Genomic DNA, 71,453 nt, shown 5'->3' with positions numbered 1-71,453 from the left:
ACGAGTAAGATAAATAGCATATCTTTCCGTTTGATAAACAAAACTGTGGAAATAACCCTTGGTAGGTTTGGTACCATTTTCGGGTTACCTTGTACGGGAAGCCATACTCCCCCGTTAACTTTTGACCAAAATGAGTTGTGGAAGGCAATTTCGGGGGAGAGTGTCAAGGATGAACCAAAAATGAAAGAGAGTCATATCCACAACCCAATAATCCGGACTTGGCATCGTTCCATGTGTTGGACCATATTCGGGAGGTATGAGCCTCACAATATGTGGTCCGATGAGCTAGCCATTCTAGGATGTTTTCTTAGGCAACAACCCAAGAGCTACCAAATCAACATTGCCCATTTGATGGTCTTGCATATGCAAAAGATTGGGAATAACATCCGAACCAACTCGCCAATTGTGATTGGGGGATTAATCACCCAAATCGCCAAGAGCACGGTGGGATTCGTCGAGTCGCGGCATACACCGGTTGAGGGCATTAACACAGTTAATAATGACCATTTGACCTCTCTTGACTTCATTCGTTATAATTGGGAGGATAAGAGGACATACCTCATGATCCGGAAAACTTTCACCTCAATTGCGCTCCAAAATGCCCATATTATCACCCTTGAGCCGGACCAAGAAACCTACCACCTTCCCCTAGCCCGAACTCCCGCTCCTACGGCACGTGAACAAGCCCGTAGTGCCCTTTCCTATGGAAGAGATGCCCGAGGAACAACACCATCATCTTTCACTTACGTTGCCCCACCTTCCACCGGCACCTCTTCCTCCACCCAACCCTCCCAATACCAAATCGTAGATCCAAAAGTAATGGAGCTCATGGAGCGAATGAACCTCGGGATTGGGAAGGTGCGGACTTCTTTAGATGATTTCCGCACCCACGTCGACAAACGCTTTGAGCAAGTCGATGACTCCTTAGGCCGAGCCCACCAAAAAATTGATAGAATCTACGTGGATAAAGCCCTTGGGAACTACCCGATCTATGAGGCTTTGATGGCCAAGGAGGATCGGGAGCGGGAGGGTTTGGTGTGGATGCTCCATATAACCCTCATGGAAGCCTAGGAGGGTTTGGTGGTAGTGGTAGTGGACAAGGGGGAAGTGGAGGTGGATTCGATGTGGGTGATAGTGGTTATGGCGGTAGTGGGTTTGATGTTCATGATGGTGGATATGGCGGGAGCGGCTTTGATGCTCATGTTAGTGGATATGGTGGTAGTGGAATTGGATATGGAGGGAGTGGCGGCTATGGAGACGTTGGTTATCAAGGCGGCTATGATGACGGGGGCCGCGGAAAAGGGAAAGTTGTTGATGTAGATGATGATGATGAAGGAGAAGAAGAGCTAGTTGACTATGGCTCGGATTTCGATTGAGCCTTACTTTTTGCTCCCACTTTGAAAATCCAAAACAAGTATGATTCCCTAAATCCAAACTTCTCATTCATATTTAAATTTCGTATGCATTTAGTTAGTTGTATGATATGTAGGATAGCTATTCATCTAGTTGCATTCATTTAGGCTTGCATTAGATTTAAATTTTGTAAAATATCGTCACATATAGAAATGCATTCATATAGTATAACTTGCATCATATTGCATATAGATTAGATCATGTATTGCATACTTATTTGAAAATCACTAAAAATTTGAAAAAATCAACAAAAACATGTACTTCATTTCCGAATTTCCTCCACATATTTATTTCCATTGGAAATATATAAATAAATAAGTGTGGGGAGGAAATTCCATCATTTAAAAATACAAAAACATGTTATTTAATTTCAAATATTCAAAAAAAATCCAAAAACATGTTCTTTAATTTCGAAAAAAAAAATTCAAAAACCACCAAAAATATGTTGTTTATTTTTCCTATTCTCTCCCTATACTTTGTTCCATTGAGGACAATGTAAATTCAAGTGTGGGGAGGGAAATATCCACTTTGTGCATATTGTTTATATTTGTATATAGTTGTTAATTTGAGAAAATTACAAAAATCCCTAAAAATCGAAAAAATTCAAAAATTACAAAAATATTGCATTGTATATATATGTTTGGCTAACCTTTGGCATAGGCATTGACCATTTGAGGCAAAAAGGAGCTAGAAGACCGTTTGGTAAACTCGTTCTAATCTCTTACTCCTTTACCGTTCTTTCTTTATATATCTTGTATATTTGAAAGAGGATGGGATTTTGTGCCTTGGATGTTCCTTTGGGGAACTTTTGGATAGTTGGTGTTGATACTTGATATGCTGCTAGGTTTAGTCAAATTATTGCATGTCTCCTTTATGTCATTTCCATTTCTTCCATGCATTGTCACATGTATATATATGTCGTGTTTCCATCTTGTTGCACTTAGTTTGTATATAATGTTGTGCTTGAAATATGGTCAAGGGAGGAAAGCATATACCCCAAGGATGAGTCAAGTCCCAATCGTGCCTTCCCCCTTCTTGTGGCTTGCACCCGTGTCCATAGGTTAGCCATGGGAAATTTGGGACCCGACTAACGAGTCTAGGCCGCCCTGTGAGACCATTGACCGTAGGCTAGACCTAAGTCTCGACCTAGCTACTCATATGTGAGGATTAGAGCCTCCTAGGGTTGGTACATTCTTACCCAACCCTCATTTAGGATTGTGAGTAGGTCTCCTCATGGAACGTGTTATGTCTAGACGCATAAGTGTGTCATTCCGTCCTTAGACCATGATTTGCATTTCATTTTTGTGCTCAAGTTATGAAATAAAATTTGTTTTCACATGCATATGAACCTCACATAGCCAAATTGCCTTGTTTTGTTCCTTCCATTATCTCCCTTTTTGATTCAGCCCCTTTGAGCCTTAGCCTTTCCATTTGGCAAACCCACTAAAATAGCTACAATCCATATCCACCCTTCCTTGATCAAGAATTGGTCGGTTTTGTAGTAGTGTTTGATACGTGCATTTTGTATAGTCTTTTTAGCCTATTTCAGCACGTATTTCCATGTACTTTTGTACTGTTTATATAGTATTATGCCCCGAATTGGCTACTTTGGTTCGTTTTGTCCATTTTGTAGAAATGAACGTGGAAGTAGTAGAATCGTACCATTTTCGTCCCTTTTTGCATGCATTTTAAGGAGACGGGACTGTTCAGAGTGAGATCTTGCATTGCGATGCGTGAAGGAATGGTCTACGGAGCAGTCGGTCACAAGGTTGAGCTGTTTTGGAGGAAGAACACTCGATCGAGCTGTTTTATTGGTCGATCGAGTGGTTTCTATGGCTGAAAATGGTCGATCGAGTGCTTTGTCTTACTCGATCGATAGAGCTGGAATTAGGAGTTACTCGATCGAGTAACAATTCTGTTCGATCGAGTAGATTACTTGGAGAAGTACTCGATCGAGCTGTTTCAGACCACTCGATCGAGTGGATTTGTCTTTCATGGGATTTAATTAGTCCGTGAACGTGTTTAGTTTATGGACTTAGTAATTTTTCTATTTAAACGCATAATAACTAGGTCATTGGCATTCAGTTTTATCTTATCATTTCATCTTTCACTGTAAAGACTGCGTTGCTTTCTCTCTTTCACTGTAACTTTTGCTTTCGGATTTTCTCGCTCGAATTTGTTTGTTCTTTACGCCGGATTCTTGCGATTGTAATCTCTTTCTCCCTTTTTAATATTAATCTCTCTTTTATTCATCTTAATTACTTGTTTTGTTCTTTCTTAATTTCTGCCCTAATCTTTGTTTATGCATTTTAATTATTATTTCATCATGCTTAATGTTAGTTTATTCCTTGTTATTAGTTTTGACAATATTAATAGCATGAGTAGCTAATCTGTTTCATGTTAGGATTAGGGGATCTACATTAGAAATGTGACGATATAGTAAATAGGTTAGATGAATTAATTGTGAGACTTTGTCCCCATTGCAATATAACTGTATTTACCGACTTAGTTGAGTGCACGCTTCTGAGTCACCCTTTTAATCTGGTTAAATTTAATCTTGGATCGGAAGATTGGACTAAATAGGCCTACTATGAACAGTAGACTACCCTGACGAGGACGGAAGTTAAGTTAGAGGTAATTTAGGATAGAAAGTGGACCGGAAGGACCTTTTCATATCCGTCTCGCAGTAATTTATCTAAGTTGTTTACAGCTGAGTCACTGGACTACCATAGTGAACCGAAATCCTGACATGTCCCCTCTCTATTGATAGTTTATTCTCATTTTCTGTCTTTATTGCTCTTTCCTTGCTTCTCTTCCTTTAAATCTTTTAGTTTAGAAAACCAATTATAAAACCCCCCTCATTTGTGACCAAATAGACGGAACTTTACAGATATCTTGCCTCCCTGAGGAGATCGACCTGACTTCCCTAGATATATAGTTAGTTTAGTTAGTTATTTTTGATAGGTATACGACGGCCCTGTCAAATTTTGGCCCCGTTGCCGGGGAGGCAATTGCCCTATCTGTCTTTGTTTCGTTTATTTTATCCGTCTCAGGGAATTTTTTATTCCTTTAGGCAGTTCTTATTCATTTTCTTTCAGTATCGTGTATACCCAGGTCAAACAGGTTGGAGTTAGTTTTAGCTGATTCTGAGCCAGAGAGACTGTTCAGGCATAGACTCCGTCTGCATAGAGAATCACGAAAGGAAGCCTTAAGTACTTTCGAACCCGAACTTCAGCATTTCCTAATTACAGAAAATCCATCTTTTGAAGAAGACACTTTCAGTTCTGTAAACCAACCAGTAAAGATGCCGAATATTGCTAGTCATTCGGAGCCTAAAGCATCATCTATTCCTAAAGGTTTCAATCTCCAGACTGAGGATGGGAATACTTTTGACATCCGTCTATCCTATATCAATCTGGTAGAGAGAAATGTCTTTAGAGGTGTGGCAGGTGAAGACCTGAGGAAGCATATGGAGGTCTTTACGGACTACTGTTCTACTATCCCCGCCACAAAGGGGGTAACTCAAGACAAGATTAAGGAGGTGCTGTTTCCTTTTTCTTTGACTGACTCAGCCAGGGAGTGGCTGACTGACTTGGACCATGCGGCCGCAGGGGTCACAGACTGGGAGACCCTTGCTCTCGCTTTTTATAAGAGATATTTCTCTCCGCAGCGCACTAATCAGCTGAGGGCAAAAATCACTAGTTTCAAGCAGGCACCTGATGAAACTTTCTATGAAGCGTGGTGCCGTTTCAAGAGGTTGGTAAGGTCACTTCCTCACCATGGTTTTTATCTGTGGTTTCTGTCCAATCAGTTCTACAATGGGTTGTACGATGATCACATAGCCATACTTGATGCATCATCCAACGGAAGATTCCAAAAGAACACTGACGATGATAAGGGATGGGCCCTTATTGAAGAGATGGCGACCCACTGTGCTGAGTATGGAAACCCGAGGGATGGTATTAGAATAGTTCATGCAGTCGATAAGCAAGTTGTGGCTCAGCTGGAAGCCATGAATGCTAGGTTTGATAAGTTGGAGCTGTATTCTGCTGGGGAGCCTCAGGCGGTTCATTTGCTTACTAGAGGAGAGACTATCACATGTGAGAGGTGTGGGAGCAACGACAGTCACACTACTGTTGGCTGTCTTACAGAGAAGGAACAGGTCCTTGCTTTTCAACAATACAGGCAAGGAGGGGGTTCCTATTATAATAACCAAGGGGCAGTCCATCCCAATTTGAGGTGGACAAGTCAAAATGTGCTCAATCCTACCCCTCCTCCGCAGCAGCAACCATATGTCCCTCCCCATAAGGCTCAACAAGGCTTTCAGAAGCCTCCTTCCTTTCCTACACCTAATCAAGGTGCATCATCTTCTAGTGGGGTAAGTGAGATAGGTGAGTTGAAGACGATGTTGCAGTCTTTGACAAAGCAGTGGCAGCTAAGTGACCAACAAAAAGATGCATCTATCAAGGCACTTGAAACTCAAGTTGCCCAGTTAGCCGCGAACCAGTCCACAAGGAAACCGGGACATTTACCGTCACAAACCGATAAGAATCCACATGAGATGGTGAATTTAATTAATTTGAGGAGCGGTTATTCATATGAAGGACCGAAATCAGACCCGTGGAAGGAAATTACTGCTGATAAACAGTGTTCTGTGGAAGAAAAAGAGCTGACGACGAAGAAAATACTCGATCGACTGGTTTCTGGGGGTCGATCGAGTAAAAATGTTGAAGAAAGGACTCGATCGAGTGGAATTTATGCTCGATCGAGTGAACAGGAAAAAGAAGAGCTCGATCGAGTAAATAAAACTGCTCGATCGAATGATTTTGTTGAAGATTCTACTCGATCGAGTAATAATTTTTCTCAATCGAGTGATGCTCATAAAGAAGACCTCGATCGAGAGCCTGCTAGTGCTCGATCGAGTGAAATATCGCCTGAAAGACCACGTTCGAGAGGAAAGAAGTCTCGATCGAAGGATTTAGAGCTTGATCCGGCTGATACATTGGAAGAGAGGAACAAAGGGCTCGAGATACCCATCACGGTGCCCTTCCCGAGGCGTTTGCAGAGTACTAAGGCTAATCAACAATTCGACAAATTTGCCGAACTCCTGAAAAGCTTGCAAGTCACTGTGCCATTCGCCGAATTGCTGACACAGGTACCCTCTTACCTTAAATTTATGAAAGAAATTTTATCACGGAAGAGGCACATTAACGACCATGAGACAGTAGCTTTGACTGAGGTAGGGACGGCTTTAGCTCAGAATAAGTTACCTCCCAAACAGTCAGACCCGGGTAGTTTTTCGATTCTGTGTCATATTGGTACCCACTTAATTGATAACGCGTTATGCGATCTTGGCACTAGCGTGAGTGTCTTACCATTGTCTCTGGCTAAGAGGCTTGGTTTGACCAAGTTTAATTGGACAAATATGACTGTTCAGATGGCCGACCGTAGTATATCATGGCCACTAGGTGTCATAGAAGACATACCTGTTAAGATCGGGAGGTTCTTTATTCCCGTTGACTTCATTGTACTTGACATCCCCGAAGATACCCATACCCCTATTATATTAGGGAGACCATTTTTATTCACTGCCCGTGCAGTGATAGACGTCGGGGGCAAGACATTGACTTTTCAGGTTGGGGACGAGGAATTGATATTTCATCAGTCTAAGTTCCGAAGGGCTCCCATGCAAGCTCAGCCTTGCAATGCCCTCTCTTCTACTAACCCTCCTATTGACACTCCAAATGAAGATTTGGAACATCGTGCTGCTATCGTGATCCCTCCGCCTCAGATTGACAGCAAAAGGGAGGAAAGTTCGTCTGTTTTCCTTGCTGCAAGTACAGATGAAGATAATGCAGGAGCTGTCAATAAGTATTGTGCAATTAATGTCAGTCAAAGTGGGAGCGATGATGTTAAAGCTGGTGAGAAAGGAGTAAGGACGAGAAGAGTTCGCGCCTATGTGGACGTACTATTCTCCTCCTAACGATTCAAGTTCAAGCTCATGGAAATTGAAGAGGACGATTAATGTTGCTGAGATGAAATCCTCCAGTCAGAAGCCCTCCGAGGGGCTACTGAATTGCTTTGAGAAGTGAGCGGGGAAATGCCCCGTGTACCAATTTGTAAAAACAAATTTTAATTTCTTTTGGATTTTTTTATTGCTTTTAATTAGGACAATTAGAATTTAGACATTTTTAGCATAGATTAGAAGACTATAGACTGTTACTATTCGTATTTGGTATTTTGGGATATTTTTGCGAGTGTTTTTATGCAGGTTTGGGGAATTATACGCAAATTCAAGAGCTTACACGAGGAAAAGAGCTCGATCGAGTACTTTTTGTACTCAATCGAGTGAATTCTGTTCGATCGAATGATCCCATATTACTCGATCGACAAAAGCCGAAAAGAGGAGTTCTCGATCGACTAACTTTTTACTCGATCGAGCAGATGAATACAAGAAGTTCTCGATCGAGCATTTCTAAACCACTCGATCGAGTGAAATTGGAAATTACACGCAGGGAGTCTCTTTAACTCCCTCCTTTGTTTTATTATCTCATTTCTTCTTCATTATTTCGCCCCTTCTCCCTATTTGCGATCAAAAAACCCCTAAAATCCTCCATTTTCTTGCCCATTTGCCAAATCCACCACCTACATTTTGTTTATTACAAATTAATCGCCATTTGCCCTCTACTTCCCCTTTGATTTACGCTATTTTACACGGTCAATTAAGGGTTTTAGGGTTTCGCGGTTTTTCTATCAAAAATCACCATTGTTGCTTGTTGATTATCGATTAATTGCTATTTGTAGGTTCCTCATCATCAAGTAAGTAATTCCCATACTTCTTTGCATTTTAATTTCATTAATTTTGCCTTTTATGAAGTGAATTAGGAATTAGGGTTTCGAAATTCCTTATTGGGTCGAATTTTTCGACTATCATTGTGATTCTTTGCCCAATTTGTCTTACTTGATGATTAATTCCCGTACATCATTGATATTTACATGTTTAATTCGAATTTTTGTGAGAAATTTGTGACTAGGGCTCCTGTTAGTCAAATTTTTCGACCAAAATGTGTGTCTTTCATGACTGTTTTGCTGCCATTGATGCCTGTTACCCGCACCCTATCATTGTTTACTTGTCTTATTCGAATTATTTGAGGAGAATTGTGGGAATTAGGGCTGCCAGTCGAAAATTTCGACTGTTTAGGGAAATTTTCGTGTTGTTTTCACGCTGTTTTCATGCTGTTTTCTTATCAATTTCCCCTGCCCTTTTTTATTAGGATGGATTCTAGCTCTATGCCTTCTACGAGCTCGACTTCTAGTTCGTCCTTGTCTGAGACGGTGGTCCCTACTGTCACCACCGCCTCCACTTCTGTTAGTACCGCATCTCCTGTGTTCTTAGTCTCTGCTGCTGGTACTGTTTTTACACCTGCTAGCACTACTGCTAGCTCCGTTTCAGCCACAGCTGCTAGCACTGCTACTAGCCTTTCTTCCTCAGTGGCGGTCACTGCTGCTTCTTCTGTAGCAGCCTCAGCCAGTACCTCAGGTACGGTGAGCACCCCTGCTGCGTGCTCACCCGCAGTCGCAGCTGCTTTACGGGCGGCTCTAGTTCCTCGTACCGTTAGTGGACGGTCTTCTACTTTAGGTTCTAGAGGTCGGGGTCGCGGTCGTGGTCGTGCTACACCTGCTGTTGGCCGTGTTACGATCCGAGTGGACGACACTCTTGACTCCCACCCTGAGTACCCGCAGGTAATTTTTGTAAATGGTGTACATCGTACTAGATTTTATAACTTAGTTGACTGCGAGATTCTCCCTACACGTTTTCTTTGTCGTACGTCACTTGAGAGGCTCGGCTTCTATGAGCCGGTTTGTGAGCTTTTACGGGGAACAGGGATGGCCGGACTCATCACTATGAGTGGCCATACCTTTCCGGAGCTGAGTCTTGAGTTTTTCAGCTCCTTCACCTTCTCCTCCGGGGCACACGACGCTGCCCCCACTAGTCACTCTGTGTCTTTCCGGTTGTTCAACCGGACTTTTTCGATGACATTGGAGGAGTTTGGTACTAGACTCGGACTTTCCTTTACGGGCGCCACTGTTGCCCCTAGGAAGGGGTCATTTGTCAGCTTTGGTGGACCTTGGCCCAGACCACCTTTCCCGAGCGAAAGCTCGCTCAGGTCCACCTTCCCCCTCAGGTCCACCTTCCCCCTGCCCGTTACTTTCTTAGACTGATGGGGAGCACTATTTTTGGCCGAAAGGAGCCAAACAACATCAACAACAACGAGCTCTCCATCTTAGGCGGTTACCTGAACATCGACTACGAGGGTCCCTTTACCCTCAACATCGCCTACTTGACCGCCCAGTACTTCCAGGCTCAGGGAGAGAAGATGACGGGCACCATCGTCTGCAGTGGCATAGTCACCATTCTTGCCCGTTCCCTCTTCCCTGCCTTGCCTCGTGACCTACCGTACCTAGAGGGAGATAGGTACCTGAGCCTAGCGTCTATGCATTCTCAAACCTGACTGACTTCTGACTACCGGACCTGGAAGATAGACGGTTCCTTGTCCGTGGACCTACCTTGCACCACTCTCCCTTGTCTAGCCTCTTTGCCTACTGTTGCACGGGGCGCCCGACTACCACCTTTGCCCGACTACCACCTCCAGATCCGCCCACCTACTGCCTTACCCGCCGCTAAGAAGCGGCGTCAACTTGAGACCGGAGAGGGATCCGCACCTTCCACGGGTGGCCAGACTTCCACGGCCACACCTACCCCGATCCCTACTCCTACTCCTACTCCCGCGCCTGCTGACCAGACAGAGACACAGTCGGTCCTACCGGCTAATTTTGTACCTCCTCCACCCTTTGAGGCGTCCTCGGTCATGGACCAAGGGCGCCGTGACGGTTTGTTGATTGATATTGCAGAGAGACAGGCTCGTATGGAGCGGGACATAGCTTTGACTTTGTTCCCTCTATACGAGTATCACATGAGGCGACACTGTCCGATCCCAGAGGGTTGGCCGCACCCTTCCTTTTACCGGTACCCAGCTGAGGGGTACCCGGAGCCTGCTAGTGAGGAGGAGGAGGAGGACGAGGACGAGGACACGGCGGCGGCGGAGAGAGCTCGAGCTGAGCTGAGGAGGAGGAGAGAGCAGAAGGTGGACCCGGACTACACTGTGACGGTGGAGGACGTGACGGAGGAGGCTGACGAGTAGCTGCTGGTCTACTCACTTTCCCAGTTTTCTGGCTGGTTTGAGGAAGTTCGTGTTTTGTATGTTTATTCTCGCTCTTTTATTTATTTTGTCTCCTTTTTGTTTTTTTTTTTATTGTTTTTCATTCTTTGTTGGTTGTATATTCCCGTTCCCCTGTATATATCTGTTGGTGTATGCTGGAGGACAACGAGGGCGTTGTCCGTTTTGGTTTGGGGAGGGTATTGCTTCCTTTTGAGTCTGCATTTGCATTTGCTTTGCATTCATGTTTCTATTTTTCAACGTGCATTTGTATTTATTTCATTAGAATTCAAAAAAACCAAAAAATTTAGAAAAATTCCAAAAAATTCAAAAATATTCACGTTTATTTTTGCATATAGGTTGAGTCGGAACGGTTGATTTCCGTGATGATATTGCACTATAACTTATCATTTTACTTGAGCCTTGCACTTTCGTTGATGGTTATTAGCTTTGTCATATGCATAGTCTACGAGTTTTTGTTCAAATATAGCTGATTGTTTAGACTTGACCTGATAAATTGGCAGCCTACTTTACAATTTCTGAGATTTAGAGCCACATAACTGGTGACATTCATGACCAGTTCATTAGGAATTGAGAGTAGTACTCCTTGCATAGCATGTTCATCATTTTTGCACTTTTATGACATTCGATTTCTTGTCAAATGCACACATTCGGGTTGGTGGTCGGTGTCACATGCAAGGAGGTGCTTGCAAATTTTCCCCTTTTCTTATATTTTTCACCCATTTAGCTCCACTTAAGCCAAAACTTGCCTTTTTGACCCATTAGCTACATCCCAAACTGAGCCTACCTAGTCAAGCTAGTTTAGTATGTCCTTTGTGGTATGATTTTCCGTCTGCAGTTTGGCCCGTATCATTTGATTGGAGTTGGTGAAAATAAAGGAAGGAGAAAAAGGGAAAAAAAGAATTGAAAAAAAAAAACGTGAATAGAAAGAAAAAGAAAAAAGAAAAAAAAATGAAAAAGAATGTATGATTCACGTATGTTAGAAAAAAAGAGTTGAAAAAATATTTGATTTGTATCAGTTGATTCATTTAGACGGTATAAAAAAAGGGAAGTTTGTGACCGTCTAACTCCTCCGTTCTTATTCCGTATTTTTGAGAAGATTGTGTATGAGATTAGTGAGCTATGTGCCGAATGAAGGGCACTTGTACTTTATTTTTCACTCAGTTGAGATTCGGACGGTCTTATATGGTCCTGTTTAGGAAATAGCTTGGCGCTTTTACCTCCACATTTTCATAACTTGTTTTGCCTTTTCTCACCTGAACCTCAATATTCCCATATCATTTGTAAGCCCTCGGCTGTGACGGACATTATTGGTTGGAGTGTGTGCATTAGTACTTGAATTGTCTTTCATTTTTGTTGCATGCATGCTATATAGGTCGCAGTTAGGTGAGTGATTGTTTCTCTTTCTCTCTTTCACACATATTATTCACCCTTTGCTTCATGAGAGAAGAGTGACAACGTGAGAGTCCGATTTTGTTGTTCTTGCAAGGTCGATAGGTCGGCTATATTTCTAAACAACTTATAACTCGTTTGCGTATTGACTGCTTAGCTGTAACTGTTAATTTTTTGTTGCATTAAATTGGTTCAAGTAGACAAGTTAAGCTAGCTCTGAGTTTTCATTTCCGTTCCATTAGTTGCATTTTAATTTACTCGTGGACGAGTAAAGGTTCGGTTTGGGGAGATTTGATACGTGCATTTTGTATAGTCTTTTTACCCTATTTCAGCACGTATTTCCATGTACTTTTGTACTGTTTATATAGTATTATGCCCCGAATTGGCTACTTTGGTTCGTTTTGTCCATTTTGTAGAAATGAACGTGGAAGTAGTAGAATCGTACCATTTTCGTCCCTTTTTGCATGCATTTTGAGAAGACGGGATTGTTCAGAGTGAGATCTTGCATTGGGATGCGTGAAGGAATGGTCTACGGAGCAGTCGGTCACGAGTTTGAGCTGTTTTGGAGGAAGAACACTCGATCGAGCTGTTTTATTGGTCAATCGAGTGGTTTCTATGGCTGGCAATGGTCGATCGAGTGCTTTGTCTTACTCGATCGATAGAGCTGGAATTAGGAGTTACTCGATCGAGTAACAATTCTGTTCGATCGAGTAGATTACTTGGAGAAGTACTCGATCGAGCTGTTTCAAACCACTCGATAGAGTGGATTTGTCTTTCATGGGATTTAATTAGTCCGTGAACGTGTTTAGTTTATGGAATTAGTAATTTTTCTATTTAAACGCATAATAACTAGGTCATTGGCATTCAGTTTTATCTTATCATTTCATCTTTCACTGTAAAGACTGCGTTGCTTTCTCTCTTTCACTGTAACTTTTGCTTTCGGATTTTCTCGCTCGGATTTGTTTGTTCTTTACGCCGGATTCTTGCGATTGTAATCTCTTTCTCCCTTTTTAATATTAATCTCTCTTTTATTCATCTTAATTACTTGTTTTGTTCTTTCTTAATCTCTGCCCTAATCTTTGTTTATGCATTTTAATTATTATTTCATCATGCTTAATGTTAGTTTATTCCTTGTTATTAGTTTTGACAATATTAATAGCATGAGTAGCTAATCTGTTTCATGTTAGGATTAGGGGATCTACGGTAGAAATGTGGCGATATAGTAAATAGGTTAGATGAATTAATTGTGAGACTTTGTCCCCATAGCAATATAACTGTATTTACCGACTTAGTTGAGTGCACGCTTCTGAGTTACCCTTTTAATCTGGTTAAATTTAATCCTGGATCAGAAGATTGGACTAAATAGGCCTACTATGAACAGTAGACTACCCTGACGAGGACGGAAGTTAAGTTAGTGGTAATTTAGGATAGAAAGTGGACCGTAAGGACCTTTTCATATCCGTCTCGCAGTAATTTATCTAAGTTGTTTACAGGTGAGTCACTGGACTACCATAGTGAATCGAAATCCTGACATGTCCCCTCTCTATTGATAGTTTATTCTCATTTTCTGTCTTTATTGCTCTTTCCTTGCTTCTCTTCCTTTAAATCTTTTAGTTTAGAAAACCAATTATAAAACCCCCCTCATTTGTGACCAAATAGACGGACCTTTACAGATATCTTGCCTCCCTGAGGAGATCGACCTGACTTCCCTAGCTATATAGTTAGTTTCGTTAGTTATTTTTGATAGGTATACGACAACCCTGTCAGTGTTTTAGGAGGTGATTTGGGTCATAGTGGTGGATAGTGTACATGTCCACTTGGGTCCAAATTTGGTATGTATTTGACAATGTATATGAATAAGAGGTACTAATGTTGAAATGAAAAACAAAATAGAAAAGTGAAAAAGTTTTAAAAAATCCAAAAAGAGTTAGTTGTGTATATATATGTGTGTTAGGAAAAGAAAAAGGCAAGCAACACCCCTCCTCATCATTTAAAGGGTAGAAAAAGCCGTTGCTAAATAAAGGGGCAATTTGATGTTTTTCCAAAGTGAGTTGGGTTTACACAATTTTTGCATAATTTGAGAAACCGAGTTTTTGTTAGGGTGTAAACGTTGCTCATTTGTTGAAATAAGAGGAGTATTTTCAAATTTTTCCAATTTGAGTTGGGTTTATGCAATTTTTGCATAGTGTTGGTTATCAATTCTATGTTAGGCCATAGACGTGTCTCATGTGTTGCAATAAGAAGTGGGATGTGATGTGTCGACAATTCTTTATTTGAACTCCACATGTCCAAACGGTGCTTGCACCAATCCCGTTTCGTCCTACTCCCTAGCCCCGTTACAACCCTTATTTCATGATTTGTGAATTGTTACATTTTGCATCTCATTTGGACATAGGACGGTCTTACACATTAGATTGCGGGCACGTTCTCACGAGTCGGAGTAGGAGAGTGTTTTGGTTCCTTTTTGTACAAAAACACCCGGAATTCTAATAGGAGACGAGTGAAAACCGTGAGGATGTCGTTGACTTAGGTTCCCTTAGTCATGGGTCTTTTGGTTGAATCTTGTGTCGGCTTTGTAATTCTCGGAGGTCTAGTCCTTCTTTCCATTTCCCGCTCTAGAATCCGTTTCTTGAGCTTTATCGGACACATTAGGGTTTCCTAGGCCATGCCTAGGGGGTTGGCACCTCCATTGAGACTCTGAGACGGTATTTCCCGACCGAGACCATGTTTTTGAGCTGAAAATTCGGCCACTTAGATGAGGAAGTGGACCATTTTTTGCTAGATGCGTTCTATTACTTGCTTTTGTGCTTACATGATTGGAAGCATCGCATTTTTCTTGCAAGACCTCACTTGCCTCATGAGTCGTGCTTTACCTCATCAGCACAACTACGTGAGTTGAAAGGGCGTAGAGTGCGCTAATACTCGATCAGCTTATATAGTAGAATAATTGAGTGATGCTTATATCGTGCACGCACTCTTGATACTTACCATTGTAGTGTCTTGCATATTGATTTTGGACTTACTCGGGGACGAGTAAGAGTTAAGTGTGGGGATGTTTGATGAGTGCCTATTTTGTGTCAATTTTCCCCTTCTTCTCTATGCATTTTTCCCGAACCTACACGGTTTTTTACCCTTCTAGCTTGCATTTTGTAGATTTAGTCTCGTACTAAGAGTTTAATGTCCCTCCTTGCAGGTTTTGCATCGAGAAGAGGACTAAGGGAGCTAGCAAAGGACCTCACAAGGCAAGCATAGGGAAGAAGGTTGAAGAAAGGCGTAGAAGGACTCCCAGCCGGCCGGCCGGCAGCCGGCTGAGAGTCCCTATATTCGTACTATGAGAAAGGAACTGAAAGAGGACTCCCAGCCGGCAGGCCGACAGCCGGTCAGCCGGCTGAGAATCCCTCCTCTGGGCCGGTTCAGAGACGACAGCCGGTTGGCCGGCTCATCGTACCTGGCAACTTAATTTATGCTGAAAGTTCTAGCGGGTTTCCAACCGGTCCAGGACCGGCGGCCGGCCGGCCGGCTCAGACTCCTTCTCCCCGCATTTCTATTTCCTTGTAATTTTTAACCTAAATGTTTGTAAAACTATAAATACCCCTCTCCTAATTCATTTTAGACACACAACCCTAGATCTGAAACTTTCCTTTAATTTATGCAATCTTTCCTTAATCAAAGCACTAATCTTTCCTTAATCAATATTAATTACTTAGTAAAATTAGCTTAGTAGTAGTTATCATCAATTGTTTACATTTGGTTATTGGGTTGTAATTTGGAGATATTGAAGAATCTCTTCATTAATTTAATCAAAGTGGCCATCTTTCCTTATTGTTGGTACATTTCTCTTCTTATTTACTTTGTCTAAATCAATAGTTTACATATCAATTTCTTATTTTCATTGTTATAATTTACACCATGCTTTCCATTGTGTTTAGTTGTCTTTCTCAAATTGTTTGCATTTACTCTGATTATTTGTGAGTAGTGACCCCCTAGGGTTTATGGGGATTCTAAGTGGGAATTAATGGAATGATGGGGTGATGAATATGTGGATTGTGGGTAAATTGTTTAGTCCTCCTACACATGCATATAAGGTGTTTGATGATTTGCTTGAGTGAAAGCTCTTGTCTTTCTTCATTATTTGCTTAAGTCCTTTGTCTGTGAAAGTTTATGGGGGATTTTGATAGCATGGTTAGGAGAGGATTGTATGCTTGATCATAGTTAGGTGTCATCCTTAGGAAGGCCAAGACTTTGTGCCAATTCCCTAGACTAAACCTTACCCTCGACTCCTTCATTCACCCATGATTCACTTTCACCCACTTAGATGAACCCGAAGACCCTAGACTTTAAATTGATTGTTTACACCTTTTGCTAACTACTCATTTTAGTTTATTATTAGTTTAGAATCAATCCTTCTTGCTTTCTAACTAGACTAGACTTGCATTAAACTCAATATACACCCCTCCATCCTCGTGGTTCGACCCCGATTAATACTACTTTTAATTGGGTTTATAAATATTGTTGATGGTAAGAATTGACAGCATACTTTATTCTAATCATCAGGTACTGGTTTTAAGAGTGTTGAGTTGCTATTGTTTGCATTGTTACAGTTTTAGTTGTTTTGTTAAGGAAATTTGATTTGTACACTACTACAAATATGACCTTACGTATGAAGTCCGATTATGGAAGGGCTGTCTTTAAATGGTCATAAATCGAGTTCTAAGATTGATATTGATGTGATTCCAATTGGAGGTGATAGCTTGTTCTCTTACAATTCTAACGATAGGTCGTACGCCCAAAATGACCAAGAAATGAGGGAGAAATGACCGTCTTACGAAACCTAGATGTTGCTGAGAATTGCGCGGAGTACTCGACCGAGTATCTAAAGTACTCGTACTCGGCCGAGTATCAGTGGTACTAGACCGAGTTTGATGTTTGTGATTTTGCAGTAGCTACTGGAATATGACCACTCGGCCGAGTAAAGGCATTACTCGACCGAGTGGGGCGTACTCGACCGAGTACCTAAGTTACTCGACTGAGTATGCTTTATGTGCAATTTGATCAGCTAGTGGAGTTGGAGTACTTGGTCGAGTAGTCAATATACTCGACCGAGTAGCTCGTACTCGATGGTACTCGACCGAGTACCTCTTTGGCGGATGTGATATTTGTTTTGAGTCGTAGACTATGTGCTTACGCTTGTATTGGGCCTTAAAGCATTATTTTACATATGTGTTGGTCCTGATATGTAAGTTACCGGATTCTATGACATGGAGAGTACTACCTTATGATGGGTGTGAGTTTGGTGTATGGGGAGGACATGTGGTTATATATGGTTGTGGTGGATAGTGGAAAGAGGAAGGCTATGTCGCACACCTAACAAGTATACTAGAACAAATTGCTATGGATTGAATTCTATCGAGGCAATGGCGCCAAAATTTGATAGGCTATGTCGCACACCTAATCAAAGATAATTTCCCTAGACACAAATTAATGTAGTAATAGGGGTCGAACCACAAGGAGACGGGAGTTTGCTAAACAAGTTGCTATGGATTGAATTCTATCGAGGTCGGTTTATCGGTTGTTGGTTGGTTGGTTGGTTATGCAAATAAAATGAAAATAATAATAAAGAAAGCGTCTAGGGAAGTCGGATCACATATGCGAATTACTAATTAGTCATATAATTTAGAAATGCTTTGATAAAGATAATTTATTTAGGCCTTTAGACACCCACCTCTCGATATTAGCGTCGACCATAGATCGGGTCCAAACGATCTCTCGATATGGCTAGGTCATTCTACTATAGCATGTTTAGTCTAATTCAATTCCGTGCCTCTCGACTTATAGAACGAATTAACAAACTTAATCTACGATTACGGCCAATAACCAAAGATTAAATAATATAATGCAGACATGTTATAGAAACAATTATTTGATATCGTGACATCTCATTTTAAAAATTGTGTTTAGTTATTTAGCATGGCTTCCTTAATCACTAGGCTAAGGAAATTACTCGGCCATAATGTAAATTATCTAAAGACAAATGAATAATAAAAGTAATGCAAGAAATAAAATTACCTTGATAATGGAAGAACTTGAAAATGAAGAACAATGAATGAAATGTAAATAACTTGTAATGGAAATTGAATTATAACTTGAAATAAAATTGTTTATAAAATAATGGAAATGTTAAAGGGAAATTTAATCTAACCTAAACTAAGAACTGAAATGAGAGTATAAAAGTGGTGTATGAGGTGTGTTTTAGGTCCCAAATCAACACCCTTTATATAGGACCAAGGGAGTAACGGAAATAGGGTGAAACAAGGAAACCCCGATCGGGGCCACCCCACCCCGATCGGGGTCGTGCCTTTTTCCATTTTCCTCTTAAATCCGTCTTAACTTTGCACTTAATGTTGATGCGGAATCTGATGCTTATGTCTTAATGCGCCCGTCTAAGGTATCTTAGGCATCCTTTGGCATCCAATGCAAGCTCTTACCATGGGCTTTCATTTGGTCTTCATTTCTTTAGATATCCACTAACTAAGATTGGTTTCCTCTTACTCGGGTTTTCCAATTTCTTCCCAAAATGCCCCTATGCTTCCCGAAATATCTTTGCATGATCAAGACTTGCTCTCATTAGTCTCGTGAACTTGAGTGAATGCTAATTTGACGGGGAAAAAGCTACTAAAAGCTTAATTTCCTACAAAACATAATGAAAACAAGCAAATACAACTAGAACACAGAATTAGCTCATTAAATCACTAACATAGTGCAAATAACATGTAAAATAGAGCTAAAGTAGGGGGTTAAAATGTATATAAAATGGACTTATCAATATGGTTGTGGACTTGTGGTGGATAGTAGAAAGAGGAAGTGAAATTGATGAGCTTATTGAGGCAAGGAGTACATTTTGTGAGGTATGGTGAGTGTTATAGTCATGAGCTTGAGTAATGTAGTAATAAGTGTATATGTTCAAGAGGTAATGTACTTCTGAGGAATGTGAGAATAAAAAGTTTGAAATGTGGGATGTGAATTGTGGTAATTTGAGATATGTAGGGGTCTAATGGAGGAAGATGAGTATGACTATGTTGGTGGTGGATATGTGTACTGGGAAGTCGTGCTAGAAGAATGGAAAGGAATGGTGTTTAGTGAGCCTAGGACGATGGATGCCGCAATGTGGATTTGTATATATGTAGTGGCTGTGTTTGGGAATTTGGATTACTAGGAGGTGAGCCCAGTGTGTAATCCTTTGGGAAGTAATGGGATGGCGTGAATCTTGATTTATGAAGATGTTATAGGAAGTTGTAATCAATTAAGGAGAAACCATTGAGTGGGTGGACCTATTGGTGGTGAATATGAGGGTGTAGCATGATGAGAGAGATTGTTGATAAGAAATGAATGAGAAGTTATTGATATAGACTAATGGAATTTGATTTTTGGGAAGTAATGAGAAGGTAACAGAATGATTAAAGAGCTAGGTAGTAGGAGTAATGAGTTGAGTGGATTATGAGTGTTGGCAAGTGCAATGGGACAAGAAGGATGGAAGGGAGTAGAGTGAATGTTCACGAGTGTTAAAGGACATGAAGGTAAGAAATCATAGAGGTGTGGAGTACTAATTGAGGACGTGAGTTGAAGGTTATGTATGATACCGAGGTGACATTATACCCATCACTTTTGAGGAAAGGGATGAGCATTTGGTAGAGTAATTACATGGTGTGAGACTTTAGTGGTAAGTGAAGAGAGTGGGATGATCAAGGATAGAATTAGCATGCATACTGAGGTAATTTTGTTGATGGATTTGATGTTCGTTATTTAGGATGGTAACCGAGGATAAGAAAGGAACTGTTATATTTGGAGGTGATTATGAGAGAGTGGTGATACGGAAGATGGTGGTATTGTCACTAGTAGTATTGTCACTAGTGGTTAAGGATGATGTTAAATAGGGAAGTTAGCTGTTCCAAAGAGGTTGATTTTGTAGAGGTGGGATTGGTATGTATGGGTGCGAGGGAGTATAAGATATGGATATAGGAGGCGTTTGCTAGTAGTTGAGTATTAATGATATGGTTACATCAGTCGGGAGGTGGTAATCATGTGGAGTGGAGAAGGTGTTATATGAAGGGCTTATGAGTTTAACCTGGTGTTAGCGATATACCTTACCAAATGGTAACTTACGTGATCAGGATTGACTAGTTAGATTTGATTATGGGTCTATAATGTGTGTAACTAATTGTGTGAGGTTCTGACCTCATGAGTAGTGGCATGGTACGATATTCATAAATTTTTTATCTGGTTATTCCATGTAACATGTTGCGTGGTTGGATGAGTCGTAAGATGATCGTTGTGTCGGGACACTGTTTATTAGTAATGTGGTTGTTGTGTTCCGGGTTTCGATCCAGGCACGGTACTCCGTGTTGCGATGCGGGTACTTTCGCGCTCTGGTGTGGTTGTTGGTGGCGGTGTTGCGATGCCGTCATCGGTTGTGGTAGGGTAGGCGGAATACTGGTGAGACGAACATCTGAAAGTATATGTCAGCCTAGTATGGGCATATAGTTGCGCATTTGGTTGTTGTTGTCATAGAACAATGATATTTTATTGATGGGACATAGTTGTGGGATGTTGTGGGAATACTTTCGATCTTGTTTTAGATGAGGCATTGTTGACATAGTTGTGGCAAGTAATTGGGGGAACATGTGTATACTAAGCTAGAAGTTGCAGGTGGTTCATAATCTTTATCGGGGCAGTAAGTGTGGAGTGTTGGGAATTAGTATCATGTTAAGTTATGGACGAGTTTGGCATCATAAAAAGAGAAATTTAGGGACCTAGTGAGTGTGTAACAATTTATGGATCGTGGGTGATGTTGTGGGGATAGGTGCGAGAATAGGGAAGTATGTGGTTGTGCGGTAATGTGGAAGAGTTGAAGTGGTGATTATGCTGAGGATTTTGTGGTATATGTTAGGTGGTGTGCGGAGTGTTTAGAGGTATGGAATTGTTAGAGAAAGGACCAGTAACGGCTAGAAAAGTAGCCGTTGGACTGGAGTTATTGCATATAAAGAGAGTTGGTTTTAAAATTGAGAGCACAAATCATTGAGTGACTCTTAAAACACTACTACACAAACATATTCCTACTATAATAATGCAATCATCATGTAATTCAAGATCTAATTCAAAAGGGGTGCAAATAGATAACAAAAATTTCCCTAAATGTAAGAAGAGATCAACATAAGGTTATCTGGACTTTTGGCAGCAAACCCATCAAGGTTATACTACAAATGTGATGAATGTGAATGCTTTCAATGGTGCAAACCAAAAAATGAAGACAAGAATGATTTGGTTGGAGAGGAAGTTGCACAATTTCATGAAGCTATACAAGAGTTGAAGAAGAAATTGAAGGATCAAACAAGTAGCATTTGTGACTTAAAAAGAGAAATTGTAGATTTATCTAAAAATTTTCAATTAGTTTGAAAATATTAATAATAATGTATATGTACATTATTAGAGAGCACTGACACAAAGTCACCCTTGGTTTGGAATAGTAACCAGGGCCTCAACTTAATCTCACCCCACCTTTCAGGTACATAAATCTTACCATTCTTGTATGCCTTATCCAAATTAACTGCCTCATCCCCTTCCTTCGCTTTATTAACTGTCTTATCAAATGGACGCATTTTATCCCCTTCCACTGTTTTATCAAATGGATCGCTGCTACACTCAAATGCTTGCCCATCCTCAGTACCATCTTCATCTCCTTCACTCTCTTCATCAGAGGCAGAGTAGTCTTCATCAAATTCCTCACTCTCTTCACCTTCATCCTCATCCAAGCCCAAATTTATTGGCTCATCCCTTTTCTTACCCCTTACCGTCCTTATCTCAGTTGCCTAAGCATCAGTTTCAGGAGCTCTTGACTTAGAATGTGGAGTATAAATCCCTTTTCTCTTAACATTTGATATAGGAATTTTTTGCTTTAGGTCATGCCTTTTTTTAAACAATTGAGACAAGTTTAGGGTACTTTCAGGGGCACTTTGATTTTATGTGCTAAATCTATTAGTAGTTGGGCAATTTTGGGTAAATTGAGGTGTAGTGTTTGTTTGAGTTTCAGGGACAATTTCAGGTATGGTGGTGGTTGGACTTTTAGGAGCAGTTTCATGAGAAGTTGGGTTGGTGTTTATTTGAGGTTCAGGGTTGGTGTTTTTTTTTTTAGGTTCAGGTACATTTGTTGAGCTTTGTTTTGCTAGATCAGCAAACTCTTGAGACTCATAGACTCTAGTATAAACAGTCTCATTTGTCTCAACATCCACAATAGGTACTTCAATTGCCAAAGGTTCAACTAACAAACCTTCAGTCTACACTCTGTTTTTCTCCATCCTTTCCTTTTCCTTATCCTTCATCATCTCCTTCCTCTGTTCTTCCATCAGTCTTGCCTTTTTTATTCAGCCACTAACTCAAACTCCTTAATTGGCTTATTTGTGTCCTCAATCCACACCTCAATTGTATCAAAGCTTTCATAATCCCAAAACATCTTCAGTAAATCCCCATCATCCTTAATGTATATTTTAGAATCATTTCTCCCTTTAATACATGTCATAGACATGGGGCAATAATACTTCTTGTTTCTCAGCAATAACCCCAAGATCAGCAATTACATCTAGTAATTGTATAAAATCCACATCATAAATAGCATAAATAAATGGTTTCTCTTTGTAGTGACATTGCAACTAAAATACAGCTTTCATCCTACCATTTTAAACCAAACATTACTTAATAATTACAGTCAAGTAAACCCCTAACCCTAATTATTTCAGAATTACTTAATAATTGACAAAATCAGTCCAAAATTCAATTTTGATGAAAGGGATAACATTGATCAGAAAAACAAAAAAATACCCTAATTATTGAATTGAAATACTCATAAAATCATAACAAAAACCCTAATTAAAATTGACGAAAGAACAATTATCTACATGCAAATAAAACTGTTCACAAAAACCTCATTTGGGTATGACTTATGAGTTAATCACAAAACAAAAGAAAAAGATACAAATAAACTAATTTTCAGCAAAAAAAAATTAATATTAAGGTTTTTTTATGTTTATGGGTACTCTATCGAGTGGGGCTTACTCTGTCGAGTAAGTATGTTTTTACGCAAAACAGTAGCTGACCTGATGGGTACTCGATTGAGTACGTGTGACACTCGATCGAGTAAGGGGCACTCGATCGAGTAAGTGCGCCTTACGGGTTATTTTAGTCGGGTTTTGTTAATAACGCGAGATTAATATAAAAGGCTTCCGTCATTCTCTTCAATCACTTTTTCACCTTTCAAAAGAAAAGAAGTTATGTAGTTCTCTCTCGCCGCGTTGTTAACAAATCCCAAGGTCTAGGATCGTCGGATTGTCTCGTTCTTTACGCCGTCGTGATCGTCGTGTCAAGGGTAAGCTTGTATAATTTTTATAGCATTTCGTTGAGTTTGGCTAAAACCCTAATGGGGTAGTTTTGGGGGTTTTGGGTACATTATGTGGTTATGGTGGTAATTGTATGTGTATGTGTTATAGGAGGAGGATTCGTAGAGGAACGTTATTGATTAGCTGCTGTGACGTTCTTGTGGTTGTTATTCCAGGGTTTCCCTACTCAATATTGTTTACATGGCATTGTGATAATTGATCGTTGTTGTTATTTTATATCATATCGGATTTGGATTTGGTGATTGTTGGTTGTATATTTGTCTGTGGTTTGCGAGGTGCGTCCTCGGCTGAGTGGAGTCACTTGCGGGAGTGGTTTCACGCCCTTGATTCGCCTTCTGTGGAACCCGCCACAGAAGGGATGTGCACATTTAGGAACTTGGTTGATCGCTCAGATGAGATGAGCGGGGCTTAGGTGGGAACGGATGCGGTCCCCCACTGGCGGTGTGGAATACTTGTTGCGATGGGTATTCTGGCAGGACTACACACTTGTGTAGTCAGGTGTGTGGTGTTGTGACAGAGATTGTTTGGATAGTTTGTATTGTGAGTTGTTTCAGCTGTGTTGTTTTATGTAATCCGTACGGACCCCGTTTAAATGTTTTAAAAACTGTGGTGATCCATTCGGGGATGGTGAGCAGTTATTGAGCAGGTACGAGTTGATGCACATGGGATAGCTGGGTTAAGTCGCCACGAGCTGTTTAGAAGTCTTCCGCTGTGTCATAACATTCTTTTATAGTATTTCAGTTGGTTTGACAGTTTTGAGAAACAGTTGTATTTACTTTATCAGTTTGGTTTTTGAACTTGTATCGCTTTAAACATATTTAATAAAGTATGTTACTTTATTGTCTATTTGATATACATTGCCTCAGGTAATGGAGATGGTAGCTCTTCCATTCTTCAAGTGGTCTTGGTAAGGCACTTGGGTATGGGGGTGTTACAAAAAAAAAAAAAAAAAAAAAAAAAAAAAAAAAAAGATGATTACCTGGAATACAATAGTAACGATGAAGATGATGAAGATGTGATCAAAATGATGAAGATTTGATGAAAAAGAAGAGCTGATTTGGGGTTTTTCGGGTTGATGTGATTGATTGCTGAGGTGTGGAAGAAAATCGTCTAAGGTTATGGGGAAGTGAGAGAGGTGTACTTTTTAAATTTGTTTATGAGTAAAATGGGGATGGGGGAGAGAAGTTAGGTTGAGGGAGGAAAGGGGGGGAAATGAGTTAGGTTGAGTTCAGTGGTTGAGGTCTTGAGGAGCTAAACGACGTTATTAACTGAATGAAAAGTAAGGGCAGATGGTGCACTAAAATAAAAGTTCAGGGGTACCATGTGCACATTCTTAAAAGCACGGGTACCACATGAATTAAGCCAAACCTCGGTGGCACCACGTGAATTATCCCTTTTGAAAATCTAGATTTATTTATTTACCTTTTAATAGTTTCCAAAATATAACATACTTATATTATATTTGTATATGTTAAATAATTAACATATTTATACTAATTAATAACATAAGTGAGGCTTGTTTATATTAAGGAAACTCACTTTATTTCGGTTTTCTCTAAATTTATACTTAAAACAAAACTATATAATATTTACATTATTGAAGTCCCTTGTTCAGGTCCATTACATAGCGCTATGATTAAAAACTATATAGTATAATTAATTTGTATAAATTTATTTAATTACATAGAAGTCCCTTGTTTTTACGAATATATATATATATATATATATATATATATATATATATATATATATATATATGTGTGTGTATATATGTGTATATATATATATATGTGTGTGTATATATATATATATATATATATATATATATATATATATATATATATATATATATATATATATATATATATATATATATATGTGTGTGTATATATATGTGTGTGTATATATATATATGTGTGTATATATATATATGTGTATATATATATATGTGTATATATATATATGTGTATATATATATATGTGTATATATATATGTGTGTATATATATATATATATATATATATATATGTGTGTGTGTATATATATATATATATATATATATATATATATATATATATATATATATATATATATATATATAATCAAGATCCTGTACGAACTAACTTATGGTGCGAACCGTACGAACTAACTTAAAAAGAGGACAAGTCAGACAACAGAAAGAAGACCACACAACTGCATTTTTGTACTCTCATTTTCCCAACAATTAACAATCCTCTCCCTACCTACTTTCCTTCCACTTTTACTGACCATGATGCCACTACTCCGACGCCGGCCACACCGTCGTTGCACTGACGCAACTCCACCATGTCGTTTTTGCTCCGACGTCGGCCGTTATTTGTCGACTAATTTGCTTTTCAACTTCCGTAAACGCCATTCCTCCGGCCACCACTTCCCTTCTCCGGCGACTCACTCAATCCTAGTCTCGTCATCTAATTCTGAAATTTCGGCGCGTCTCCTTTCTCCGGCGAGTGACTTATTTTAAACTTCTAAAAAATTGTGATTTTGATTCTAGATCTACTAAAAACGAAGTAGAAATTCAAAAAAATAAGCCTAATAACGCCTTTGTTGCTATATTTGGAGTCCGGTAATGTGTTTGGTCGAGGTTGGTATGCTGTCTGAGGATGTCGACACCATCGTCAGAGTGGTTCAGGGTGGTTGGTGGTGGGTGCTGCATATATGAGGTGGTTGGCTTTGGAGTGTCTGATGGTCGTCGTCAGGTGAGTAATGGTGGTTGGTAATGGTGGGTAGTGATGATAAGGTGTATGCGGAAAATTGTGGTGATTGTGGGTGAGTAGTGGTGGTGCAAGGTGGGGTGGTCAGGTGTGATGGTGGTCCTTAGTATAAGGTATGTGGGGAGTAATGCAGCGTTGGTTTGTGGCATGGTGGCGGTGGTGGGTGTGGGTGTGGTGGTGGTGGTCGGTAGTGGCAGTAGTAATGTGGTGTCGGTGGTCAAAGTTAGTGGATACATCTATTGTAAGACTAGATACATTTCTAAGTATATCTGGGTACATTTATTGTAGTTGTGTGGTGGTGGAAGGCTTGCGGTGGTTGTAAGATAACGGTGGTGATAGTGATGGTAAGATGACGGTGGTGTTGGTGGTGATGACAGCAGCGGTGGTGGGTGGTGGTAGGCTGGTGGTGGCGGCGGTGGTGGCGGCGGTAGTGATAGTGGTAATGGTGGCAGTTGTGGTGGTTGCGGAGGTGGTGGTGATGGTCATTGTTGGTGGGTACATCTAATATAAGGCTAGATACATTTACTAGTAAGACTAGATACATTTACTAGTAAATGTATCTAGCCTTATTGGTAAATGTATCTAGTGTACTTACAGATGTATCTAGGTAGTTAAATGCGGTTCGCACCGTAACTCGATTCGCACGGATCCCGCCCTATATATATATATATATATATATATATATATATATATATATATATATATATATATATATATATATACTCCTCCATACCAAACCAATGGTAACATTGAGAATCTTTGCACTATTAATGATCGTAGGGAATCTTCGATATTATTCTAAATCTATAAAACAAAATATAGTCATGTGAGATCTTGTTTGATTTATCGTCATTTATGCTATAAGAATATCAAATTTTTATAATTTTTAATAATGTGTAACTAAAGATATTCACGTTGCAAAACGTGTCTCGACAAGTGTGAAAAAGTCAATGTTACCATTGGTGTGGTATGGAGGGAGTATATATATATATACAGTAGGTCTTCCTTCTAACGGGTCGGATATTGCGACGGGTATTTTGTGAGTGGAAATGGGTAGAGGGGACAAGGTGGGCACCCACCCATGTGCTCCTTCTCTCACCCCTATGAGTTTTTTGTGAGACAATTTGGTACCCGTCACAAGTTTGTGACGGATACCCTCCGTCATAAGGGAGAATTTGTGATATATATATATATATATATATATATATATATATATATATATATATATATATATATATATATATATATATATATATATATAGTATTGTGATTGATTTTAAACATACGCAAGTCAACTATGCATGTTTTATAATTTACGGCTTATTTTTTGTGTAAGCCGGCTTTGTTAAAGAATTTCGTAAAACGTTTTATTTTGTAACCGCGGAAGTGTCAATTGAGCCCCATTACTTTGACTAATTGTGAGATAAAACTCCTTAAGTTTAGATTGTAACAATTAAGCCCCATAAGTAATGCAAAAGGTGAAATTAAGTCCTTACCTAAAATCTCATGATAAATTCAATATATCATATTACATAAGTGAAATTGATTACACTTTTTACAATATACAATCGAAATAAAAGTTAACAATGAAATCAAAATTTATAATGAATTAGCATCAATTCGAGTTAATTTTAAATTAGTTTTTTAAAATAAAAATATTTATGTTTTATGAAATAATTGGATATTTTTCTTAAATTTGTAACAATTATTTACGAAATAAAAAAATATATAAAATATAATGTTTTTTAATTTATTATTTTTTGAAAAGATGAGACATACAAAAAATATACGTGCTTAGTTTTTTTTAAAGGTAATAGAGATATATCTTAATACTAATAACGATTTTATCGAAAAATGTAAAATAAAACTAAAGCTCATTTTTATAGAATTTTAAAATATTGTCTTTGTTTACATTTAAAAAAAAAAAAGAATATTACACTTTTCTTTAAACAAAACATAACGTAATTGAGTTTTTGTGGTATGGAAAAATGAATTTATAATGAGATTTTGGATAAGGGGCTAAATTTCACCTTTTACATAATGTATGGGCCTAATTACTACAATCTAAATATAAAGGGTTTGATCTCACAATTAACCAAAGTAATGAGGTTAAATTACCACTTTTGCCATTTTGTAACTAACAACTTGCTTTAATAGGTGTTGATATTTATAACAGTCCGTCTGTCTTGTGACGGAGGTATCCGTCACAAGCTTGCGACGGGTCGGATAGTACCGTATACAAGCAAAATGGTAGAGCAGTCCCACCACTTTGTACTGTTGGCTGACAGATGGAGTAGGATAGGTGTGGGGCGTGTAGACTGCATGTTGAAGTGACTTTTTACATTAAAAAATTATTTTCCCCTCATTTTTTTATTACTTGCTTTCCCCATACAAATTTTTAGCCACATAAAAATTAGATGAAAAACTCCCCTTTTTTACAGAGATCAAAATCAGACAAATTTGCAAAACCCATTTCAAACCCCTTTTTCATCTTCTCCCTTACACCTTCATCTTCTCCCTTACAAATTAACAAAAATTTAGAACAATATCATAGTTAATATAAACATGGTAAAGAAAATAGTAGCAAGTAAGATGCCGCCTAAGAAGAATGCTAGACTGCTAGTACGCCATATGCAAATGTTGAAGCCAGTGAAGGTCTTTTCGATTTAATTTCCAATATTTTAGTTCGTTTATGTGTATTTGTTTGTTGTCGTTTTAGGATTTGTTGTTAATTTTTTGTTGGTGATTGTTTAGTTTTTAGATTAAGTTTTTGGGGTCTATTTTAGGGTTCTTGACATATGAGTTAATCTTTGTTGGTGATTGTTTGTTGTTAAATTTTTAGTTGTTATTTGCTTTAATTTGTGTTTATTCATTAAAATGGTCATATTTATTTTTCCTTGCTATGCCTATGGATCACGATTTTGCTATGTCATCGTGTTTTGTTAAAATTTTATCAATCTTTTTTTCAAATTTAACGCATGTCATAAATGTGACCATTTTAATGGTAGTATCTAACTTTTGCTGGTGCAATGGTAACATAATTAAGTGTAATGTAAACATGTTTACAATTGGTAAGATGTTATTAAAATATCCAGAGTTTGTGACCATTTCATAGAAATGTAATATGGTAACTTAGTATATCTCTCAACATGGTGAAGTGTTTAGTGAATATTTTGAATAACAAAAGATGTTACCAATTATTAATTGTTTATGGCAATATCTTACAAATGTAATATAGTGACATAGTTTATTAAACCGGTGACCAACTCTATATTTGTGTAAACTGTAATTTGTTGCCAATTTTACCTTGTTTGTGTACAAAAATTAAAGATGGACCAATCATAAAATAGTACCATGTTACAAAACTAAAATTGTCATATATACAATTACAACGGGTACATTTTTTCTTACGCTTATTAACTTTGCTGCTTTGTTATCACTATTGTATGGAACCATGTTGGTGAAGGCAATCTGTCGCGAGGGTCATTTACACAAGCACTAAGAGATCTGAACTTCATGGTTGACGTCCACGCCCATGGGCGTAGAAGTTGGATGAGTTGATTGCTATTTGGCGCCCCGTCATTTAACCTGGAACTTTGACAAAGTCTACAGTTTTATCAGAAGTTTAGGAAGAGGTGTACCGTAGCAGAAATAAAGAAAAATGCAGCAAGTAAAGGTGGTTAAGACTAGGGCATTAGCGAAGGAAGGTGAGGCAGAAGTGGTTGATGGCGCGGTTTTAAATTTGTGTATAATAAAATGTTACCATCTTAGTTGGATTTTGTAACCATTTTACAAAATGTATTACAAAATGTAATCATATTAGCTATAATGTAACCATATTAGTCAGAGTATGTAACCATTTTATGATGTACTCAACTTGTGTTTAATGTTTGAGACTTTATCTTGGACTTGTTCTTTTGGGTGGCATAGTTCTTCGTTGATTTTGAGTTATAGATAGTCATTATATTTAAGCACCAATGCTTGCACAATTTGCCAATATGTTACCTATTTCGGATTGTTAACATATTCGATAAGGATGTAAACATTATAGGCATATACATTGACAATGGTTATCAAGTTCAAAATGGTAACAGATGGTACACTTACTTAACATATACAATGTCATAGGTAATTCCTTTTTTTTAATGGTAACATATTGGAAAAAGATATAAACATAATTTGTAAAATATATTCCCATAAGTAGTACACAAAGAATGACAACTTATTTACATATTTATCCATTATGTTTCCAATTTCATTATGGTAACAGTTTGTGGAAAAATGCTAACATTACTTAACATATACAATGGTACAGGTAATTTACTGATTTAAATGATAATATGTTGAAACTAAGTCCCCTAAAACACGAAACACAAGTCATAATTTTATATGCAACTTAATTAACAATTGTTTTAACATAACCACCAAACATGTCCAAAATAAGTGTCCCAATTCATCAAATTCCCATGCTTGAATATAAGTCTGCCTCTAAGTGTTTCCGATACAACTCGTAAATAAGTTCTCATGTTTCTACTTTCATTTCCAATAGTGACTTCGAATAATCAAGACCTACAAAAGTTAACAGGGTGACATTAGACCTAGAAGTATAAACATTGATGAGATATATAACAACATGTGCATTTACATTATCTGATGTACTCTAGTTGACAGGGTGACATTAGGACGAAAAGTGTAAACATTATTTAGATATACAACAACATGTGCCTTTAAATAATCCGTGTTACTGTATTTGACAGGGTCACATTAACACCAAAAGTAGACACATTAATTAGATATACAACAACATGTGTCTTTTAATTATATGTTGTACTGCAGTTAACAGTGTGACATTAGGACGAAAAGTGTAAACATTAGTTAGATATACAACAACATGTGTCTTTTAATGATATGTTGTGTTGTAGTTGACATGGTGACATTAGCACTAAAAGTAGGGACATTAACACATGCAGACTTATATTCAAGCATGTATACTATACTGAAAAACATATACACCAATATTGAAGAAAAAAAAGATCAAACTTCATAATCCATTAACAACATTGAAGATAACAATGACATGACAATAAAATATCACAAATTCACTCATTAACAAGATAAATCTTATTAATTGATTTGTGTTAAGATGATAATAATGTAGACTTATATTCAAGAATACGTACCTTTACTCATTGTATTTTCCGTCAAAACTTGATGAATTATGACATCATTGTCATTTTGATCAGTTAGGGCACCAGCAACTTTCTCCATCGTTTGATCAGTTAGGGCACCATCAACTATGCCACCATCCGCCATTTTTTGTTTGAAACAAATTTTTTGAATGTTAAAAATGCAGTTTTTATGAGATTTTAATGTGATAATGGTAGAAAATAGAAAGGAAATAAATGGAAATTGGTTTATGCAGATGGAAGTAGTGATGATAAGATAAAAATATGGAGCATTAAATGCTAGAGAGAGTTTATGTCAAATAATTGCCAATAAATTAATGGGCCAAGTACTGATATGTACAACCTTCCATTAATGCTCAACAGTGGCTTGTCCCTTGCTTGTTTTCCCGACCCGCAATTAATATGGTACGTAATTGACCCGTCGCAAGTTTGCGACGGGTATCTCCGTCATAAGGAAGAATTTGTGTATTTATAATGAATAGATGGATATGTTTTACATAATATTTGTGTAAAACCGTTTTTCTTATGGATAAATGATTTCTTAATAAGCCACCTTCTAACATTTTAACGCTACTTGTAACACCCCGAGTTATTGAGAGCAAAATTGTCCCACATGGGGAAAAATATGAAACCTATCATATGTTTATAAGTGGTTCAACCAATCACTTAGTAACAAAATTTTGTCCTTTTAAGCTTAAGTGAGGACAAAATGGGCTCAAATGTGAACATCTCATATTTAGGTGAGGTGTGTTATGAGTTACGACGATGATGGGTGGAGGAGTTGTGCTTTTGGGCTTAAGTGGGGACAAAACGGGCCCAAAGGTGAATATCTCATCCTTAGGTGGGGTGTCTTATGAGTTAGACGATGATGTGTGGGGGAGTTTTATCACCCCATGAGGTTATAAGACAGACCTGTTGGACTAGAATTAAGTCTGATCCAAATTGGGGAAAAAAACACAAATTGTTCTGTATGACCATTTTTAGCAAACGACTAGCTTAATGACACAAAGCCCAACTAAGTAAGTTAATAAATGTGTAAAAAAATTGTTTACTTTGGTAACATAATACTTTATCTTGATAATTTGCATATTTAAATATGTCGGTATACATTATAAGAAATCGAGTAATCAAAATAAAACTGAAATATGAATGTAATTATATGTTAACTTTGGGCTTTTCTCCTTTTGAGTCAGTCCTTTATGTCCTATTGTCCTATGATATAGGACGATCCTATAGAAGAGTTGATGGGAAAAAAAAAAATCAGGCCCAAACAAAACTAATCGAGAACCAAACCCTTAAAAGAAATGGATCAATGGCCGAACTGGAATTTTTAGTCCCGACTCTGATCTCCTATATTCCGATCCAGTTTTTCGATCTCAACGGATAATAACATCGCTAGTCTTACATTTTACCCAAAAAAAAAAAAAAAAAAAAAAAAACATCGCTAGTCCCTAGATACATAGGTCATATCCATAGGTGTAAAAATGTAGTAGACCTAGTCATCAATAGTGAAACCCGTAAAAACAAGACAAGGAGGGTCTGAATAAAGCAACGATTGTTGCCGTTTAAGGAAGGATTTGGAGACAGCCTTTTACCAAAACCAAGTTTTCACCAAAGCCATGAATTTCACAAATAAACGACAAATATTGGCAGTAAAAATCAGCAAAATGTAATGCTCAAAGTAAATCACTCCAAAAAACAACATAAAGGTTGATTGTCTTTTATATGCTACTCTAGTACTATCACTACTAAAACCAAAGAATCCTCAGGACACTTTCTCCACACTATATGCTCTAATTGTCCTTCATTTGTAGTTGGTAGTATTTATTTACTTGGTTTTCTTCAATTCTTGTTTGTGTCTTGATCCTTCATCAAACTTGTTGCTCAAAATAAGGTAATTTCTTTACTTTGTGCATAATATTTTGGTTTTCTAAATTTTTTTTTTCATGAATCATGATTATTTATGTTGTTCAATTAATGGTTAGTTGAGTTTGGTTGGTAAGAAATGTGGGTTTGTTTTGTTTTTTTGAATTGAATTTGAAGTTCTTTACTTTTTACAAAGCATTATATTTGATTTTGTTGCTTTTTTTCATGAAATCATGATTATTGATGTTGTTCCATTAGTGGGTAGTTTAGTTTGGTTGGCATGAAATAAAAAAATATTTGGTTTTTTTACCTTCTCAAAAAAAAAAAAAATTGGTTTTTTTCCTTTTTCATGATTATTAGCGTTGTTTATTTAATGGGTAGTTTAGTTTGGTTGGTATGAAATTTTGTGAATTGAATTTGTTGTATGTGAGAAAAAAAGGGGAAGTTCTTTACTTTGTGCAAAGCATAATATTGTTATGAAATGTGGGTTTGTGTTGTTTTTTGAATTGAATTGATGTGATTAGGTGTGAGTGTAGGAATTGTTGTTCAATTGAAGAATTTGAAGATGGCATTGGTTAAGAGGAATGGTGTGGATGCGAGGGAAATGAGGGAAGTGGAAAATATGATGTCAAAACTAAACCCTTTGGCTAGAGAATTTGTGCCACCTTCGCACCATTGGAGCGGCGTCACCCAACACCCTCGCTTCCACCAGCATCAGCAGCAGCGTCCTGTTCCAAGACATCGCAAAAGCCGGTCTAACAGGAGTAGAACTGGCCAGGCTCAAAGAGATGAAGTTATCAGGAGGACTGTATTCGTCTCTGAGATTCACCATCAGGTTAGGGGCTGCCGCCAAAAAAATGAACTTTTTAGTTAAAATTTTCGGTTTTTGGTCAAGTTACTCTTTTCCAGTGCTGGTTTGGTCACCCTTTAGTCTTGTGTAGCTCCTCTAGTTTCAAATCATTAAAAAATGAACTTTTTTAGTAAAAAATTTCGGTTTTTGGTCAAGTTGCTCTTTTGCAGGGCTGGTTTGGTCACCCTTTAGTCTTGTGTAGCTCCTCTAGTTTCAAATCATTAAAAAATGAACTTTTTAGTTAAAATTTTCGGTTTTTGGTCAAGTTGCTCTTTTGCAGGGCTGGTTTGGTCACCCTTTAGTATTGTGTAGCTCCTCTAGTTTCAAATCATTAACTCTTCTCTATCCTTTTTTTCCAGGTCACTGAGGAGCAGCTTGCATCTCTTTTCATCAATTGTGGCAGTGTGTGTACTCCCTCAAACTTATTTTCCATTTTTTTTAGTTTATGCAATCCTCTCGTTTATGCTGTCAGTGTGACCCCCGGTTTCTCGCTCTTTAGATCAATGACCGTTGTCTCTTGTCAGCAGGCCCCAAATTATTCTGGGATTAAGCATCTATTGTTTTTGTTTTTATTGCTGTTGTAGGTTGTTGACTGTCGTATCTGTGGTGACCCTAATTCTGTACTTCGCTTTGCGTTCATTGAGTTCACCGATGAAGGTAACACCCAACACCCACATGGATTCATTCATCTTTTTTTACTGTAGTGTTTTTTCCCTTATTCTTTTATCCATTCCTTGTCATTGCTTCAGACGGTGCTCGTGCTGCCTTGAGTATCTCAGGAACCATACTTGACTTCCACCCTGTCAAAGTTCTGCCTTCCAAGACTGCTATTGCTCCTGTTAACCCTACCTTTTTGCCTCAGGTCTTTGCCCCTTTGGTCTTTCTTTACTTGGCTCATCAATTCCCTTTTTGTTTTAATTCTTTGTATTTACTATGTTGTTTTTGTCTTCAGTCTGAAAACGAGCGAGAGATGTGTGCACGAACCATTTACTGCACCAACATTGATAAGAAGGTGCTTAACACTCTATCCTCGTCTCATCATATCATCCCAGTTAGCTTGATGTGTATTGTGTTGCATTTCAGGTTTCTCAAGCTGACCTTAAACTTTTCTTCGAGTCAGTCTGTGGACAGGTTTGTGGCTACTTTCCGTCATGGATATTTTTGCACATTAGTATCATTTATTGTTGCAGGTGGCCTGGTCTTTTGAATTGCTTGTTTCAAGTATTTGTTGTTGAATCCAGGTTTATCGCTCAAAGATGTTAGGGGATAATCGCCATCCCACTCGTATTGCCTTTGTTGAGTTTGTAATGGTAATTACTTTCCTATTCCCATAATTTTATATTTTTATTACTAAATATATACACTGCTCCCTTTCAAGTTGCAAATAGTGTTGTATTTGAGCTCCAATTTCTTTTTTTTTTTTTTTTTGGCTAAAGCAAGTTCTCTACCACGATGACATTTTTCCCTATTCTCTAATGGACCCTGACAGTTGTTCCATGGGTTACCGAGAGAGTAGAGACAGTCCCTCCTTCCTCCTCTTAGTGCAACTAGGACTTGTTTTGAAAGGTTGATTTATTTTACATCTTTAAGCATCGAAATTATCAACACTTCTGAAGTTGATTTGGAATACATGACTACACGGAACACCTATACCACATTTTATCGCCCGTAAAGTTTTTTTTTTTTTTTTTAATGGCTTTTGGGAATAGGAATCCATTAATTAACAGCTGACCAGCTGTTATTGGAGACTCTTTTACTTTCATCAAGTGGTCAAGATATGATTAGCGAGGAGTGTTATTCCACGTTTATTTTGTTTAAATTTTAAAACCCCTGGCTAAAAGGCACTAATTCTGCATAATTCATGCTTGATATCGAACTTTCAATGAAACTTATCCTTGACATCTCTATCTTTCCATTTGATGCCCCTTTGCACTGATGTTTTTAAAGGATACTAATTTTATATGGAAATTCATGCTGAGCCTTTTTTAGGGAATAGCCTTGTTTTGCTAAAATGTGGTTTGAGGCATTGAGATTATCTTTTTTTAAAGATAATTTTTTTTCGCTCTCATACACGTTCATTTTGCTCGATTTTAAACAAAATTCTGTAACAATGCTACATGCCAGAAATGTCTGTTCTGAACTTCTGTTGTTATGTTCCTTTTCTTGAAACCAAGCCCCTTTCACTCTCTAAAATCGAACTGTCTTAAGCTTTTGTTTGAAGGTTACATTGGGCTACCATAGGTGTTATGCTTTTATTAGTTTTCAGTAATCTTCCCTTCTCAATTGCTTACAGTTTTTAGGATTGTTGTTCCATTGCCTTTTTAAAGGCAGAGGTGAGATATGTAGGCTTTAATTTATCTGTAAAAGAAACCAAGAGTCGTGTTTCGTGAACTTAATGCTGCGGCACGATTTACCCTATTAATACATGACTGTATGAAGAAACTAGTCAAACTACTGCTGGATCTAACATGGTACCTTATTAACCTTAACCTGCAGCGATAGTATTCGTGCCACAAATACGCATGATTGTTTGAGTAATTTATAAATACATCTAACGTGTACTACTGTACTCTACTACTTGAGTTCATGACTGTATGTATAGCTGGACTGACTTGTGCTTTTATTATCTTTGGTTGCTTAAGATGACAAAGTCGGCTGTTTGTATAAGAACTAAGAGGAGTCCCTTATAGATGATGATTGATTTCACACCCCTCTAATACTATCTATACACATGTTACTTTTCCAGGCTGAAAGTGCTACTGCTGCTCTTAATTGCAGCGGAGTTGTCTTGGGATCCTCGGCCATAAGGTCAGATATTGTTTAACTGAGTAAACTTTGTGGACTACTCTTCATTAATCATTTGCTTCAAATTTGAGCTGAATGCTGTTTTGATCAACTGTGTGCAGGGTGAGCCCATCCAAGACGCCCATCCGTCCTCGCTAGTCGACTCAGTTGTTTATCTTTGTGCACTTTGGAGGAAAGAGGGATGCTCTTTATGTATATTTTTGGAAATACACAACTAACTTAAGATGCCCCTGCCTTGCCATTGTGTTGTTTTTGGGATTTCTCGTCTATTTGTAGAGCTTGGATGAAACAAACTACAAAGGAAGTAGAGAACTTGTATGATCAAGTTTAATTACGGAGTAGTACTCTAGTCGGTAACTTGGTGGTTAAAAAGCTTTTGCACATTAGTGCTGTATGTCGTGTCGACGTTAAGCTCTTTTTAATTGTGGGATGCTGGGTTTCGGTTTGCCGGAGAACTCTGCCCTACAGAGTTGTAGCTCACTTTTATCAGGACTTTTATGTTATCACGTAGGATGGTGCAAACTTCGTTTTCTCCTGTTTTGTTTTAACTCGTTTCAAAATTAGAGTACTTCCTCTATTCCATTTATTTGTTTAACTTTGATTAAAATACCTCATATACAAATAATGAAAAAAGTAAATGAATAATTGAGACGAAGGAAGTGTATTTTTCCCGTTTTCATTTCTTATTCGTTATCATTGGTTCACTAGAGGAGTTGAGGGCATCAACCCAAAGTAATGCCAAAATTGAAGTGTAAATGAAACACACCGTTCACGTTCACTCCGACTAAGGTCGCTCGAGGAGAACTATCCTCAGCTTCAACATCTAATACATTAGAAAATGGTTTTTATTTGGATCAATATAAAGCTTTATAATTGTCCCGTCATGAATCTTATGATCTTATCGAGTTAATATTGGGTCAGGTTCATATTAAGTCCCGAGTTCGGGTCACTGATCGTCGAGTTGTATCGGGTCGCAAATAGGCCGTCAGGTCTGTTTTGGGTTATTAAATTTTCAGATTCTGTCAAGTCGGTTTTTGGACGGGTCGAATTTGTCGTATCGGGTCATATTTACGAGCTCTGGAAATGAAATAAAGGAGGTATGACCTTTGTTGAACACTCTATGCTTTTGGTGTAGAAGGAGGCACAAGGACGATTTTGTTGCTGATGGGGTATGAACTCCGGTCATTTGTATCACCTCTTGTGACTTTACTGACTTAACTAATAGACATTCACTTGAGCACTCGTGTACAAGTTTTCCGAGATGGTGTAAAGTTAATGGTTTCAATTTATGTCGCTAATCGAAAAGCATGAGGATTAGCTTTTGCTAGGATTAATCTAATTTATTTCACTTTATAAAACAGAATTAAAGCGTACCAAAAAAAAGGAATTAAAAAGCACTTAAAATCGAATATTAATTTTTTTATGAGACGGTTTTAAGCTAATATTGTATTTGGATTCACCAGACATTGTAGTGGTGACATAGTCAATTAATCACACAAGGTGATATTACATAGATCGGTGATTGCAAAAAAGCAGGGGAAAGCAAGCGAGCGAGCGAGCGAGGAAGTAGGACTCCGAACACTAACACAGATCTCGCTTCCCTCATTTCTTCCAATTACAACAACAATGGCTACAGGTTCGGATAATGAGGACGTGGAGGTACCACTACCCGAACCTATAACCGAAGAAGAATCTTCGGAGGTAGCCTCGGGAAGAGATCCGCATCCGAAGCTGGAAAACGGGGAACTCGGTAACGGATCCAACGACGTCGTATCATCATCATTGCAATCTGAACAAGTGAATAAAAATGGCGTTGAAGAACAAGTAGGGAAAAAGTTGACGATGAGAGAATTATTAGGTGGATTGAAGACTGATACTTCTCCTTCTCCTGATGTTACTCCGTCTCCTGTTCATTCTTCCAATACTCCTCTCAGGTTCTTCCTTTTCTTCTTCTTTTGTTTCGTTGCTATTGTTTGTTTCCTGATTTTGGATTGGAATTGATTTATTCCATCCGTCTCAACCATTTGTTTACCTTTGATTAAAATATTCACCACGAAGAACATACAATGATCGAGACAAAGGGAGTAATTTGTTGCAATTTTGGTTGCTGATTTAGCTAAGCCCTTTGTTTGGGTGAAAGGATTTGGAGGGAAATGAAGGGGATCGATTTCCGTTTGTTTGCTTAGTGAAATTCAGTAGGAGGGAAGGAGGATGACCAGAAGGAGGTGGTTAATGGATCGGTTTATTTTTAGTAGAATGTTGCTAATTGAGTGAGAAGATCATCTCAACCAAAAGTTTAAGAAGATGGTTCTATATCTTAATAATTGATTTAGTTAAGATTTTGCAAAATTGAGCTGGTGGGAAATGGAGGTGATAAAAAATGGATCATTCCGCGCTTTTTAGTTACAAGTTAAGTTGAAGTGCCCGAACATATAGGAAAGATCTGAAAGGAAAATGTCATAGATTCATAACAATTTACAACCCCCCTTCCCTTCCGCTTTTGTATCTAAGTAAAGTGTAGCTATGCTTTTCATATCTCTAACATCTTGTTTGGATAGAGGGATTTAGAGGGGGAAAAAGAGGTATGCAATGCCCCTTGTTTGGATGGTAGATTGAATCAGAGGTGAGGGGAAGATCTATTTTCATTCGTATAAGATTTTTCTAGTATAGGAAACATGTGGAGGTAGAATACCCTCGTTCCATTTCCCTTCCCTCTCAATATCGTATTCAAACAATGCCTTTAGTCTAGATACGGTGAACATTGTCAAGATTTGTACTATATCATGACTTGAGATTGCTACCTATTTGGTGTTGCCAGTGAAAATGGTTCTCAGCATTCATTTCAGAACAATGCTGCTATGGAACTTATCAATAGCGTTACTGGTGTTGACGAGGAAGGCCGATCCCGCCAAAGGATTCTTACTTATGCTGCTAAAAGGTTTGCATTTTTGCCAACAATTTCTACTTTTAATTTTTTTCAGAGCAGCCACCTGTACTTTCTTTTTGAAGAATTGCGTATGATTGTGATTTTATATGTCCAAGTGTTGATAAAGCTTAAGTAGGTTGCTTCAATTTGTACCTCTTTATCGCATGCCTCTCACTTGTGTTGTATTGTTTTTGCGACCGTAATCAGGTATGCTAGCGCGATTGAGAGAAACTCAGGGGATTATGATGCCCTTTACAATTGGGCTTTAGTGCTTCAGGTATCACTCCCATTTTTGTCATGAATGTTTTTTCCTCCTCCTCACAGCCGAGCCTTCAATGGGGATGTTGTTGGTAGTAGATGATAACATAGATTAACCCTTTGTTTGGATACAAAAAATGGAGGGAAAGGGAGGGAGTTTTCCCTCTAAATCTTTCCTCTATAGTTTGTAGGAGGGAAAATAATTTGTCTGGTAGGAGGGAAAATAAGGGATCCATTTTCCCTCGTCTCCAAATCCCGCCACCCCATTTTGCTACCCAAATAGAGGAAATTGTTTCCCTCCAAATTCTTGTTCAAACAAGCTTCAGTGTTTTGTTTCTTTGTACTGACATTTCTCATACGTTGTTATCATCTTATTGTTTTTGTGCTATGTCTTGTCATGATCTTCCTCACGATCCTTTTGAAATTTGAACATTGTTGTCAAATAGGTATTAGCTAATTTTTGCATAGCTAGATGCTCTGAAAGTGTCTCGGTCACTCGGACTTGTATGTCCAAACTCCCAATGTGTGATATAAGAATTAGCAAGGCTCCGTAACACCATCTTACGACAAGAACAGCTCAAATATTCTGAATATTTAGCCCTTGTTTGGATATCAAAAAAGGAGGGAAAGGGAGGGGAGGGGGAGGGAGGGGAGGGAAGGGAAGGGGAGGGAGAATGGAGAAGGCCATTTTCCCTTCAAATCTTTCCTTTGTTGGAGGGGAAATAATTTGGCTTGGAGGAGGGAATTGGAGGGATCCATTTTCCCTTCTCTCCAAATCCCTCCACCTCCATTTTGCTAACCAAACAATGGATTTTCCATCCCTCCTCCCTTTCCCTCCAAATCCTCCTATCCAAACACACCCTTTAATATTCTTCATTTAGGGTGTGTTGGATAGCAAAAGTGGAGGGAAAGGGAAGGGAGAGGGAGGGAGGGAAGAGAAAGGGAGTGAAGGGAAGGGGAGGGGAAATGGGATGTGGGTGTTTGGATACAATTTTCCTCCAAATCTTGCCTATTGTGGAGAGATTTTCATTTGCCTTGGAGGAGGGAGAATGGATCCCCCCAAATCCTTCCCCCTTCATTTCCCTCCAAACTTATTTTACTATCCAAACAAGGGATTTTAAATCTCATACTCTCCTTCCCTTTCTTTTCCCACCAAATCCCTCCATCCAAACACACCCTTAATTGTATAGGTAACTAGGACAACCTCATAGTTAGATGGTTCCAACTTCCATGCAAAGATCTGTGTGCTAGGATATTGGACAACGAAGTGATGTTTTAAATTGCAAAGATTTTTGGTCTACATGATCTTAAATTGCTTTTCATGTTAACTTTTTTCAGGAAAGTGCAGATAATGTTGATCCGGAGTCTGCTTCGCCGTCTAAAGATGCGCTCTTAGAAGAAGCTTGCAAGAAGTATGAAGAGGCTACCCGTCTTTGTCCTAGCCTTCACGATGTACGTACTATTCACTGAATGCATTTTTTTTTTTAAAAAAAAAAAAAGGGTTATGAATGTTTGTCTGGGATTTGAGTCTCGCCTCAACTGACATAAGGGAGGATGGGAGTCATAGGCCAGGTAGCAACAGTTTTTTTTGCTAACCCTTAAACCCTGGCTTGCATCATATATTTGGTTGTGGATGGAAGGGGTATTAAGAGACATATATCATTCAAGATTTACTGAGTTCTTTTTTGTCTATAAAAGTTGCACACTTTATGAGTTTATGAAATAAAATACAAGTGGGGAACATTATATGCAGGCATTTTATAATTGGGCTATTGCTATCTCTGATCGAGCGAGAATGCGTGGCCGCACGAAAGAGGCTGAAGAATTGTGGAAGCAGGTGAGTAGGTTTTCCTATTGTTTAGTTGTGTGACATAATATGTATATGTAACAGTCTGCATATGTAATTATTTTTAGTTCAATATTTGTTCTGGACTTCCGGTGAAATAACCTTACATGTTTCTTGTCATTAGTGCCTAAGCTGCTAACCTTTATTGAAACCAAGTTTTAGTTAAAAAAGACAGATTTTCAGTGCCTCTGCGTTCAGTGTCTTCGCACATTAAGTATATTTAATCTTCATTTTGTATCTCTCAGGCCACCGATCACTATGAAAAAGCTGTTGAGTTGAACTGGAATAGTCCCCAGGTACGAGTCTATTTTTGATCAATGTTTTGTATTTTACTCTCACCCAAAGTTGCATTCCATGAGTTCCTAACCTCTCCCTCTCTTTTTTTTTTTTTTTTTTTTTCCCCTTCTTTCAATTTATGTATTTCTTTGTGATGCTTAATGATCTCATTGATCATTTCCAGGCACTCAACAACTGGGGACTTGCGCTTCAGGTAACTAAAAGCAAATTTAACTATGTACAGGGAGAAGGTTAGATAAATAGGAGGAAAGGATTCAGACAGAGTGTATTTAGGATCATAAAGATATCTGAAAATTAAGTCTCAGCAATTTTTCTATTCATAACATCATAATTTGTTATACAGGAGCTTAGTGCTATTGTTCCTGCAAAGGAAAAGCACAACATTGTTAAGATGGCTATCAGTAAGGTACTTGTTTTTTTTCCCCGTACTGAAGTCATTTTAGTTCAACTTTACCACATACGGAGAAGGTCTTGAAGTCTGTCATTGTCTCAATTGTTTTCTGTTTTGCTCCTTAATGCAGTTCCGATCAGCAATTCAGTTGCAGTTTGACTTTCATAGAGCTATCTACAATCTTGGCACCGTTCTGGTTTGTCTACGATACTTTCTGTTTTACCAGTTTCATTTCTTTTCGATATATTTTTGACCAGCTCGTTTTTCTGCGTGGATAGGCAAGTTATATTTCCTCTTCTGGTTTTGCAGTATGGTTTGGCAGAGGACTTGCTAAGAATTGGGGGATCAGGTAGTTCAAAGGACGTATCACCCAATGAGTTATACAGTCAGTGTGCTATTTATATTGCGGCTGCACACGCGCTGAAGCCTAATTACCCGGTAGTCTCTTTGTAATTTTTTTTTGTTATTTTCACTTTTATCTTCTCATGAATTGAGGCTCTTGAGACCCCTCTAATATTCCCGCTTTGTTGGAAAGAAAAAGAAAATCCTCCCACTTTGTTGTATTGACCTGCTGAACTCCCAGTGATATCTATTAGTATGTGACTGTGTGGCTGTGTGTTGCTGAGAAATGGACACATTTAATATAATTTTTTATTAGCTTGACTAGATTCTATGTAACACACAGTTACTCATTGACGATATTCTGATTGTGACAGTATCTCTTTCTTATCAGGTCTATCGCAGTGCGCTCAGGCTAGTTCGTTCAATGGTAAAAGCTTCTATTCCCTCAACATGTCAGTAGAAAAGATGGATTCATGACTGTATACCTATTATGTGGCTCTAGCTACTTCTCTTTTTTTCCCCTTGTCTTGATATTGAGTCGGATGTTTAGTTAGACAGGCTTAATGAACCTTTAATGCTCATCATTACCCCTCTTCTGGTAACTCCAGTTGTCTATTAGTCGTCAAATTGCAAAAACAAACTAATTGGCGTGATGGAGTATGCTGTTATACAGCCATTCACTATTACACAAAGGCTGATTGAAAGGATGACAGTTTTCACACTAATTTTTTTTCCTTTGGAAGTAACTCAATCTTAATTCATTTGTTGACTTGATGTGCTAAAACAACAACAACAACAACATCAGAGCTTTAATCGCAAAATGATTTGGGGTCGGCTCACATGAATCATCCTTTAGAACCGTCCAAGGGTGAACTTACACCTCAAAATGCGAAAAAATAGAAAACAAAATTTGAAAAACCAAAAGGGGAGTGAAACATAATACAAAAGTCAGTTAAACTTATAGGTTTTAAAATCGAAGTCCGTATTTCTTTTTTAAAAACTTAGAATTTAAATCGAGAATAAAGATTAAAACGATTTTGAAAACCGAAGTAAAACTTAAGGATCCGGAATACCTTAAAAGTGAACCAAGTATTAATATATAAGAAAGTTGTTAAAAGGGTGTAATAAATCCGAAAAGAACAAATAAATTTTTAAAAATTAAATAAAAACATTAAATATTTCAAATAACGTCAAATACTAAAAAATCCACATGTATCATTGGCCTCCATTGTGCCCTATCCGTCACCATTCCCTCATTAAGCCCGAGAAATCCCATATCGTGCTGGCTGAGCCATTTGTTTTGGTCTCCCTCAACCCCTAGCAACCTTTTCTGTTCCCCAGGTCTCCATCTTCCTAACTAGTGCGTCCATAGGTCTCCTTCTCACATGGCCAAACCATCTTAGCCATTTGTTTTGGTCTCCCTCAACCCCTAGCAACCTTTTCTGTTCCCCAGGTCTCGAGCTTCCTAACTAGTGCGTCCATAGGTCTCCTTCTCACATGGCCAAACCATCTTAGTCGGTTTTCCATCATCTGTCCCAGGGTTACCTAATTCGCCCCCCCACCCCCCTCCGAATTGCGAATTAATTCGCAATTCGTTTTCATCTTAATTCGTCCTAATTCGCTGAGATGAGCGAATTATATGATTATGCTAAAAACAAAAAAAATCAGGAAAAATTGAAGTATAGACAAGATACCTGATTATTTTGAAGTTTGAACTTTGAAGCCAAGCACAATGATTTGATTCACTATTGTAGATTTGTAGATTTAGCTTTAATTTGATTTTGATTTCTGACATGGAGTATGATTTTTTTTAGCTTTGTTGATATAAACTTTGAAGGCAGATTTAGTAGTACTTGATCAGTTTCTGTTATTTGGTCAGTTTTCCGTTATTTAGGTACTTTGGAGACTTGTTTAAAGTAATTTTATCAAGAATAAGTATTTTGCTAAAATAATTTTCGTATTTTATTCATTTTGTAGAGTAGGCGAATTGATTCGAATTAGTGAATTATGATTTCCCTTTGCGAATTGTATTTGACGAATTACCGAATTTTAAAATAATGTAATTATCGCGAATTAGAATTAAGAAAGCGAATTGAACGAATTGCGAATCCGGTAACCCTGATCTTTGTCCTCTATTGACGCCACTTTCACCTTTTCCCTAATCACCTCATTCTTTAATCGATCTTTCCATGTATGGCCACACATCCACCTGAACATACGCATCTCCGCCACGCTCATCTTTTGAATTTTGAATGTGACAATGTTTCACGGCCCAATACTCGGAGCCGTAAAGTAAGGCAGGCCTAATCGCCGTGCGATAATTTCCCTGTAATCCTTGAGGCATATCTTTATCGCATAAAAACCCTATAGCACTTTGCCATTTCAACCATCCCGCTTTAATTCTTTGAGCCACATCTCCATCTAACTCCCCATTTTTTTTTTAATAATAGATCCTAGATATTTAAAGAAATTTGACCCCTCAACCAGGGTTACCGGATTCGCAATTCGTTCAATTCGCTTTCTTAATTCTAATTCGCGATTCGCTCAATCAATTCGCTGGCGAATTACATTATTTTAAAATTTGGTAATTCGTCAAATCCAATTCGCAAAAGGAAATCATAATTCGCTAATTCGAATCAATTCGCCTACTCTACAAAATGAATAAAATACGAAAATTATTTTAGCAAAATACTTATTCTTGATAAAATTACTTTAAACAAGTCTCCAAAGTACCTAAATAACGGAAAACTGATCAAATAACACAAACTGATCAAGTACTACTAAAAATGCCTTCAAAGTTTATATCAACAAAGCTTAAAAAAAAAAAATCATACTCCCTGTCAGAAATCAATCAAATTAAAGCTAAATCTACAATAGTGAATCAAATCATTGTGCTTGGCTTCAAACTTCAAAATAATCGGGTATCTTGTCTATACTTCAATTTTTCCTGATTTTTTTTTTTGGTTTTTAGCATAATCATATAATTCGTTCATCTCAGCGAATTAAAAGCGAAAGCGAATTGGGACGAATTAAGATGAAAACGAATTGCGAATTAATTCGCAAGGGGGAGCGCGAATTAGGTAACCCTGCCCTCAACAACATTTCCATCGAAAATAATACTTCCCACCTCTGTCGATCTCGACCCCGCCACGTTAACGAACTCGCACCTCAAATACTCGTCTCTCTCCTACTTAGCCTAAACCCGAGAGTCTCCAAAGTATGCCTCCACAATTCCAACTTTCTCTCAACCCCCTCTTTTGTCTCATTAATCAACACATCTGCAACCATCATACACCAAGGGACGTCGTCTTGAATATCCCTTGTCAACTCATCCATAACTATAGCAAAGAGAAAAGGACTAAGTCCGAAACTTTGATGCACCCCAATGGTAATGGGAAATTCTTCCGTTCTCCCTAACATTAGTGCGAACACTTGCACTAGCCCCTTCATACATGTCCTTTATGAGGTCAATATATTTTCGAGACACACCCTTTCTCACCAAAGCCCACCAAAGTACTTCTCTCGGTACTCTATCATATGCCTTTTCCAAGTCTTTCTTCTTGTCCCTTGTCCCCATGTCTCATGGTAAAAATCGCATCCATAGTCGATCTCCGAGGCATAAATCCAAATTGGTTATCGGAGATGTCTACACATTTCCTAAGCCTTTGCTCGATTATCCGCTCCCATAACTTCATCGTATGACTCGTAATTTTAATTCCTTGATAATTGGAACACTCTTGAACATCACCTTTATTCTTATACAAAGGGACAAGAGTGCTTCTCTTCCAAGCTGATGACTCCAAATCTTGTTGAAGAGCATGGTTACCCATTCGATTCCTCTCTCCCCCAAGCACCTCCAAACTTCTATGGGTATACCATCCGGTCCCTCTGCTTTCTTTGATCCCATCTTCCTTAACGCCTTTCTAACTTCACTCTTTTGTATTCTACGCACAAATTCCCGACTAACCATGTTGACTTGATGTGCTCGTCTGATAAAAATTCTTTTAACGTGTGCTTGCAACAAATAAGAATTGCCACCTTTTGCTCCTCAGAAATTCACATATTGAGAATTAGAAGTGCAGAGGTCCCTAGTAGCATAAATATAGATCATATAGTGAATTGTCCAGTTTTTTTTAACTATGCCCTTGTAGTCATTAGCAATTTAAAATTACCGGTGTATGCATGCTTTAAAGTTTTAGATACTCGTCCAAAAAAAGGTTTTAGATACAAATCAAGTATGAACTCTTGCCTTTTTCTTCTTTTTGATAGCTGCCTTTGCCCTACCTTAAAGTTGGATATCTCACGGCACCGCCTGCTGGCAATCCCATTGCCCCCCACAGTGACTGGAAACGGACACAATTTGTTCTCAATCACGAGGGCCTTTATCAGGTAAATTTTGGAACTTGTTACCTGCTGTAGTATTAGCCTGTTCAGAAACTGTAGATCCTCTTTCCTTTTCCCGGATGAAACCCTTGTTAAGATTTTAAATACTGATTTTATGCTTTAGTGCGCATACTAAGCATGCTTTGTGTATTAATAACTTCCTCAATGCTTACTTGGATGAAAACTTGTATTGTCTCTTAGACTTCACTTTTCACATCCGTAAGTGCACCTTTCAACACTAAAATCTCCTTGAAGTCAAGCTATGTTAGTGATTATTTTGTTTCTATGTTCCAACAAGAACTCATTGAGACTCGTCTGAAATGAATGTATTTCATGTGGAGAACTTTTCCTTTATATATTGGAGAGACATACTCATAGTCGAGAGAGTGGTGGGATAGTAGTATATGTGGACAGCGATATTAGGGACAACATTTTGTAAATGAGATGAATGATATAAAAGATCCTTTATGGCGCAGCTTATCCAATCTGATCAAAAGCCGTCACGACAGTCTCTTTCTGGCAAGCCTACAGATGGAGCAAATAATAAAAGCTCAGCTGTCAAAGTTGATATACCGGATATCGTCTCAGTGTCAGCTTGTGCTGATCTAACTTTACCCCCTGGAGCAGGACTTTGCATTAACACAGTAGATGGACCATTTTACTCGGTAAGCAATCATGCCCCTCCACCGCTCCTCCATTTACGTTTAATTTAACCATTATACTATGATTAAGCCATTTGTAAATCTCAGGTAGCGGATTCATGGGAATCTCTAGATGGTTGGCTGGATGCACTTCGTTTAGTCTACACTATTTTTGCCCGAGGGAAGAGCGACGTACTTGCTGGCGTGATAACTGGATGAAAATTTTTGTATAATAGCCTTAATCACAGTGATGGTTGGTACATTGTTTCCCGCTGTGATCGAGGAGACATCATTTCCATAGCATAGGTTGGTTTGTTTACAGAGATCAGTGGTAATTACAAAGAATATATATCTGAAGGACATCAATCTTGTTTTCTAAATTGTTAATTTATGCTACTTGTGGTTAGATGTACGGCATTTTGTATTATTAATATTTCTGACTTTGTAGCCTATGGTGGCAGTTTCAGCCAGCTTATTGTTATTCTTTTTTGTGTTCTTGTTTTTATGTCCCATTGTAGGAAGAAGCTATATATTTATTTGCGTAATTGATACATTTGGCAATTAAATGTTCTACTTGGCCTTAACTTGTGTGCAACGTAATCTGTTTTTACATCTTTAGCCTTAAACTTGTGTGCAACAGAGATCAATTCTTACATCGGTAATCATCGTACTTGGTTCGGCTGTTGGTGGTGGTGTTGCTGCGATGTCGTCACCGGATTGAGGTAGATATGGGGATTGTGATTGGAGAAGACTTGTGAATCGTGTGTATCTCATTCATCGTATTGCCTTGCATTCATATCATGTCACGAGTGTTTGTATTATTGAAATTGACATGTGTTGGTTCTGTGTTAACTGCACCTTCTTTAATTGGGGTGACCTGTGATGAACCATATGATATTTCCGGTCATATGAGAAGCAGTTGGCTTACAGATTTGGACTTGATGACGATCGGGATATGGGTCGAGCCACGGATATTCGGAGTTTAGTTGAGTAGGCACATGTTAGTCGATGTAGACATCATTAGAATGGTTGTAGTAGTTGAGATATTGTATATTGTACTATTCACTTAATGTAATTCATTAAACATGAACCTTAATAAATGTTACTTAATTGGAGTTTTGATTCACTATCTCGAGAAAGCAATTCCGATTACCTCGGCCGGGTAAGAAGAGAAGAGGTGTTACAGTGAAAGAATAGCGATGACATATAAGTTAAAAGCCAAATACTTATAAAACGCCATAAGCATATTGGTCTTGTTTGGTGTTTACTAGATTACTTTTGATACAAGTAAATTTTTTCCCCCAATGTAGGCTGGAAAATATATTAACCCGTTTGATGTTGAGTGGATTACTTTTAGCATAAACAGAATAGAAAAGTAGATTATAAATGACGGATTTTGTTATAAGGTTTGATTAACATACTTTAATTAAATTAATTGAATTAGTTAAAGTGTTTGATAATTAACCGATTAAGATTAATAGTTTGTTACTATATAGTACCTTTGTAAAATTAAATAATTTTTTTCCTGTATTATGCCAATCAATATGCTGAGATAAATAGCATGTTGTAAAACAACATATTTATTCCAACCATATTGTTTCATTATGTTGTTTATCAAACATCAAAATTAGCATATTGATTGGTCCAACATGCCAAACTTCTTGGCTATGCTAAAATTTTCCCAACAAGTCTGTTTACCAAACACCTCAATTAACTGTAGTAGTTTTTATCAAGAAGTCTAACTACGAACTCCAATTAATAGTGCCGCTTGGGTCGAGTCTATCTAGTGGTTAAAACTTGGTGAAATTCTTAGGAGGTCCAAGTTCAAGTCTCCCCAAGAGCAATCTTGTTGAGTATGTATGGCATGAGTCCATACTTTCTAGACTTCGAGCTTGTCATTGTCACTCTCGGGGGCTTACCTGATATACGTAGTTTGCAGGCTATTACGTATACCCGAAAGTCTACCAGTGTGCATCAAAGATAGCGGTTGCAGGTTTTCTCGTCACCGAAAAAATAAAATAAAACTCCAATTAGTATTAAAATTTAAAGGTGTTGATACTCATAAGTTTTTTATGATTTGTTTTGTTTATATATGACTTGACAAATGTAAATAAAAAATAAAATGCTTTGTACTTTGGAGGTAATAAAACCATTTGCTTCATATTTGTAAGCTACCATTTACAATTTGTCATAGGAGATCTATAGTTCTAAACTTATAATCTATTTTTTTTACCAAACACTCAATTTAAGGGAATCATGCATTAAAAAGTCAATTAACTCATGATAAATGACAAACTCCCACCATCCAAGTTGTAAGAAAGGCTCACCCCATGACAAAATGTCGATCCAACCCATGACCAACGACAAAACTCCTACCTATAAACATCCTCACGAGTCACGACCTATTACTTGACGAGGTACACACACAGTACATCATCAACTACGTAGTCATCAAACATCAATCAATGAATTAGTCAAATTAATCCCGACTTCAACATCAAAAAAGTCCACTCTTAACTATATCTCGACTACACCCAACCCAAACTCGATCCATTTCTGACAAAACTAACCTGAAACTGGGAGTACCCTACCTAAATCCCCGTACACCTAAACATAGAGCAGCCTGCAGAAAAGAAGAGCAGGAAACAAAAAAAAAAAAAAATGGGGAAGACTGAGAATGTTCAGCGGAATCAGTATTCTGTGAATTCTGCTGATTATCAGCTTCTCGAAGAAATTGGCTATGGCGCTAGTGCTACTGTCTTCAGAGCGATCTACCGTCCTCTTAATCATGTCGTTGCTATCAAGTCTTTGGATCTTGATCGTTGCTTCTCTAACCTTGTTTGTTTTCCTTCTTTTTCATTAATTTCAGTTATTAATTTATTAATTTTATTCAAATTTGATTGAAATTAAGTGTTTTGTGTTATGGAATGCTAGTGACTGTTGAATGTTGGTATGTTGTGAGTAATTGACTAATTGTGTGGTATATTCTTCATCATAATCGTAAGCGGAATCGGTTTGTTGTTTTCGCTATGGTTTTGGCTTTGGATTATGCTGGAATAACGCAAAATGGCTCATCAAGCTTCTCGTGTTTCTAATTAAGGTATAAGAACCACTGATTGAGCCTTAGCCATCAGCTTAAGCTTTTGGTTGAAATGGTCTTCTCACGGCTTTGACTTTGGCTAATTTGGAAAACGCAAAATGGCTCGTTAAGCTTTCTGTATTTCTTGTTAGGGTATAAGAACCATTGACTCGGCCTCGGCCATCCGCTTAAGCTTTAAGCTTTTGGCTGAGATAGTCTTATCACGGTTTTGGCTTTGGAGTTTGGACTATGCTGGAATAAAGCAAAATGGCTCACTAAGCCTTTTGAGTTTCTTATACTGTGAAGTGTTAGTGGGTTGACTAAATTACAACAACAACAAGCCTTAATCCCAAAATGATTTGGGGTCGGTTGACATGAATCATCCTTTAGAACCGTCCATAGGTGAACGCACACCTCAAAATACGAAAAATAAATAGCAAAGGAAATGCGAAAAAGTGGGTTGACTTAATTGCTGAGGGGATTTCTGTCACGGTCTCTGTGTTTTTTACATAGGACCCTCTTATTTCGTCATAGTTAGATTAGCTATGTAACACCTTTGGGGAAGCTAGTTAATGTTGTTTCTGTAAGCGTGTTCTTACTTGGTATGATGGTATCCCCTAACGGCGCTCCAAGACGTACGTGTTTACCCCAATACATAGTATATTGATATACCCTGTATTAATACATACGGAGTATAATTTTCTTTGGTTGTGGCTTTTGTGGCAAATTAAGTGGTAATTGACAAGTGCTAACGGACTTTATGACTTGCTAAGCTACAAGTTTTATGAAGAGGTCAGGTTTGGGTGAGGGGGTTGATGTGGGCGTCCATAATGTGTAATCTACCTCGTTCAGGGCTAGTCAATAGTAATGATCACAAACTTCATATACCTAAAAATTACCGTCTTTGATTAGTCATATAGACATACTCGTTGTGTCTCAACAGGTATGTTGGTAATTGTAATTACATATACTGCATAGATTTGTGCACTGGCCATAATTTAAATTTTACAGTAAAAATTACCTATTGTAGTGGTTATAGCATATTTTGACCAAATTTCTAGAATGTTACTGACTTGCTGTGTTATTATGCAGGATGACATACGAAGGGAGGCACAAACTATGAGTTTGATTGATCATCCAAACGTAGTTAAAGCATTTTGCTCCTTTGTTGTGGAGCGAAACCTATGGGTGGTTATGCCATTCATGGCTGAAGGTTCTTGCTTACATTTGATGAAGACGGCGTATCCTGATGGGATTGAAGAACCTGCCATATGTTCTATCCTTAAAGAAACCCTGAAGGCTTTAAATTACCTACATGGACATGGACACATACATCGTGATGTTAAGGTTAAATGATTTTAAAGCATTCTACAGCGGTCCTATTTCCACCTCCAAGTATTGCACTTATTTGACTTCACTCTGGTGCTCATAAGTCATACCTAACTGATTTTGACGATCTATAAAAATAATAACTGACAGCATAATATATCAATGCAGATGGTTATGATATACGAATTAGTCATTTTTTCTTTTCATGAATCCTTTTTTGTGTAATATTTTCGGTTTAAAGTCTATCTCTTCAAGCACAAAAGTCAAATGTGCCTATTACTGTATATTGGAGGGTAGGGGATTATTCTAAAAATGGTAATGGATAGTCATAATCTCATAGACTAATGATCGTCTTATATTTCCTTTATAGGCAGGGAATATCTTGCTTGATACTAAAGGACTTGTGAAGCTTGCTGATTTCGGCGTTTCAGCTTGCATGTTTGATAGTGGTGATAGACAACGCTCAAGAAATACGTTTGTTGGAACTCCATGCTGGTGAGCTAGTTGTGCTATGTATTTATTATTGCTATCTTTTCTAGATTCCACATTTTAGATTTATTTCATCTTTCTATACATATAAATAGTGTTGATATGGCCTTGAGATTTTACGGAATGTTTTAGCGCATAATGACACTAATTGTTGGTGTTGAAAGTCTTGAAACAGTGTCATCTTGTCATGTTCATAAGATGAATGCAGTAAAGATGTGTACGCTGAAATGGTTTTGTGACCAATTACCATACAAGAAATTATTGGAGGAATATGGTAATGTAGACATCTGGATTTTGCAATGCCCGTAAAACTCCAGTGATGATCAGTCATATGGCTTTAGTGGTGTCTTAAATTTACGTTTGCAAGCGTCATTCCAATGATCATCGTATTGGGTCAAGATGTTTGATATCGTACATCAAAATAAACCTCGTTATCAAGCCTAAGCGTAAACATACCTAAGCACAAAAAGCTAGCCAAAAATAGCTCAAAGCCTTAACAACAGCTTCGAGCATTCCTATACTTCAGAAACATTTAGTCGACTTACGACGTCCATTAACTCCCAAAATACACTACAATTTTAAGTGATTTTACTCTGAAAGTAAACTTCATTGTCTTACCTTTCCGATGAGTGGTCACATGCCTTAAGGCGATAAGTGACGATGGTGATATGAACGTTTCAAAACAGACGCGAAAAGCAAAGATCGCACGCTTGGACAGGAACCAGCCCAAGGCTATTCCACTAGGCCACGTGCCATGTTCGTTACTCACTATTTTGACCTTTCCTTGCAGACGACTCTCCTCCGTATCTGCGACCCTTACACGTGACCCTCTCCCTGTCCGCTACTCTTGAATATTACTCCTCCATATTTGTGACCATGCCAGGGGCCGCTGCCTCGTGTGGCTTCAAGCCATTGTCCTTTTATTGACTATAGATACCAAGCCTCCACATTCGTTTAACCGCACCTTCAATCCCAACTTTCTCTCGCTCTGTTTCTCTAAGATATATTGTTGTCTTTCTCCCTCCTCTCTAATACCAGACTACTCTTAGCTACAAAATATGTTTTTACTTTGCCGAACTAGCAACTGTATACAATATTACAATTCTTAACTTCAATTTCGCTTCTGACTCCATCTACATAAACAATGGAAAGTACCTCAAATAAGTCCCTTTTTTTGTCAGATATATCCTAAGGGATCCTCAATCCCGAAGGACTGTTCTGCCCTCTACCACTACAACCGTAGGATCCTCAATCCCGAAGGACTGTTCTGCCCTCTACCACTACAACCGAGTATCTTGACTTCACGAGCCTAGCGACATCTCGAAGCAGAAGCATGCATCTGTTAGACTGTAGACCTCAACACTAGATCTCGAAAATGCCGCCAAAAGTTTCACTTCTAACTTATTTTTGCTTTTCGCAACAACCTAGAGAAAAGACTTTTTAACTTTAGAAAAGACTTGTCTGAATCACCTATTTACATGGTATAGTTACCTCCCGAAAAATGGCAATAGTATCATGTAAATAATTTCACATGCTACATTACACTTGACTTAGGATTTAATATTGTATGCTAAACAACAGACTTAACTAAATTTATTTGGGAGTATATTGCTGTTTATTATTTGTATTGCATTTGCATGGCTATTCGTCACGAAGTTGACTGTGCTGTTGAGCGGGTGAGGGTGAGCGAGGTAGTATGCGGGACTTTGGAACACATACCTTCACCCTTCCCTGAGATCTTTAGATTTCTTTTTCCGTGCTAATCACGCTAAATGCGGTTAATATCGCCTCAAAATTCAGTATATTCGATTGCGATAACCTCTAAAACCTAGATAACTCTGTCGCATATAAGTGTCGCGACCAATAAATAAAACAATGAAAGGTAGGTGAAACCTTAAAAAGCATAGAAGGAAGACCCCAAGCAACATAGGTGTATTTGTCTATTTGAGATTGAAGAAGATACTGTGGTGGATAGGGTGAGATTGACGGAATGAATTTACTTGAATGATGGTTTTTTTGTCATCTTTGGTTCTCTTTACTTTTCTTCTGTTTTGTTCATTTTTTCATTCTTCTTTTATTTTTTTATTTTTTTTTCATTCTTCTTTTATTTATTTTTTTGTTATCTTTACAAATGTTCTGTATTTTTCCCTCTCGATTCATCTTCAAAAATTAATACATACCTCTTATCTCATATCCAAAAGGTTCTCCTCATTATTATTTCTCTTTTGTTTTTTTTTTTCTTCCTTTATAGATGTATGTTTCCGTGTATGTTGCTTCGTCCCACTATCGCGACTTTCCTTCATTTCGTATTTTCTATATTTTCTCACCTCACACTGACTGTTCCATGCAACGATTTTTAAGCCTAAGGCACATGTTCGCTATTAGCTAAGTATACATCAAACTAATATTGGCTATTTCATACTTGTTTTCAGGATGGCACCAGAGGTTTTGCAACCTGGAAGTGGATACAACTTTAAGTGAGCCTTCTCTTTAAGTTGTGTTAAATGAACTGCGTTACCCAATTTTTGATGTCTGGATGCAACTTGAATGAATGCTCTTCTATGCCACACGATCTTGGTCTTGTCTTGTTTGTTATTATCACTTAATTTGTGGCAATGATACGTGGAACATCTTAAGGCATGAGTTACTTTTTTCAGTGACACAAATATATGTATTGTAACACAAATAAGGGATGTCATTATCGTGTTTATCTTGTCCATATGAACTTCATTTAACTCCTCATTCGTGTCTTTTTTCATCTTTTCGAGCAATCTCTGTGATGATGAACCTCAAAAGCAAACCAAAAAAATCGAAAAGTGTATTTGTACCTCTTCAGACTTGAAGTGTATTAGAACTTCCATATTTATCTTCCTTGTTTTCTGCTGTGAATAGTTAAGTTCTGTAATTTTTTAGACATACTTGAGTAACATAAAATTATGCATGCACCATTTTTTATAGTGCTCAAATTTATCTTCTATTATTTATTTATGTATTTTTATGCATATAGGGCCGACATATGGTCATTTGGAATAACTGCATTGGAGCTAGCTCATGGTCATGCACCTTTCTCAAAGTACCCTCCGATGAAGGTTTCCAACTATTTCTGCTTAATAACTGAATATAACCGAAAAGCCTCTAACACATTGACCGGTTTATATATGACTTCTATTTGTAGGTTCTCCTAATGACAATACAGAATGCTCCTCCAGGTCTTGATTATGACCGGGACAAAAAATTCTCTAAGGTTAATTGTTCTATTCTGAGTTTTTAGCCTTTCATTCCCCTTCAGTGTAATTTTGCTTTATGTTAAGAATATGCTTTTACCCAGGTGAGGTTTTTTTTTTTATCATTGTTGATTTACTGAAGTTTTTCTGTCTGGGATAGCGAATGGGTAGGGGTAGACCCAATAATAATCCCATATAGCATGGGTAAAGGTGACTGAAATGATAAAAGCTTTCAGGTCAATCAAAGATAATGTGCCGTGGGAGAGGACAGTGTGAAGGGAAAGGTAGAGTAGATGATTTGTGTGTGATATTTTCTTTTTTGATTATTAAGAATTTATGATCAATATTTTTTTCCTCTTAAAAAAATGATTTTTCCTATTTTGCCAACATCTTCATTTTACCTGCTTTTTTTTTTTTTTTTTTTTTTTTTTTTTTTTTTTTTTTTTTTTTTTTTTTTTTTTTTTAAAATCAATTTAATATCCTTGATTTATTTTAAGATAAAAAGTACTTTCTCACTCATTTGCTTACAATTATTATTCATTTTGTTTTTAAAAAAAATTCTGCATTTGTACGACTTTCTAATCTTTAAGGTTATATCATTACATTTATCGTTTTTTTTTTTCATTTTACTTTTTTTTTTTTTATCGTACTATTGTACACGTCACCAACAATTTCACTTCATGGTTCATGTCAGCTGAGTTCAAACCATTTTGGAATGTAAGTTCTATTGTTGCTAGTTTGTTACTTAAATTTGCTTCTCTGTTGATTAGTCTTGTTGCTCATTCTGACTGATTTTTTTTTTTTTTTTTTTTTTTTTTTTCTCATCTGCTTCAAACAACTTACATGTCACAATTTTCTGACTGAAATTTTTCAAGGGTGAAATTCGCCCGGTTTAGTACTTCTCTTTACTTTATCTGTAGTTTAGTTCCTCCAATTCATTGGAACTGCAACATTTGGCAAAATATGTTGGAAACTGTTGCAATTTCAATGAATAGGTGGGAGTATATTCTAAAATGTTTTCGTCTTCAAATAACGTGCTATGACCTGTATTGCTGATCAATCCTTTTGTTTTATTTTCTTGATGCTGATGCCTGATAGTGTCTAAGCTTTTCTAATATGGGATTGCCATGTGCGTAATCTTCTAATTTTTTTCGTTCTAGTTGTTTTATAGGCTTTTAAAGAAATGGTTGCTATGTGCCTGGTGAAAGATCAATCAAAGCGGCCTACTGCGGAGAAGCTACTCAAACATTCATTTTTCAAATATGCTAAGCCCCCCGAGCTTTCTGTGAAGAAATTATATGCGGACTTGCCACCACTATGGGATCGCGTGAAAGCTGTGCAGGTTAATCTTCAAACACATGATATATCTTTTGGCTTTAATTTTTCTTTTGGCATTAGAATTTATTCTGTAATACTTAATCATGCAGCTTAAAGATGCTGCTCAGCTTGCTCTGAAAAGAATGCCTACAGGAGAGGAGGAGGCTATATCACAGGTATGGTATCAACTTCTCTGTTTTAACTACTAATGGAACTCTGTTGAGCACCTTCATCTTGCTTTTTCACCAAATTCTATCCGACTAGCATGTAGTTATACTAATTTTTGTCGCAGAACATGCTTGCTGTAATGTCACAGTCTTAAATAATGGATTGTGTCTTTTGGGCGTATGAGTGAATTTCTTTGTCTTCTCTTCTTCTAGAGTGAGTACAAGAGAGGTGTCAGTGCCTGGAACTTTGATATTGAGGACTTGAAGGCCCAGGCTTCTTTGGTGAGTATGATTTCGTCTTCATTGTGTACTTCAGTAATATTTGTTAAATCAGCTTTATAACGTAATCCACCGTCTTTCCGTAGTTGCAGAAGGATGTGTAATTTCATTACCTCTCTGTATATTACTACGTGATTTGTCCTCTTGTTTTGAATATAATTGTATACCCTTTTAATGGCGATGGCTGTATCCATGTTGTTGCGCCCAGCATTGTAACTTTACCGTTTTCTTTTAGATCTGAAATCCTGTATGCCTCTTATCTGAGAGTTCTTTTAACCATTAGAGATCATTATGTCTTTTCTTAGGTTCACGATGAGGATGATGATTTTATAGGAATAAAGGAAGGAGATGAAAGTATAAGATCTGCAACAAGCAGTAAGGTGATCTACAGAGTCTTATAAGTTCTAGTTAAATTATGCCTTTTGTTGGTCTTTCTTTCTTCTGAGAGAGATTTCGTTTAATTATTTTCAGGATTTATCGGAGTCTGGATCTTTTTCTGGAAAGTCCTTTTCTCCTACTGCTGATGTCTACAGGTACTGAACCTGATGTTCACTTGTTGCAATTTGTCTTGAACTGCATGTTTCAAAAAGTGAATATGGCACCTAGGATAAGTATATTTTGCTTTTGAGGTGAAACTTTGTCCTACATTCAACATGATATTCCTTGCATAGAGCAAAGTAATGTGGAACAAGCTATTCGCCTATTCGTAGACAAACTAGCAGTGCTAGTGACAGCTGCAACGACAGAAGCGAATTGTCAGGTTCTTATGGGCCAGGGAATGTCCCTGAGAAAGATGTTCTGGATACTGAGTGGGCACTTGTTTATGATGTGGACACGACACAATTGATGACTAAGTGTCAAACAGGCAAAGGTCGTCAAGGTCAGAGTGGGCCTGTTATACCTGGCATTTTGCTTGGTCAGACATTGTCTGAGAGGGGGCATATTTCTGGCAGGTTTTTGGTTCAATGTCTATGATATACTTGAAATATCTATTATAGATGCTGTACATGAAGTATTTAGTTTGATTTTTCTGAGTAGTACATAATAAACAAGTATCTTATTCTAATGTTAAAAATCTTTACGGGGATTGGCATAATGGCATTAGACATCTTTTACCAATTAATTAAATACAGGATAGCCCCATGGCCACGCGGACAGTTTTTAGTAGGGATTGCCATTAGGTTTGGATCAGCAAATTATTTGTAGCAGCTTTTACAATTTTATTGATTCTGGTATTTGAAGTTTTGAGTCTAGCTCTTTTCGTATGTCTACAACACATAGAAAAGCCAACACGGATGTCAGTACTTATTGATTTTTGCTTTGCATCTACCAGATATCCAAGGAAAAAAAAATTCTCTCTCTTGCCTCTTGAATGTCTGACCAAATAATAGTATAAATTGGCTTTTTGGACTTGTACAATATACAACTTGTGCATATGTCTCTTTAATTCGGTGAAAGCCCTAATGTCGTTGGAGAACATTTACCTATACGACCTTACTCTATAGATATAACTGCACCTAGTGCATTTTTTGAGCTTGTTGATTGAATTCTGTAGGCCTGAGAATGAAAGCCAACTTGCATCGGATGTAAGTATTCCTCGTAGGATGGCTAGCTTTAGTGGTCCACTGATGTTATCAACACGCGCTTCATCAAATAACTTGTCAGCACCCATCAAATCCTCAGGAGGTAACAATCATAATCAATCACCTATTGGTCCTTATAAGTTCTTGCTGTGAATTCTGTTATCCATCATTAGCACACAGTGCGGCGTTAACTCGAAAAGTGTTCTGGTTTCAGGGTGCAAAGACTCACCAGATGATAAATCAAAGGCTAGTTTTGTTCAAGTAAAAGGCCGCTTTTCAGTGACTTCGGAGAATGTGGATTTTGCTAAGGTAAGAGCCAAATGGATGATAAAATTTTCATCTTATGTGCTCGGCATTAATGCCAAAGAAAGACATTATTCGTTGGTTCTCGATTTATGATGGAATAAAGTAAAATGACTGCGTTTTTTTTTTTTTTTTTTTTTTTTTTACTGTGAAGTAGTAGTCTTTTGATGTAGTTGTTGACGCAATTTTCATCTTGGGTCATTCGAAAACAGCCTCTTTTTGTTGCTAATATAGGGGTGAGATTGCGTTGGTCCCCTTACCTCGACAATTTGCAGGAGCCATTGAGGCACTGGGGGTATTATTGTTGTTAATGTGCTCGGCACGAATGCATGATATTTATAAGATTTGTCTATTTGACCTCATCCACAGTTATGAGATCTTCGCTTGTTAGTCAAAATTAGCATGACTATCTGTCATCAATGTATCCCTGATATCATTTTCTTTGATTTATAGGGTTCATCTCTGAGAAAATCAGCTAGTGTTGGTGATTGGGTATCCATGTCAAAGCAAGCTGTATGTACTTTTTTCTCTGTATTTTGCTGTCTTATGCCCTAGACTTCTTGTTAAAACATAAAACTACTAGCTCTGAAAGCACCCCCAAAGGATTCTTAGTTACTTAACATGAACCATAATAAGGGATTGGAGGATGAAAGGAAACTTCTAAACAACATCCAAATTCAAGTCCGTGTAAGATGTGACTGAGTTTCTACTCGCTATCACACATTCACACACGTTCAGCTATTAAATTTATTGTCTGGGCAGGGGGTTAGTGATGAATACCACAAACCTGAATTCACCATGCTCAATAGTGGACTTGTTTGGTTAAAGCAACACAACTGTTAAATTTAAGGAAAGTTCGAAGTTCCATTAACACTGAAACTTTTTTTTTTGATACCTACTTTGGGATCTTGAAAATAAACTCTCATTTTTAATTTGGCACAGGGTTTTTTTTTTTTTTTTTTTTGAAATTTTTTATTTGGGGTAGTAGAGCTTTAAACAACAATCTTACTTAGAGTAAGGGATTTATCTGCCTCGATTTTTTTTCCTTAAATTAGCCTATTGGTTGCGGAAACGCAATTTATTTATTATTTGAAATTTTAAATGTCATGGTGATCGAAGTGTGCTGTCTCTATAATGCTTCCCAATTTTGTAAAATGATTTACTTGGTTATTCAGTTTTATATTTGAAACAATGTAGGTTACCAAAGATATGAGTAGCGCTGATGTTTCTTCATCAATTCTCTTTCCTCACCTCCAAAGTCTCTTCCAGCAGACTGCAATTCAGCAGGTAATGGTTGATCCATTATGAGGGTACTTTCATGCTTGATATATCACTACATGCCCGGGAAAATGGTTTTTAGTAGTTTACTAGTTTAGAAAAAGTGACAGTGTCTTAGTTTTTCCTTTTGACGGAAGGATCTTGTTTTTCATTGATGATCAGGATCTGATCGCGAGTTTGGTAAATAGTTTGCAACAATCTGAAATTGATGGTGAGTTAACTTTTGTGCTTTATGTTTCTGGTTTAATTATGTATTAGTTGCTGAGCCAACTTGTACCTCACTTTTCTCATTTCAATGTAGGCTGTCAAGATGGAAAGTTCTCTCCAGTACCAGCAACACATACTCTTGAGAATGGATGTGTAAGTTTTTGATATTGATCCTAGTTTTGATCTTCCTAACTACTAGTGTCTAGGATCACCTCCCTTTACCCAAGTAAGTTGTCTCCAAGAGTGTCTTTTATATAAACCCTCCCATCCTAACAGTAGCTCAAGTTAAACAAGCAACCTAATTTGACTGTTCCGTTTCTTCTTTGTATGTCAAAGTTATATCGTGTAACCCCATTGCTTATGTAGAGGGCTGATATTAGACTATTAGGAAAATATTACTTTCACGTGCCTGATTGGTCCATCCAGTCGTCATTATATTTTACTCCCTCCATTCAAATCCATACGCCACATTTTCTTTTGCCCGATTCCCCAAGATACTACTTTGGCCATGTTTTTCTCCACCAATATGTTCCTTCCTCCGTTTTTCTGTTTTCTTCTCATTTTCCTATTTTGGAAGTTTTTTCTTTTCTTCCCACTTCTCTTTCTTTCTTCTTTTGGCATGCTTTTTGTGACATTTTACCAAATTGTCCTTATCAATGTAGAAAAATTACATCAATTGCCTTAGACACTGATTTTTCACATGTACACATTTAGCAACAACTTCTACTTCCTCCGTCACCTACCTTCTTCATCATTCACAACCACCATCTTACCCACCAACAAGAACCAATCACCACCTGCTATCCTTACTCCAACCGCCAACCTCCAACCTCCAACCTCCAACAACCTAATCCTAATATCTAATGTCAAAATTGTCGCCGGAACCGCCCATCTTTCTCCTCCACTATACCCATCGCGACCCACCACGCAGGCCTCCTTACTTCTAATACACACCAGATCTGTGAAAGTGTGAAGTCGACCACCAATTCTTCACCAAATCTGGAATCGACGAATGTAGTGTTGGCAGTTGAGGTATGTCATGTTGGATGGGGGGATAGGGTGTGGTTGAGGATAGTCGGTGTGGTGGTGGTGGTGACGGTAGTGCTTGGTAGTTGTGTTTAGCGGTGCAGGCATATAATGGGTCATGTTGAGGGTGGTGTTAGACTGTTAGGCGGTGGGTGTGGTGATGGGGTGGATGTGGTTGTTACGGCGCTGGTGGTTAAGGTGTTGGATGGTGGTTCGTATTTTATGAGAGACTTTTTTTTGGGTTTTTTGTGAGAAACTACCTTTTATTTAGGGTCATTTGTGAACAACTACCTTTCATTTTATTTTTGGCATTCAACTACCTTTCATTTCTTCATTTTGCGAAAGACTACCAAAATCCACATCCGGCGAAAAAAAAAAGTCAACTTTTCGGGGTTGATTTACCACTTCATGTTATATCTAACTCTTTACTTCATAACCCTAATAATCAATGATAAAGATTGATTAAACCCAATATTAATCACCTCAATTTGTCTATCTCTTACCCGAATCAAAGTCCTAATTACCGAAACAAAATCATCATTGATATTAATCTTAACATGGTTAATAATTTTTTAACAATAATGATCTATTATGGCCTTGTTGGCAAAATTAACTCCAAATACTAACTATTCGAAAATAATCATGGATTCACTCCTAGGATCACTTGTGTGCTACTATCTCATTTGTTTTCTTATAACCACCATCTTACCATGAAGAGAGAAGAAGGTACTTTATTAAGACTTAGATGGACAATAAGTTGATGAATCATGAGTAATCTATAAGGTTGTTGAAATGTAAGGGTGAAGTTGATAGTGGTAGTAAAGGTGACGACGGAGATGGAGATGAAGATTGAGATGGTTGATGCGTTGTTATTGCTTTGAACGAACTTTTGATAAGGTGTTGGGTATGGAGAGGAGCTTTTTCAAATTTTGTTGGGTGAACAAAGGGAGAAATATGGGTTATATGTGTGAAAAGGGAGAAAAGAGCAAGTAAACGCCGGAAAGTTGACTTTTTTTTCGCTGGAAGACTTTTGGTAGTCTTTCGCAAAATGAAGAAATAAAAGGTAGTTGAAAGCCAAAAATAAAATGAAAGATAGTTGTTCACAAATGACCCTAAATAAAAGGTAGTTGCTGACAAAAAACCCTTTTTTTTTATAACAAATGTAAATACATAAGCGTGGTATAAGCTGGTATTAGATTTGAATGGAGGGAGCATTTCGTTGTACTGGTATGCTCTAAGACCCAACATTCTTGAGTAGAGTTTTTGTGTATATTAAGCTTTTATTCCGTTGTCATAATTTATCAATAGCTGTTATATTTGGTTATTAAAACATATTGTAGCAATGGAAAGTGGAACCAGATATTAACTGCTGTGGCTTTGATTGCGCACTCTTCTCTCCTCTTTTTCCATGTACTGCTTGTAAATGAAATTAATTTTCATCTAAGACAAAGCAGATCTTGAGAGCCTCTTCTTTTCTTTTACGCCATTGTGAAAATAGTTTTTTTGCTTTCTTAATTTTATGGTAGTCATATCAAGCTTATTTACAGGTTGAAACAACACCTCCAGAAAGGGAACAAATACTTGCAGTCAAGATATTAGACGTGCAAGCGAGGTTGGTTAATGTTACCTTCATCTATTTGAGCACATATAACCTCTTCAATGCTTACCTTATTTTTTGTTTGTTGCAAGTTGCAAAGGATTTTTCTTTTGTCGTTTTTTCCTCTTATGCTGTAATGTGCTGCAGGATGGCTGATTTGTGCGAAGAGTTGAATGCTGAGAAGCAAAAATATGTATCAGTAAGTCCACTCCGGTCTATTAAACTCGCTAAATTGGTAAATATATATGCTAATATGGTCTTCTACTGCTCGTGTTTACAGTTCCGACGACAGCGGAGTACTGTCCCCACTCTTGAAGAAGATGAAGAGATGTCTTAAGACGTTGCTTAACGCCTCAATTTTAGCTTTGTTGTAAAGTGAGTGTACATAAAAGTAATTGCTTGGTGGTATTCATTCATGAGCAACTTGGACTGTAGTTGCTATTGAAGAACCACAGGAAATACTGACATTCCTCTCGAATCTGCTTCCCGCCGTAAGTTATATCTACTGCCTCATTTATTCTTTTAGTTACACCGGCTAGAAGAGGAAGAGGATGAGGTGATCATATTTGCTTATAATTGTCAATTAACTGACATTGTAAAGTTACGACATAGTAAAGAGTTTTGTATAGGCTTCGGTGAGAGCGAGTTTTGTATATTCTTTCATTTTCATGATATTTTAACAAGTTTTGAGGGTTGGATAAATGATGCTTGTAAAAAATGTTTTTATTTGAGTTAACTGTGTAAGCTTGGATGATTTCTCTATTTTCCTCCCTCGCTGATAAAATGTACTTACCCTCACTCTCCTTTCATAACCCCAAATTTGTGTCGATGAGTTTCTTTCAACAGCTGAAAGCATTCCTCTGTTTTCTCCCGGATTTGGAGTGCTTTCTTGATTGTAAATACGGATGATCAATGCAGTTAGCATTTTGTTTTGCATAATACTCCTTCTGAAGTGAATATACAGATAGTGTTTCTTATTACATACTCCGTATATTCAAGATCAGTGAATTACTTTTGTTTTGCATAATACTCCTTCTGAAGTGACGCATGCAGAGAGGTTTGGTACCGCAGTGGCTTTCCTTGACTCTTTCGGAAGCCATTTATGTATGAGTGATGGCAACTCAAGACTTGCCCAAGATGGTAACACATGACTGAAAAATATACTTGTTCGTTTCAACTTTCAAGTCTATTCCTACTTATACGTCTGTATAATAATATACTCTGTATTATCAAGCTCATTATTTACATTCGGTATATGAGAGGTTATATTAGGGCTCGGTATCGCCAAATAACGCTTCTACTATTTACTTAAAGAAGTATTGAATCTAAGAAATTTGTTTGGAAGCCATGATTTCGGAGGCAGCCCACAGCCTTCGGGCTTCGTACGAGTTGGACCCGAGTTTAGATGGGAATGCTTCATTACAGTCTTCAAAATATTTTCCTGATACTTCTTCAAGTCGAGGATTTGTTGCTACATAGCACGTTGTTGCAGCACCCTGCATGCATAAATTATAATTTAATATTTATGAATTATAAGCATTGTTTTTCTTTTTGAATTTTGAATTTTGAATTTTCAGGCATTGAATAAAAAGCTAATTTTTCAATTGTCAAAAGCTCGCAGCGGAAAAAAGTTAAATGATAAATACTACGTACTTGAGGAATAGTCTTCAAGAGTTTCGAGACCGAAAGAAACACCAAATCTGCATGTACAAAAACATCTCGTTAAAAAGGAAAATGGGCAATGATAATGCCACTGCCATTATTACTAATGTCACGAAATATTAGTCTAGTGGAAATAAGACAACCCAAAATAATATGCTATTCACTAAATTATGTGAATAAAAAGAGAGAGTATACGCAGTAAAATTGTGCAGTATGTGCTACGAGTACATAATATTCCCTCAATTTCAATCGATCAGTTAACTTCGTAATTATCTTCGTAAGCTAAACGAATAAGTATTTCGAGTCAAGAATGTGGTGACCTGTGATGAATCTCATGATACCGTTTTTGGCTTGAAAGAGTCTGGTCCTCGCGATTCCAGGATGTACACTATTCACCGTAACATTAGCCTTCATTTCCTGCATTATTATTATTATTATTATTATTATTATTATTATTATTATTATTATTATTATTATTATTATTGTTCAGAAAGTTTTTAGTAACCTAAACTCGTGCAATTGATTGTTAAGTCTCATGAAATGAACCTACTTTAAGTTTATGTGCAAGCTCCTTTGTGTGCAGAATGTTGGCGAGTTTAGAGAGCGCATACGCTCGTGACGGATCGTATTGACTGATACAATAACAACAATAAACATATGAGGTATGCACAAAAACTACCAAATCAAAATATACCATTCCAATCATTTGTTTATCTTTCTATTCTTTGTGAGTCGTATTTTAATTAAAGGTATACAAATGATTATTGGGATGGAGAGAGTAAGAGTAGAGAAGTAACATACCTTTTATCTTTAGTTATTAGGTCAAGATAAAGAATCAGATCTCCATTGAAACTGTTGTGATAGTGAGATGATACGTTTATAATCCTTCCTTGAATTCCTGTTATGTTTGCTGTTTCTACCATTTTCTTCATTAACAATTTTGTTAACAAAAAATGACCTGCAAATTTATACATACGCAAATTTATTAGAAACTCTTTAAACAACGAACCGGTACTCTAATCGTTGCACACGAGCTTAAGCAATGAATTTGTTAATAGAATTACAGTGTTTAGACAAATGAATAATTGTCGATTGTGTTACAAGTAACATCGTTGCAATATTAAAACAAACATTTTATCTTGTATAAGAACGTGGTATATATGAAGCTAGCTCACCAAGGTAATTAGTGGCAAAGGTCATCTCGACGCCGTCCTCAGAGATTTGATGTTCATGCGAAAACATTCCCGCGTTATTTCTGCTCATGTTTTTAAATAAACGTCAGAAATTTGACATTTAACTTCGACGTATATATTCAGAGAACATAAATGAATGATTTTCAAACTTGAAATTAAAGGAAAACACCGTATATATATATAATAAAAGAAGGGGGAGATTAAGTACTGTACATAAGTAGGTTGAGAGGCAAATGAAGAGACTCAAATTCCGTAACGAAGGTTGTGACGGAGGAAAGAGAGCTAAGATCGAGTTCCATGACGATGACCTCAGCCTTGGGACTCTCTGCTAATATCCGATCCTTGGTTTTCTCGGCTGCCTTGTATCGCCTTGCCGGGAGTATGATCCTCGCCCCACGCTTAGCCAGCACCCGAGCTGTCTCTTCACCAATCCCTGACGTCGCACCTGTCACCACCATACATACATAAATACATATACTCCGTAATAAATTCAGAAATAACAGAATTTTGAAGTATTATAATGTACAACTAATCTTCCTTAAAACAGAGATATACTTTACCTAGGTAAAACAAGTTAAGCACTTAAGTTTTAAACTATTTAGATAGATGAGACAAACTTTTGTTAATTTGTGAAAAAACTCATATGCACCCACATATGAGTAACCTACATCGATAAAAGAGAAGACAGTTTACCGCTTTATAAGCTAAGAAGCTACTCTCTTTATTGGCAATTAATTTTAGAGTAGAACTTCAATAGGCTTACGAAACAGACTATCTCTCCGCCATTTGGGTAGGTGGCATACGCCCGTTTGCACTATTGAAACATATTTCCTAATTTTTTTTAATATAATATGTGCGAGTTGAGTGATAATTAACCTATTTTAGCTATAAAACGGATATCTTTCATTTAAAAAAAGTTGTAACATCTAACATGCAGTTGTTGAGTTGGAATTCAAAGTTAGAGAATGAACTAAACGTAAATGGGGCATTAAAGATTAAAGTATCTTCTTCTCTTTAGAAAAAAGCGAAAACTTTAACCAATAATAATTTCATACAATAATATATATTATAGTCATTTGAGTGCGACGGTCTCTACTATTGACTACTAACCCAATTGCATGTAATAATCCACTATTATCCATTGCATGCCATTCATTTTACATGGAAACTTCAAAAAAACGGATCCAATTTTAATGAAATAAAGGAAACTATAGAAGATACATACCGGTGATGATGACAGTGATAGAAGGCAGATGGTGACAATGGAGGGTGACATCTTCGGCGGTCGACTTGGACCCAAACCCGCTAGGCCCGGCCCATCCGGTTAAGTATTTGATGGTCTCCAACATTTTGGATGATTCGGATTGTAACATCTAGTTGCAAGATATATACTTGTATGTATGTAGCTGTTACTTACACATATATACAACAATATATATTTTTGATAATATATAATTGTATGTATGTAGTTGTTTCAAAGAAACTAATGTTGTTGTGATACACACCAATATATTTACTTTTGATATAAAATAATTGTATGAAAGGGAACAAAAAGTTTGGGATGAAAAAGATGTGGCATGGTCGTTGTTGATGAGGGGGATAAATACAATAATTATCATAGATTAGATCAAGTTAATCTTCATGATTGTCCTACTTGATATATTTGTTTATTTGGTCAATTTCTAATATTTGTGTATGGTAAACTTTGTCAACTAACTAATTTGGACGATTTACAAAGGTTCTCTTCTAAAACAGTATTACGATAAATAATTTTAAAATAATCAGATAAATACAATATTGGTGGTATATTACCTCTCCTATTAGGCTATTATCATACGAAGTACATAGTAAATATTTTAAGTTAAATGTGCTGTATTTGAATAATATGTTAGGCGTCTTTGTAATGAATCGCCTCACATGTACAAAAATTTGTGAATGAACGTACCGCCCAGGCTCTCACAGAGTTACTCTAAAATTGTTGCATGGTTGGTAGACACAAAAAAATGACACAATTGAACTAACGGAGACTACAATCTTTCGTTCGTCGCACCATATAATAATCATACACGGAAATGATATTGGTACTAAGAGGTGTTGGCCAATTGTACCCTTAATACTAGGGATAGCCTGGACCGGCAACATCTCAAGGAATATTCCAGCAAATAGTAATGTGACTTATACTTATGGTGGCCTAATCAACTAATCTTGGATCCAATCATTAAATCTCTTCTTTCATCTAATTATCTAATTGAAACTCCCTAATGAAAACGAGAAAAGATTCAACAGTAATGATTCCTCAAATCAAACTTATAATAATTCAACTACATCTTATGTTTTATTTCAAAGTCAACTCCATCATGTTCTAGCTCATTACGGAACTAGAGGGTTTAGTAGGGGAGATTATACTCTCGGACAACATTTGTTAAATACTCTAATGTAGCTTCTGGAGTTTTGATTTTAGTTAATCTTATTGCATTACTTGTTCCATTTCTGAAAATTTTTGTCATCACGGTCAATGAGGCTGACGTGGAGCCCTCCTATATCGCACCTCTTGTTTGCCGACGACAGTATTTTCTTTACAAAAGCTACAGTCAATGAGGCTGACGTGGTTACTAATATCTTGCAACGGTATGATCAAAGGGCCTCGGGTCAATTGGTGAATTTTGACAAGACGACGGTTTCTTTTAGCAAGGGGGTGCCGAGGCAAAGGCGGAGTAATCTTGCAAAAATAAATTGTGCATTACGAAGGTGGAGGAGCAAGCGTGCTATTTGGGCCTCCTTACGGTGGTGGGGCGGCCTAAGAAAGTGCTAACGGATATTCTTTGGGATAAGCTCAGCAAAAAGTTGAATGGATGGCGTGGGAAAATCTTGTCTAGGGCTGGTAAGGAGGTTCTTTTAAAGGCGGTTGCCAATTCACTCCCTACCTATATTTTGTGTATGTTTAAAATTCCTGCAAACTTTTGCGGAGAGCTCAGGTCGATGATATCTCGCTTTGGAGGGGGCAAGAGGAATGGAGGAGGGGAATCAATTGGGTGGCTTGGAGGCATTTGTGTCAATTGAAGGGTGTGTGGGGGGAATGAGTTTTCAATACTTCCATCTTTTTAACCTTGCTTTACTAGGTAAGCAAGCTTGTAGGCTGACGACGGAGATGGGAAGCTTATGGGCTCGGGTGATGCGTGCTCGATACTACTCAAATGGGGAGTTTATGACCGCAAGGCTAGGTAGTAACCCAAGTTATATGTGGAGAGGCATTCTTGAAGCTCGGAGTGTGTTAGAGGGAGGGTTGCAGAGGAGGATTTGGGATGGTTTATCTACTTGGGTTTGGCAAGACGTGGGTTCTAGGAACGCAGACGGGACGTATTTTATCACCGGGGATGTAGGGGCTTGATAATATGTAGGTGGAGGATCTTTTGGAGGATAATGGAGGTTAGTGGAAAGACGGTCTGAATACTTCTTTGTTTTTGCCTTTTGAACATGAGAGAATTGTTAGTATCCATATTAGTGAGAATGGACCTAGTGATGAATGGTATTGGAGTGCGGAGAAGGATGGGGTGTAGACTATTAAGTCGGCTTATCGTAGGTTAGCGGGGGATAGGGAGGCTTGGAGGTGGGCGGTGTATCATATTGGTTAAAGGAGAAGTGGTTGTGGAATAGGCTCTGGAAGATCCCAGTTCGGCCCAGAGTGAAGCTCTTCTTTTGGTAACTGTGCAACAAAGCTTTGGCGACAAGAGCGAACACTGCTACTCGACTTCAAGGTGAGTTTTCTTTTTGTCCTTTATGCGATTCTTGTGTTGAGACAAGTCTTCTTTTATTTAGGTATTGTGTGGTTGGTAAGCAGGTTTGGGAAGGGTTGGAGTTGGATGGAGAGGAGGAGGAAGCGGTGGAGATGTACGGGACTGGATTGAAGCGTCGTGGAAGGAGATAAGGGGTGAGTGTGGACAATGGGCCCACGGGGGCGCTTGGGAAACAAGCGTTTGCATTTGTGGAGTCGCCACTAATGTATTGTGGAAAATTGGAAATCGTTCGAATACCTCGTATCATGTCAAGACACAAAGTAGTGACATGAACACCAAGAACTCGTTACCCTTAGCATTCTATGTCTAGAATGACTCTCGTGGATGCCAATGAACACGGATGTTCACAGAGATCTGGAGTAAGGGGTGAGGGTACGTATTAGGAAGCTCTTTTGATCGAACACCTAATCCCGCCCGCCTCGATAGCGGCCTCTACTAATGATTAGGGAAATTGTCTATACTCGATATATTGTCGATTATATGCATGCAATGCAACATCCAACGTTTTAATCCTAACATGTGAGAATTAAACTAAGTCGGTGAAACAATTAATTTAGCATACAATTGGGTCGAATCGGGATTTAAGTTCAATTACATGTGGAAGCATACAAGCAATAGAAAATACAATGATAAATACAATAAAGGAAAATTACAATAATGAAAATTACAATAATTACAACGGGTTTAATGATTTTGTCGAAAATACATCTAAAACGGATAATTTGGAAAAGAAAGAATAAATAAATGAACGAACAGGAATTAGGCGATAACACGAATAATAGTAAATTAAATACGTAATTAATAAACTAGGTCAAGGCAAGAACGGAAGTTCAGAGACAGAAATCAACCAGGAATAGGCGCAGCAGAGCTGCGCCCTCTGGAAGAGGCACAACA

At 37.7% G+C, this 71,453-nt stretch overlaps 4 protein-coding genes and 1 non-coding gene across 6 annotated transcripts; 3 read left to right on the top strand and 2 right to left on the bottom strand.

Annotated features, from left to right (window-relative positions):
- Positions 1-5,093: 5,093 nt before the first annotated feature.
- Positions 5,094-5,199, bottom strand: LOC141654542 (small nucleolar RNA R71). Its single transcript, XR_012548099.1, has one exon. It is a non-coding gene; the product is annotated as a small nucleolar RNA R71 (small nucleolar RNA).
- A 27,674-nt stretch (positions 5,200-32,873) lies between these two features.
- On the top strand, positions 32,874-37,496 carry LOC141653676 (polyadenylate-binding protein-interacting protein 11-like). 2 transcript variants are annotated; one of them, XM_074461508.1, is made up of 10 exons: positions 32,874-33,321; positions 33,830-34,128; positions 34,503-34,547; positions 34,728-34,800; positions 34,893-35,005; positions 35,096-35,155; positions 35,227-35,274; positions 35,385-35,453; positions 36,890-36,951; positions 37,050-37,496. In XM_074461508.1, exons 2-10 carry the CDS (start codon positions 33,859-33,861, stop codon positions 37,084-37,086), a joined length of 777 nt encoding a protein of 258 aa, XP_074317609.1. In that variant the 5' UTR covers positions 32,874-33,321; positions 33,830-33,858; the 3' UTR covers positions 37,087-37,496. The 2 variants fall into 2 exon arrangements, with proteins under 2 accessions (XP_074317609.1, XP_074317610.1); XM_074461509.1 differs by having other exon boundaries at positions 33,163-33,321; positions 33,818-34,128.
- A 904-nt stretch (positions 37,497-38,400) lies between these two features.
- LOC141653675 (protein HLB1) lies at positions 38,401-48,537 on the top strand. Its single transcript, XM_074461507.1, has 14 exons — positions 38,401-38,882; positions 39,767-39,886; positions 40,082-40,151; positions 41,471-41,584; positions 41,886-41,969; positions 42,224-42,274; positions 42,439-42,468; positions 42,619-42,681; positions 42,797-42,862; positions 42,976-43,104; positions 43,400-43,435; positions 47,278-47,397; positions 47,868-48,056; positions 48,141-48,537. Exons 1-14 carry the CDS (start codon positions 38,575-38,577, stop codon positions 48,249-48,251), a joined length of 1,491 nt encoding a protein of 496 aa, XP_074317608.1. The 5' UTR covers positions 38,401-38,574; the 3' UTR covers positions 48,252-48,537.
- Positions 48,538-50,326: 1,789 nt separating this feature from the next.
- Positions 50,327-64,672, top strand: LOC141653673 (serine/threonine-protein kinase BLUS1-like). Its single transcript, XM_074461505.1, has 20 exons — positions 50,327-50,870; positions 52,204-52,458; positions 52,811-52,935; positions 55,362-55,406; positions 55,937-56,018; positions 56,105-56,173; positions 57,325-57,495; positions 57,581-57,646; positions 57,851-57,919; positions 58,222-58,296; positions 58,388-58,449; positions 59,472-59,602; positions 59,714-59,808; positions 60,256-60,315; positions 61,000-61,089; positions 61,243-61,291; positions 61,382-61,440; positions 63,861-63,925; positions 64,058-64,109; positions 64,191-64,672. The coding sequence occupies exons 1-20, from the start codon at positions 50,694-50,696 to the stop codon at positions 64,245-64,247; spliced, it is 1,854 nt and encodes a 617-aa protein (XP_074317606.1). The 5' UTR covers positions 50,327-50,693; the 3' UTR covers positions 64,248-64,672.
- A 190-nt stretch (positions 64,673-64,862) lies between these two features.
- LOC141653674 (short-chain dehydrogenase TIC 32 A, chloroplastic-like) lies at positions 64,863-68,329 on the bottom strand. Its single transcript, XM_074461506.1, has 8 exons — positions 67,991-68,329; positions 66,979-67,210; positions 66,748-66,827; positions 66,374-66,530; positions 66,123-66,204; positions 65,893-65,989; positions 65,564-65,610; positions 64,863-65,406 (listed from the first exon to the last, which is right to left on the bottom strand). The coding sequence occupies exons 1-8, from the start codon at positions 68,136-68,138 to the stop codon at positions 65,236-65,238; spliced, it is 1,014 nt and encodes a 337-aa protein (XP_074317607.1). The 5' UTR covers positions 68,139-68,329; the 3' UTR covers positions 64,863-65,235.
- Between the last annotated feature and the right edge of the window lie 3,124 nt (positions 68,330-71,453).

This window comes from Silene latifolia, chromosome 4 (genome assembly GCF_048544455.1).
Source record: "Silene latifolia isolate original U9 population chromosome 4, ASM4854445v1, whole genome shotgun sequence".
In the NCBI taxonomy this organism is placed as follows: Eukaryota; Viridiplantae; Streptophyta; class Magnoliopsida; order Caryophyllales; family Caryophyllaceae; genus Silene; species Silene latifolia.
Note: the sequence above shows the minus strand (reverse complement) of the source record. Positions and strands in the feature narration are given on the sequence as shown.

Coding starts and splice junctions, on each gene's coding strand:
- LOC141653676 (XM_074461508.1), top strand. CDS start 33,859: ATGGCATTGGTTAAGAGGAATGGTGTGGATGCGAGGGAAATGAGGGAA. Junction 35,275..35,384: donor TCGAGTCAGTCTGTGGACAG/GTTTGTGGCTAC, acceptor TGTTGAATCCAG/GTTTATCGCTCAAAGATGTT. Junction 36,952..37,049: donor TTGGGATCCTCGGCCATAAG/GTCAGATATTGT, acceptor AACTGTGTGCAG/GGTGAGCCCATCCAAGACGC.
- LOC141653675 (XM_074461507.1), top strand. CDS start 38,575: ATGGCTACAGGTTCGGATAATGAGGACGTGGAGGTACCACTACCCGAA. Junction 41,585..41,885: donor TTTGTCCTAGCCTTCACGAT/GTACGTACTATT, acceptor CATTATATGCAG/GCATTTTATAATTGGGCTAT. Junction 42,863..42,975: donor ACAATCTTGGCACCGTTCTG/GTTTGTCTACGA, acceptor CTGGTTTTGCAG/TATGGTTTGGCAGAGGACTT.
- LOC141653673 (XM_074461505.1), top strand. CDS start 50,694: ATGGGGAAGACTGAGAATGTTCAGCGGAATCAGTATTCTGTGAATTCT. Junction 58,450..59,471: donor CCTACTGCTGATGTCTACAG/GTACTGAACCTG, acceptor TGAATTCTGTAG/GCCTGAGAATGAAAGCCAAC. Junction 63,926..64,057: donor ATATTAGACGTGCAAGCGAG/GTTGGTTAATGT, acceptor AATGTGCTGCAG/GATGGCTGATTTGTGCGAAG.
- LOC141653674 (XM_074461506.1), bottom strand. CDS start 68,138: ATGTTACAATCCGAATCATCCAAAATGTTGGAGACCATCAAATACTTA. Junction 66,828..66,978: donor TTGCCTCTCAACCTACTTAT/GTACAGTACTTA, acceptor AAACATGAGCAG/AAATAACGCGGGAATGTTTT. Junction 66,205..66,373: donor CTAATAACTAAAGATAAAAG/GTATGTTACTTC, acceptor TTATTGTATCAG/TCAATACGATCCGTCACGAG.